The 72,089-nt window shown below is 35.5% G+C and overlaps 2 long non-coding RNA genes across 8 annotated transcripts; both read right to left on the reverse strand.

Annotated features, from left to right (window-relative positions):
* Window positions 1–20,053: 20,053 nt before the first annotated feature.
* On the reverse strand, window positions 20,054–29,406 carry LOC113831008. Its single transcript, XR_003480394.2, has 4 exons — window positions 29,363–29,406; window positions 23,786–23,850; window positions 21,796–21,860; window positions 20,054–21,346 (listed from the first exon to the last, which is right to left on the reverse strand). It is a non-coding gene; the product is annotated as an uncharacterized LOC113831008 (long non-coding RNA).
* A 50-nt stretch (window positions 29,407–29,456) lies between these two features.
* Window positions 29,457–43,610, reverse strand: LOC103163057. Of its 7 annotated transcripts, none has more exons than XR_003480389.2 (6): window positions 43,517–43,610; window positions 36,898–37,566; window positions 36,315–36,398; window positions 33,765–33,809; window positions 33,235–33,405; window positions 29,457–29,515 (listed from the first exon to the last, which is right to left on the reverse strand). It is a non-coding gene; the product is annotated as an uncharacterized LOC103163057 (long non-coding RNA). The 7 variants fall into 7 exon arrangements; XR_004772008.1 differs by lacking the exon at window positions 29,457–29,515 and having other exon boundaries at window positions 32,519–33,405; window positions 36,898–37,087; window positions 37,515–37,566; XR_003480390.2 differs by lacking the exon at window positions 33,235–33,405 and having other exon boundaries at window positions 29,459–29,515.
* Between the last annotated feature and the right edge of the window lie 28,479 nt (window positions 43,611–72,089).

Consider the following 72,089-nt stretch of genomic DNA (forward strand, 5'->3'; position numbering starts at 1 on the left):
ATAATATTATGTTTGTATTAAAGGTTTCCTATGAAAACTAACAATGAAATATTCAATCTACCTGAAAAAGGAATTCTCAAAATGGTTTTCAAGTTGCACCACAGAAGCAAGAAATCCCTCACTTCATTAGCACATGAAAGAGAACACACAATCAACTTCTGAATGAAAAACCTCTGATAATGTTGAATGATTCCCGGGCTCATAATTCATCAGAAGCACAATAGAACTATAATTCACTTTTTAGAATCCCAAATAGCCACCTGTCTGTAAATAAAAATGTCACGTAAACCAGTGTTGCTGTTAATAAACTCTAAACCCAGAGGTGCCTTATTGTGTGAACAGAGATGGACCTCTCAGCTTTTCTGAATTATATTTGAAAATCAATTCTGTTCATTTGTTCTTTTCTCAAGAATGTGAACAACATGTTACCTGTGAAACTAATTCTCAGTTTCCATTTGATGTTCTTCTTCCTGTAGGTTTTTATAGACACAGAAGCGAGGAACTATTGTCAAGCAGATTGTTGTCTACAGAGAATACCCCAATAGTTCATCAAAATTCTTCAGAGTAATAGTGAGAGATCTTACACAAAGACCTACATTAATATCTCCCTTGTTTGTATTAATATGTTGCCATTAAATCCAAAAAAAGAATTTGCTACAGGACAGCATTATCAAAAATTTGCACAATGTTTAAGATTACAAGAAACTCTTTCCTTTTATTTCTTTTCAGAAATTCAGGCTAATAAAATGGAGTGTGGAAACAGAGGTAGGAAATTTAGCCTTGTGGTCAAGCCTCATACAGTAATATTTTTCCAACATAACAGTAGTCCTACTAATAGTAATAGTTCTAGAAACCTTGCATCTCTACTGAACAACTTCTAAAGAATACATCATTACTGCTAGGTGGGAGTTCATATGCTAAAAAAAAAAAAGTGATAAAAATGACCTAATGACATTGTGCTATACTCATAGATCAGCACTTTTTTTTCAGCCATCATCAGAGAATATTCCTTCCGATCTAGATGGGAGTAAATCGATACACAGCTGTGTGTTACACAGAGAAAAATGGAAATGTTGGAACACACAGCTCTAAATGGGATGTCTCCATCAAATACCTCCCTTCAGTGCTCAGGAAACTCTACAGAAGTGGAGACTGACAGAGTATAAGAGCCACAGTGGATGGAAGACACCAGGAGAATAAGGTCCTCTAAATCAACTGAGCAAAGCTTGTATGAACTCACAGGGACTGAAGCAGCCTGCACAGAGCCTGTGTATAAAGGAGGTGGGTCACCAATTCTCATGCCCTCTCTTCTATCTCTTTCCTTCCGTTTGTTTGCCTTGTCCAACTCCAATGTGATAGGGTTTGTTTTCCCTTATTTTATTTTATTTTATTATGATTTGATGTCACCTGTTCTTTTCTAATGAAAGGCAAAATAGAAGTGGATTCATTTAGGAAAGAAGGAGGGAAAGAATCGGGAGGAGAGGGAGAAGAAACTGCAATCAGGATACATTGAATGAGAGGCAATTCTATTTTTGTTGTTTTTTTCCTGCTTGTTTTTTTCTTTTTCGCTTGTTCTTTATTTTGTTTGTTTGTTGAGACAGGTTTTCCTGTGCAGCTCTTTCTGTCCTGAAACTAGCTCTTGTAAACCAGGCTGACTTAGAACTCACAGAGAGCCACCTGCCTCTTCCTCCCAATTACTGGGATTAAAGATGTGCATCGTCACTGCCTGGCTGACAAGAATCTAATTTCAGTATCAAAAAGAGGGGAAGAAAGGAAAAGGGGTTTGTTTTGCTCACAGTTTGGGGGGAATGGATTGCAAACCTTTATCTTCCCAATGATTATTCCTCTTTAAGGGTCATTTGCTTGAGTCTTCACAGAGATGACTGCTGAAGAGAAAAGAGCATGATAAGGGGCCAAATGTTCAAACACCACGTTCTTTTATTGTGAGTATTGTAGTGATCTATAATAATTGACTTATGGATAAGTAATTCATTGTCTGAGTATACCTTAGTAATCTTTTCAAGGCTATGCCTGCCATGATCCCATGGTCTCTCAGGGAGTCTGATAGTGTGAATCCTGAAATTCTCTTTCTTCTGCCACACAATGTTACTTGACTTTTAATAAGCAAACACATGGGGGAAAAGTCACATTCTAAAAGTTAAAATTTCAAGTTTAGAAACATTTTAAAAGATTCCACACTACCATTCCTATGTTCTGAATAGCATGTCTTCCAGAAGGCACACAAACAAGAACACCATGTGGACTCATATGTGGACTGCACTAACTTTAAACCCTAAACTAGACATGTTTTGTGTATCTGTGATATTCTAGGAAATGCTAATTATCAATGTATTTTAATAATATAAGATTCTGTGTCCTATAGGAATTGTGGAAAAATTCTTTCAAAAGCTTATCAGACTAGATTAATTATCCTTTTAATGGTATAAAACTATGTATTTTTCATATTCAAATATAACTTTCCTTACCTATTAGTCCATGACTTTTCAGTTTTATCCTTAATCTTCTTCTGTTCAGTTATCCAATGGACTACAATTAGAGGGTTGGAAAAAAGTCCTATTTGGTGTGGTATCATGTTTAAAAAGGTCTTTTTCTCCTACATTTCATTTAAGAAGATTTACTGTTTCATCTACCATACTTTTTCAGGATGTATAAACACATATTAGTTCATTAAATCATTTATTTTTTTCTTTAATAAAAATGGGAATTGCTGAGACAATTGCAATAAGAAATTAAAATTCTTATTTCTATTGCAAATGAAAACAGAAGACTTTGTGAAATACTTTATTATTACTAGAGAAACCATTGCAATTGAAAACACTCCATGACATTTTGGAAGGAAACTTAAATTATCCTTCATAGAGTGGATCTACAATAAAAGTGTTGTTTATTTATCAGCACCAGGAAATTCATGTGCAAAGAAAGAAAAACAGAAATATATATGAAAAAATTTCAAGTAAGGGTTTTGTTGAATTTTTCTACCTTCATTGGTGTTGTTGAGATGTGTGGGGTTACATACCTATATTCGAATGAGGGTGTGTGAGACCATGTGACTTTTGTGTTCATAAGAGGACAAATAAGTGTCAGTTTCCACATTCTGGCTTCCTCCAGAAACTCTCTTGTTTTCTTCCATTGCAAGTTATAGAACAGCTAGTCCTCTGGCTTCCTAGGATTCTCCTTCTACCTCCCATAAATGTGATGCAATTAGGAATGTGTAAATGCCTTTGCCCAGTTTTATCTCAGTTCTTTAGGTATCAAATTCAAGTTTAAGTATACTAAGTAGTAAGGAGTTTACTAACTGAACTGTCATCCCAACCCTAAAATTATTTTTAAGTCAATAGACAGATCCTTTTTGATAATGTTAGTATTAAGTGTGCTATTTGTGAAAGATATGAATGATTTAAATATCAGGGATTAAAAGAAAATGAAGAATTCTTCAGCTCCATGAGTTCTGTACCCAAGTACTTCCTCATCCTAGTTGTGCATCCTTTGGAGTATTAGTACAACCAACCATTCAAGGCCTTGTTTTCTTCATTCACAATAAATAGATCTTAATAGGCACTACCTCACAGGATTAAAATAAAGACAACCCTGGTTAAATTTCATAAAAGATTTAGAAACTTAATGACAGTGGATATTTTATATGTATATCTCAAATTAATTTGTAGATTAAATGAAGTTTTAAAAGTAAAATTAGGTACTTTTTAATAATGCATTTCATCAGATCTATAGTTCCTTTCATAACTTCTTTTTAAATAATTACAAAATTTTAATAATATTGTATATAGATAGGTCATAATATACTTGTATTATAAATTGAGTTAATGTTTAAGGTTTTATAGATGATAGCTGTATCCTGTGCATAATACACTATAATTAAAGGTCAATAAGTAGTCATAGCTCCAGTCCTAGCTAATAATGATTAAAATAAAAGTTGGTGCCACAGATTCGGGAGCTTGCCTCCTATCTGAGTAGCATGAAAAAGTAGATTTTATTTAAATACTAAAACTAAAAGATGTATTGAGAAGCAGCAGCCGAACAATCTGTCTGTGAATTTTAGAATCTTCTTTATTTTGAGTTTCTGCTCATTAACTAGATTCTGATTTTAAAAAGTATGACAGGTGCAAAAATCCAAACTGGTGCATATATGCCACTGTGTGAGATGGTGAAATGAGAAGTGGCATTTAGAACAAGTTTGGTGTCATGACCAAACTTGGAGTACAATTTATGAGCCTGAGAATGGAAAAGCAAACAATACTGAGCAAGCTAAATCCCTGCCTGGATAAATGTGCTCTAGCAGAAAATGAAACACAGTGTGAAACAATCTGGTGTATTCCAATTCTTATCTAGTTTGCTTGTGCCTCAGAGGAAGAGGAAACATGCAGAACGGTAAATGAAGAGATGCAGATTTTAGAAGTGATGCTTCCAAATATTTTCTCCATATACTCTCAGGCAAGCATTTGTATTTGCACTAAAAGATGACAAGGATATAAAAAAGATAATTTCAACAAGTGAATTGTGAAATAGTGTGGAGAAATGATCCCATTATCTTGAAAAATACATGTACACTCACCTCACATAAACAAAATCCATTCTTCAATGGGTAAAGTAAAATGAAGACAATAGGGGAGCTGAAGTCCTGGGACTCATAAGGCAGGAAAAAAAAATACATACTCCAGCTCATTGTTCTCTTACATTCTCCTGAATCCTGGAGGACAGGAAAGACACGAATACACACACACACACACACACACACACACACACACACACACACACACACACACACACACACAAGAGAGAGAGAGAAGGGGGAGGAATAAAGAGAGAGAGAGAGAGAGAGAGAGAGAGAGAGAGAGAGAGAGAGAGAGAAGCAGGTGGAGACAGAGAGACAGCGGCAGATTCTTTCAAAGGGAAACATTAAGAGAACTCCTGAGAATAAGAAGAAAATAAAATGTATATAGGCTATAAAAAATGTCTGTTTGGGATTTTGAAGCAAATTTAAAGTCAAGTATATAAATTAACTTTACAATTGTAGAACTGCCATATATAACATCAGATATCCTTTGTAGAATATCTATTAACTCTTGACTTCTAAAACCGAAGGATACACAGTTTCCACTATTTCTCAGCTATTTACTTGACACCATATATACAACACAGGAAAGCCAGCCTGTGTCACTGACTTTTAAGCAATGACTGATTTAAGACAGAGGAGAGGAACTATTTTCAAGATATTTAACTGTTAAACACTGTTAAAAATAATTGCCAATACTAAGAAACCTCTATCATAAACACTCATTTTAATACTTACATTTCTGTAAATGAGAAAAAAAATGATAGTGACAATGAGGAAATTTTACTTACTGCTTCATGGGCATTAGTCTACTGATTGGTTTCTTGGCTACACTGAGCAAATAACTGTCAGTCAAACAGAGAACTGAACTCACCTTAATGATGTCTCTGGTTGTTATAATACAGGTATTTAAGGATATAGCTGCTTGATCTGGCTACTAAACATGAAGCCCATTCAGTTTTCCTGGACTTTTAAAATCACAAGTCTTGATCAACTGAAGATGTCTTTGCTACCATTTCTGCTCAAGACAGGCAAGAGGACATCCCCAGTTATTCTAGAACAATTGGGCTTGCAATAAAAGAATGATGCCATTATTGGTGTGAGCATAATCCTTCATTATCAAAAAAGTATGCTGGGATTATTTTAAACACCTCTTTCCTCACCATATGAAGCTTTTGGATCCAGCTGCTATTCAGTCTCCTTTACTTCCTCTCCTGGAATTGAAACACCAGTTCCTATGAAAATGCAGTTCTCAAGTTTCTGAAGTGTTTTTAGTGGAGTGTGCTAAGCTAGAACAAACAAGGAGCCAAAACAACATAGTGTAGCAGCTATCGTGAAAGTGAAGCATCCCACAGACTAAGGCACAGATGTAGTGAAGTGGCCAGCAGCTTGACAGCTGAGAGAAAGGGCAAGCGACAGAAACTAGTCAAGATACCGAAGCAGGGGAGTCTTGAAAACAGCCCAGCATTGTCTTTCTTAGAGGAAGACCCTCATGGGTAACCACAGACCTCGTATTACCTGGGGCAGCAAATCGGGGGCAGAATGACATGGTTGTAGCAGCGACCATTCATTAAAATGATACCAGCAGAGGTAGCCTCAATGGCTTTAAGGTGTAAGGTTCTTAGATACCGTAAGCCTTGCCCAGGAACTCCAATGGACACACCACCTGGTTGACCTCTCTCCTTTCTCCTCACTCTAATTCCCTAATTCCTGTTTTCTTCACCAGCCCTGAAAACAATTCTACCAATCACCAATGTTATTTTTGCTCCCCTATTCACTCTCTTCTCTTGGACATTTTGAACCTGTCTGTCTTTCCAGCCCCCATGTCTCAATGTTTACTTTGACACATTCCACTTATTTCCCAAGAGTGCTTCTTACATTCTCCTTTGGACACTAATTTTCAATTCTAAAACTCATTTCACAAACTTGGCAGGACTCCATCTGGCTTTGCAGGTTAAAGCCTTACATCTACCTCCCTGAGAAGTTCTAACCCTGCTTTCAGAGGATCCATCTTGATTAATTACTCAGTATGCAGGTAGAGAAATTTATCTATCTATCTATCTATCTATCTATCTATCTATCTATCTATCTATCTATCTATCTATCTCCCCCCTCTCTCCCACCCTCACCCTCTCTCTCTGGCACTCAACACCCACCATCCCATAATCCTCTTGGAGGGCTTTCTTCTTCTTTCAAAACAATAGAGTTCTTAGCGTATCTATTGTTGGTCTTTCTTGTGAGGACCACCAGTTCCCAAATAATGACACAAAGAATTTTTATTAACTATGAAGTAGTGGTCAGAAATCACCCTATGAGTCAGCACTCAGATTTCTACATGTCAGGATCTCAGTGGAGTCCCTGCCAGCTCTTCCAGTCAGAGGCCTTGCCTTCTCTAGCCTAGTCTCTTCATCCCTGCTGACACTTCATCACTGCTCATTTCTAAGACATGGCCATGCAGATTTCTTTCAGCATTAAAACCTCTTGAGAGCTAATGCTATGTACCAACTGTTCCCTAGGTCAAAGATCACAAGACCTGCAACTCCACAAGTTTCACCTACTCCTTACTTCTATGGAAACTGATCGCAGTATGTGTTGAACTGATGTAGATGATTGGAAGGTGTTCATTGATACCCAGGATTTGACATATTACAAAAGTTCTACAGCATAATTCCAAGCAGTAATTCACACAAATTATATTTAAACTTAGGAATTGTCATTAACTATAATGTAATCCATATTATATTATCAAATTAAGTTTCAAATATTCATCTAAATAAAAGATATTATCAAAAATTTCCAAAGGCTCAGCTAAGCTTTTGTTCATGTAAGCTCGATTTGTGCTGTGTTAGTTAATTTGATAATCTGAAATTATTTTTAGTTTTTCTAGACAGGAATTTTCTGTGGCTTTGGTGGCTGTCCTGGAACTAGCTCTTGTGGATCAGGCTGATCTTGAACTCACAGAGATCCACATGCCTCTGCCTCCCAAGTGCTGGAATTACAATTGTGCGCCATGACCACCCAGCAATGTGAAATTTTAAAGCCCTAAATTTTACCATTTCTAATTTAAATGAAGTAAATTTTGCTATGATCTCAGATTTGGAATAGGTGATAGATGAATCAAAATTCTTTGTAAATATTGGCCTTCAATATGCCATGAGGACCCACCACCTACCGCTGTTGAGATTGCGTGTCTGTTGGTATTCACAATTTATAACTAAAAATATTTTCTTATTTTTATTAAAATCAATAACAAATCATCTACATGCCATAAAAATAGCTTTTGAATTAATTTATTTGTAATTGTAAACATATTTATAACTTCTTAATTTAATATATGCATTATGCAATTCAATTAACATGTGTATGCTAATAACATATTTATTCAAATATATTCTGGCCATATTCTGATATATTATAGGAAAAGAATACTTGAATACCATTTCTAGGTGAGAGAAGATCACCTGGATCTCCTAGATCTCTGATGATGCTGAAGGTTTGCAGTTGCCATCTCCAAAAAAAAAAAAAAAAAACTCACAATGTGGCATTTTCATTTTAGGTGTCATGAAATCCATTAGTCCATCCTGAATTTAAAATTATTAATATAATAGATATTTTGTGACATTAGTCATCAGGTGTTTTGAAAGTACTATTCATTGAGCTGAGCAAACCTTTCAAATGCCTACATGTAACATCTCTGTGTAGCAATCTCACAAGAAATGGCTTTAACTTTTAGACATCTGTGAAACACAAATTGCTAGATGCAATTTTTCCAAATGCTTTCAGTTATAAACTCCAAATTTATCACAGGCAGAAAGTACTGCCATATTTTCTTTATGTGACAGGCTTTGTTTATTTCAAAGAATATGATTATTGAATACAAATCCCAATTATATATTTTATCTGGTAAAATATTTTGAAAAAAATAAAAGTTGACCAACTAATTCAGTGTAGATTCACATGGACAACTTGGAATAAAATAGCAATCACATGAAGAATTCAGAAAAAAATGCTGATTGTATTTGTAATTCCTATTTAAAATTCTACATGCTTGATGGTGCAGTTTCAATAGCATCAATTAATATATTTTCCACTTCAAGTATCTTCTTAACTGAAATTGCCATTTCTTTATAAATTTTTGTGCATGACAGTGAACAACATAATAATTAGTACTAATATGTTTATGATCCTGCATTTTCATACTGAGGCACCAACACTATCACTTACTGAAACATCATTTTTTTTGAAATATCATTCAAAATATGAGAGAAAAATTGAGATGCTATCTCTCAATATAATGAAAGAGCAGACTGAAGTCTCTGAAGAATACATCAAAGTATAACATTGAACCACAATCTGAACAACAGTCTCTGTTCTAAAGGTCACTAACTTCTACTTAGGATTGCTTGTTTTACTACCTCTATGACTATTAGTTCATTCTTCCACAAACTATATTACATAGTCATCAATAACTTTGTTAGAGCTACTCAGGTTATTTCTCAGTGACAAAATTCAGTCACAGAAAAAAAAAAAAAACAAATTACCTGGTTTAATACACCCAATAGATGGCAATCTTGGGTGTGAACTCACAGACATTGTTTATAGATCTGCCCAAAAGGCACTATAAATTTCCTCTCAAAATGTATTTTTCCTGCTTTGTAATATTCTTTAGAAATCAGAATGCTATTTTCATCTAATGTAACTGTGGTAATTAGAATGAAAATTGAATGTCTAATTATGTTTAGTGAATACTTTAAGAAGAATTTGGATGTTGTTCTAATTCTGGATTAAGTCCATCCTTGTTGCAGAAGGAGTGTTACTGGGGCAAAATCTGAGGTACCATCTTACCTTCAGATATAAATCCTCATTAATGCTCCAGTGCTGTGTCTGGCTGCCTGTCATCACATTTTTCCACCTTGATTATTACAGACTGAAAACTCTAAACAAGCCCCCCTTTAATGGGCCCCTTTCTATAAATTGCCTTCATCATTGTGTCTCTTCACAGACACAGAATTTTAATTAAGACATTAAATAGTGTAAAACATGGCAAGAAATTAAAATGTGATGAATTAATGAAGTGTTAGTAGAGATCTGCATTCATACTATTTTCATAACTTTATATGTATTTGGGAAAGCATATGTAACATAGCTTCCTATAAAAGAAGACTGAAAATATAAAACTGTAGACTAGAAATGGTTTCTATATTGGGAGTGTAAAAGTCTTGCTTCCATGTATATGCTTTCCCATTATTCTATTATCAAATGCTTTATGACACTATAACAACACAGTTTCTCAAACTTTCCATGTCAGTGTGCTTGGTAGGAATCTTCTTTGGATAGGCAACAAGTGGTAGATCATTAGTATAAGCTCATGCACCACCAGACAGTGGTGGTACACATCTTTAATCCCAGCATTTAAGAGGCACAGGCAGGCAGATCTCCATGTTCAAGGACTACCTTGTCTTTAGAGCAAGTTCCAGATCAGCCAGAGTTACACAGAGAAAAAAGAACCAAAATAGAAACAAACAAAACTTATGTACCTCCCAGAACTTCCAGAGTAAATCAATAATTAATCTTGACATTTAAAAGACCACAAATAGTAGTCTTTTTTACATTTCTGTAAAACTGTAATTCTACCCTATGGAGTAAGCTCCAATAATTAAAGTCTAAAGTAGAAAACTTTTATTGAATTTGTAATGCAATTCATTCTTTTTTTTTCTTTCAATTTGCAATTAGAGTTTGCTTCAGTTCAGTATCACCAGAAGTATTCACAAGACCACTCAGAGTTCCTCATCACAAAATGACTCAATATTGTATAATTATGTCCAAATTTTCTAAGACATGTAAGTAGTCGGTTTAAGATATTCACTCACATATATGAGAAAATCACAATAATGTGGTGGAAATAATGGGTGATATTTGTCTTTAAACACTGCCAAATTATTTCACTGGGAATATAATGTAAGATATTTACTCCAACAAGTCAGTAAGGGTACAAAGAATTCCCCAAAGATAATGCCAAAAAATGGAATGGGTGTGAAAAGGAAAACATTATCATTAATTCTGACATTGTATTATTACTTTTGGAAGTGTGTTAAAAGTTTCTTCCAATTTCCTACCACTTTCACTTAATCAATAACTCTGATACTGGCTTAAGGTTATCCATATTCTTAACTTCTAAATAGATAGGTGCCTTGTCCAGTTGTCATCAGGATTGGTCAGGTGTGGCTACAGAGACCCACAAGGCAGACTATATATATATACAGAGAGAGAGAGAGAGAGTCTCTAACCTGGAGGTCTCAAACAGATTTCTCATGTAGAGCTCCAGGAAACTCACAGGAGAGGGAAAGGAAAGACTGTAGGAGCTAGAGAGGATGGAGGAAATCAGAAGAACATAGTCCACCAAATCAACTAAACAGGCCTCACATGTACTCACAGAGACTGAAACAGGGCCTGTGAGGGTCTGCACCAGACCTCTGCATATATAACTCTTAGTTTGGTGTTTTTCTGAGACTCTTAACAGTGGCAGAGGGATGTCTCTGACATTTTTTTGCCTGCTCTTAGGACTCTTTTCCTCCTACTGGGTTGCCTTTCCAAACTTGGTATGTATACTTTCTAATTATCTGACGTATCTTATTTTGTCATGTTTGGATGCTTGACATGTGTGAATATCTTCTCTCTTCTGAAGTGGAAACAGAAGGAGAATGGATCTGGAGGTAGGAGGAAGTGGGGTCAAGGAGACACTAAGACACATTTTTAACTAGAGAAAAGGGGTAATAACAGTTATATTAATGTATCATGACTAATTCAAGAAGAAAAAAAGTCATTTTCTAATTACAAATATCAGATTATTTAATTCATAATAATGGACTCGTTATCTAGTACTCTTTTGTATCTATATCTAGCTACTAAATTAATCAAATTGAGTCAACCTTGAGTCTTTCTTTATTCTCCTTTTTCTTTTATTTAATTTACTATGAGTATGTGTTTGCATGTGGGTATGTTCATGTGCCCACATACTCCAAAAAGGAGCACAGGATCCCCTGGAACAAGGGTTATATGTGACTATTCACCACCTGACATGGGTACTTTGAATACAACTTGGATCCTCTTCAAAATCACGAGGCTCTTAAGCACAGAGCTATCTCTATAGTTCCTACTCTCACTGAACTACAAAACTGAGTGACTACTTTTGCTCGGCTTCGTGGTTGTGGTTTGTCATACTAGAGAGTTGAAGTCCTGAAGTAAGCACAAATCTCAGTGCCTCCTTGGCTATAAAATGAGTTTAGCTCAGTCTGGTCAATTTATTGAGAACCTGTCTCAAAACTTAAAGAAATTAAAAAAGGTGGAGATATACTTCAGATATCCTCCAGTAATAATAAATAAATGAGTGAATAAAACCAGTAATTAAATTTTAGCTTGATTAGAACTATTTTTTTCAAAGTTAATTTTCTGTTAATTTGCCAGCATTACTTCTCTATCCAGCTAAGATGGAATATGCTTTTTCTGTTCACTGTTCAATACACTGTAATTCTATGTCTAAACTTTTCCTGATAGTTTTGTAGCAATAAAGGCTTAAATTTAATCTGTAGACTAAATTGAGTTTTCTTGTGTTAGTTGTTCCAGCAAAAGACAGAAATATTCAATTATACACATAACATAATCTTAGAAGATATGTCATTTCATATCTATGATTAATATATTTTGGAACCAATTTAAAAAAAAGAAAAATCAACCCATTATATTACAGAATGATATTAGAAACATATTCATTCTGTGTATATCACAATATTGACATATAATAATTATTTTGAAGACATGTTTTAAGTGAATCAGGAGATCTTATATATGATAACATTTCATAAAAGAATTTACTTCCGTATACATCATGATACAGTGTAGTAAAGATGCCCTAGCTAACGAGACCTAATATTCTGTAATTGTTTGGGAAAATGGCATGTAGGTAAGTAGACAGAGGCCACTGATATATTTTCTAGATATTTAATAATGTTAAATAAGAAAAAAAGTTTCAAAACACATGTACTGCATTTGAAAGCTTATTTGACTAATTTAAGCCAGCTGCCTAGCTGAGTTTTAGAAAGAATCTAGGTTTCTTCAATAGATTTGTATTGTCAGAGATTAAAAGATTAAGCATGCATGCATTAAAATAAAAGATATTATTAAAAGCCATAAAAACTAGTAAGAGTTATATTTGTTTACAGTGGATTAAAGTATACATATTTTAGCATATCAGTTTGTTATGGGTTAATTAGCACATGCCATTAATGAAAACATATCATCTATAAGTACAACAATGCAGAATTTTCTTTTCCTTTTTGAGCCAAGAGCGTAAAATGAAGTTTAGAGTAGCCTTATTTATAGTTAAGAGCAGGTTACCCTCAAACTGGTCATAATGTTTTGGATTCTGTCTCCTGAAATTGGATGGTAAGTGTTTAAATTATAACTGTAGTTAGTGTAACACATTTTCAACATTAGTTAAGGTTGAAATTTTAAACTCTTTTGTACATTGATAAAATGTCAAATATATCATTATTTCATTTAAAGATGTGCCAATTCACACATTTTGTGATGAACTGTGTAAAGCATTTATAATATTGGTATTTTAGCACATTTTGGAAATCTGAGACATGTCTGTATTGTTGTTTTCAATTGCCATTCATAGCATCCTTCCCTTAAGGAAAAACTTAGGTTATTACTTAAGATGGGATAAATATAATTGTTTATTATTGCCTATAAATTTGTTTATATGTGATTCACATGTAAACCAAATAGGAGATATAAAAATAAATTTTGGAAGAGGGTGAAGAAGGATTGTAGGAGCCAGAGGACTCAAGGATACCACAAGAAAACACACAGAATCAATTCAGCAGGTCTCACGGGGCTCATAGAGACTGAATTCACAATAAGAAAGCCTGCTTGAGACTGAACTAGGCCTTCTGTATATATGCTATGGTTGTATAGTGTAGTGTTCTTGTGGGACTACTAACAAAAGGAGCAGGGGATGACTCTGGCTCTTTTCCCTGCTTTGGGGACCCTTTTCCTCCTACTAGGTTGCCTTGCTCAGCCCAAGTCTGAGGGGAATATGCCTATTCTTATTATAACTTGATATGCAATTTTTGGTTGATATCCCTAGGAGACCTTTCCTTTTCTGAAGGGAAGTTGGAGGAGTGGATCTTGGTAGAAGGGAGGGGGTAGGGGGAGTCACTGGGAGGAGTAGAGAGAGAGAAACTACAGTTGGGATGCAATATATGAGAAAATAATGAATAAAAAATGTACTATTCAATGGGCATGACAAAAACCTTTAATCTGAACATTCCTGAGAGAGGGACATGAGGCCAGCCTGGTCTACAGAGTGAGTTCTAGGACAACAAGGGCTACACAGAGAAAACTTGTCTCAAAGACAAAACAAACAAGAAATAATGTACTACTCTTTCTGAGAACCTTAGGCTCAGTTCCAAACCTATGTTAGGTTTCTTAAAATTATCCAGACTTTAGTTTCAGGGGGATCTCCACAGGCACTGCACTCACACTTACATATCAACACACATATATGCTCATATACTTATTATTAAAAACAATGCAGGGAAATTCTATGGCTGCAGCAATGGCCCAGTAATTAAAAGCACTTACTGTTCTTGCACTGGACACAGGTTTGGTCCCCAACAACTATAAGACAGCTTACAACTGTCTGCCAGTCACTCCATTTGCAGAGTAATATTAAAATTACAAGGAAGGTCTCCTTAATGTCTTCCACCAGTTCAAACTGTTACTTGGTCATTGGAGAATGTATAGAGATGGTGAATCAGAAGTTCTGTAGTGAGTCAGAAGTCATAGGAGGATGGTACTTGATAATGCAGGAAGATCAGAAGAGTGAGTCTTTTCCATACTTAGAAGAAACAAAATGAAAATCAGGGGAATAAACGCCAAGGGCCCATGTAGATATTTAAACATGAAATCATGTCACCTGTGAAATAAATGCTTGTTCTTTTCAGTTCTCTATTCAAAGTGTGTTTTCTTTACACATGAGAATAAAAATTGCATTTAATGTAATACTGTGTAGAAGAAGAGGCATGTTTACTTGACTAGGTGTTACTCTCTCTACAAGACCCTAGTTTGTTTTTATTGTCAAGACTGGGTTTTTTTCACCTTGGCAAATTTACAAAAGACCTGGTTCCAGTTCAAGGAAATAAAACAAATTTTTCATGTTGTTTCTGGAGCTGGAACAGCATCAATTGTCTTACAAAGCTACAAGATTTGCCAATATCATTTTAAGCAAAGATAAAAGCCATGATTACTGAGGATTGAAAACAACTGCTGTATATAAAGATAGTATGGTAGGATCTTTCAAAGGAAGTACTCCATTGACAGGACTTTTAGGACTTAGGAAGCATAATTTAAAATTAAAGACAAGATCTCAATGGAACTATATATCAATAAGCACCTATGTTTTTTCTTTTCTTCTATCTTTGTTTTTTGCATTTTTTGTTTAAGTTAGAAACAAGATTGTTTTATATGTCAATCCCAGTTCCCTCTCCTTTTCCTCCTCCATTGCCTCCAAATAACACTCTACTTATCCTATACCCTTTCTCCTCCCCAGGGAGGGTGATGCCTTCCTTGCGATCTTTAGAGTTTGTCATGTCCTTTGGGATGGGACCTAGCCCTTCCCCCATGTGTCTAGGCTCAGAGAGTATCCCTCTATGTGTAATGGGCTCCCACAATCCATCTGTGTACTAGGGATCAGTACTGATCTACTACAAGAGGCCCCATAGATTTCTGAGAACTCCTCACTGACACCCACATTCATGGGTACTGGATCAGTCCTATGCTGGTTTCCCAGCTATCAGTCTTGGGACCATGATTTCCCCCTTGTTCAGATCAGCTGTTTCTGTGGGTTTCACCAGCCTGATCTTGACCCCTTTGCTCATCATTCCTCCCTCTCTGCAACTGGATTCCAGTTCAGTTCAGTGTTTAGCTGTGGGTGATGCATCTATGTTTTAACTCATCAGGATACCACAGGTTTTCATAGAAATTGATGCAGATTACTAAATGAGGATCCTATGTCTATATGTAAGCTTTTAGTCTTGCTTTTGTTCCAAGGGTTCTAATATATAGCGGAAACAATCAATGTTAACATTGTAATTGACCATAAGATCCTCTGAAACTTAAAAATACTGTTGTAAAAACACAAGTTCTATAAAATTCTCATTCCATGTCAAAGCTCGGATCAGTTTTTAGTATCTGCCTTTTCTTTTATAATCCATCAAAGATTATTGATAGGGCAAGCTTTTCTGTCTTTCAAGAAATTTATAATTGAACATATGTATTTTCAGTCTTTAAATATATGTTATTTTAAAATTCTGCTATGGTATTTTTCTTTGTCTTCATAACAATTTAAATCCAGAAATGGTATGTTCAACTGATTTTAACATCCAAATAATCAAAACTTTACTAGTAGAAAAAATGTGTATATTTTTTACTGTATATTTCCACTTCCTGAATGCATGCATTGCTTTTCATTTCTGACTTAGAATATATTCTACAATCAATGTGTCAAAAACCTAGTAAAAACACTGTCATACTGCAGTGTCATGAAACACACTCGTTGTTTAAGAAGAAAATGGCAAAAAAAAAAGCCATCCACTTGGTTTTGCAGAGAAATGCTGGCTTGTTTTCTACCCATGATAGAATACAAATTTTAATATAATTCTTTTCAAGTAATATTAGTGCTCCTTTGGATGATTTGGATCTGAATAATAGATGAGAAAGAGAGGAAATGGAAAAGTAGTAGCTGCTGGTCTACAAGAGCTAGTTCCAGGACATCCTCCAAAGCCACAGAGAAACGCTGTCTCAAAAAACCAAAAAAAAAAAACCAAAAAACAAAAAACAAAACAAAAAAAAAAACAAAAACAAAAACAAAAAAAATACTGTGATTTGGTCCACCAGAGAAGCTGAATTAAAAGTTATTTCTATGTAGGGAGAAGATTATACTTAGACTTTTTCATACTTCCTAGTTAACAAACAGTAGAAAATGAGGTTTGGAAGTTCATTAAAATTTCACCAAGCTGTGAAAATAAAGATTGCGCCTCAGGCACCCTAGACAAAGTATGACTTGCATAGTTTCAAAATATTTGTTATGCATTAAACTTCTAAATCATATAGTTAATATTAAAATCCGGCCTTTTGTGGTGAAATTTTGTTTATAATATAATAAATGAAGCATGTCTGAAGAGCAGAGAAGCAAAGTGGCCAGCCACTGGAGAATTCTCACCTCTACCAATGCTCAGAGAGAAGGGGCAACCCACTGAACTCCAGACTGCTACCTACTGTATTGCTTCTCAGACTGCACTGAGCTCCTATCTCCTCCTGCCTTATATTCCTCTCCAGTGCTGGACTTAAAAACGTGAGATCCCAAGTGCTGAGATCACGTTTGTGTAGGTTCTGTTTCTCTTATAGACTGGATCTATTTCTTGTAGCTCAGGGTGGCCTTGTACTTACAGAGATCTGTCTGCCTCTGTCTTCTGAGTGCTGGAATTAAAGGTGTGTACCATCACTGCCTGGTCTCTATGGGTAGCTAGTGTGTCTAGCTTTTCATTCTGAATTTTAGGCCATCTTTATTTGTTAGATCATAAACAAAATATCACCACAGTCTTTGATGTTTGTTCTGTACACAGTATGATATAATGTAATAGTGATTTGTTTTTTTTTTCTTTTAACTGAGGGTATATAGCCACAAAATAGTACATAGACAGAAACAGTACATGGAAAATTACTATCAAATTGGATGCTTACAGTATCCACCAGAAACAACCTCAGCATTCTAATCACGAGAGCCTGCCAAAGTAAAATGGAATGAAGTTCTTGCAACATTCAGATCAATAACTGGGGAAGCCCAACTAAAACATCATGCAGGGGTTCCAATCAGGAAATTTTTAGATAGAACAGTGTTCTCTCCATGAACCAGTTTCTGGCTTCTTTTTTTTTTTTTTTTTCTCAGCACAGACATTTTTATGTTGTGACATAGACAAAAGGAACATCTGCTGCAAACAGTTTATCCCCAAGCTGCTCTCAGAAATGCATTGTTTCTTGCCCTTATATGTTGTCATTTCTGGCTAATACAGAACCTGGCCCAGAACAGAGAGTTTTGGGTGACACTTGAAAGAAACAACCTTGTAAGTGAGACAAAAGTGCCTTCTTGCCCTCAGAGCCTGCTCTTGACAAGCATGAACAGTATTAAGCAACTTAATACTCTGATTTGCATTTTAGTGCTTGAAAAGAAGTATCATAATTGTTTCACTAACTCCTGCCTCAGGTGCAGCTTGACTAAGAGAAATTTATTCAAGGTGTACCAGTTGGTAAGCTTCTATACTATCATTCTGAAAATAAGTGGGTCTACATTTTATAGTTTTTAAACATTGTTTTTTTAAGTACTCTGTGTGTGTGGAGGGGGGAAGTCTGTAAAAGTTCATGTGCACATGTGAGGTCAAATGCCCTTGAACTCCAGAATTTGGTACTGGAACCACAGCAAATGAATTTATAGACCACTGTGAGCCACCATGTGTTTGCCAAGAAGTAACTATGGGTCTACTTCAAGAGAAGTATGTGCTTTTAACACTTATCTGTCTCTCTAGCCCCTAATTTTTAACTGATGCTTAAATGTGAGTTGTTTTTCTCAAGACCAATCTAATGGCTGCATTACAGAGGCAGGTTCTAAGAAGAAAAGAAGACACTCAGATAAAAGCACTATTTTAAAATTAATAATTAAGAAACTTTGAAATCTGATGGGTGGCATTAATATAAACATTTGAGAAATTTTATGCACATGAAACAGCATAAGCACAAAGAAAATTTAAACCTCATATCTAAAAATCTTATGCAAAAAAATGCTAAAATTATAGAAGCTCTACAGAATGTGTGTGGCCCATAAGAATGGCCATATTTACTTCACTTGATTGTACTATTGCAATGATAAATTTTTACTCCATCAACCTGAGCCCCACCACCACCATGTGGGCACCCAGAATAACACACAGAGTCTTATATTTGTTTACAACACTGCTGGCCAATTGAATAGGATTTCTTATTTGCTAGCTCAGTCTTAATTATCAACCATAATCTTAATACTTTTCTTATGGAGGATGGTGGCAGTGAGCATCCTGTCTTCCTGGGCTCACATGGCAGCTCCAGAGCAGAGAGCAGGAAGAGGAGGAAGTGCAAGAGAATGACTTCCTTCTTCTCCTTGCTTATATATGAGTCTGCCTGGTATGTCACTTTGTGCCTGGATCACAAAACTTCTTTACTACATTTCCCAGAATCTTCTTTGACTCCTAATCCCACCTAGCTTGCTTTTTCATTAGCCAAACAGTGCTTTATTCAGCAATCAATAAGATAAACATACACAAAAGGACATTCCCCATCATATTATCACTATTATCATGTATTATGTTTTCAATTTTCCATGTGTGTAACACCTACAACATATTTAGATGTAACAAAGGAATTTGAGAACCATAAACAAATGTTACAATTTAAAAGTTATAATTTCTGTGCATTTAATGGTTTTGTCTTCTGACTCCTAATTTCCATTTTCACTGTGTATATTGATTTAATAATGCCACTTTAAAATACTAGTACTTATCACTTTGAGGGGATAATTTATTCACTTTGTGATACCATCAACAATAAATTTATCATCAACTTCTGTTTTCTTCAAAATGATATATTACGCCAAGCAGTAGTGTCACATTCCTTTAATCCAAGCCCTTGGGAAGCAGAGCAAGCAGATATCTGAGAGTCTGGGTCCAGGCTGGTCTACAAAGAGAGTCCCTGGACAGAATGGACTATGACACAGAGAAACTCTGTTTGGAAAAAAACAAATAATAAAAGATAATAAAATAAAAATAAAAATGATATAATGTTAGAGCCTTTAAATAATGACTACCTATTTATCTATGGACATAGTATGGAAAACATATGCTAACATACACAAACACACACACACATACACACATACACACACACACACACATGCATGCACAATTTTTTATTTTTATTCCTGTTATCAAATCATTCAACAATATTGCTAAAACTGTCATGGGCAAAATATGCAATTCTGACTCGTTTATTTTAACTAACTTCTGGCAAACCCCTTTTTACTCTTTCTTCGGTAACATTTAAGGTATATTTTATGTGTTATCAACCACTATGTGAAGAGCATATCTTTAAAGTTGTAAGTGCAGTTGTAAAGATGGTGCAAGAGAATTACTGGCACTGGACAAAGGTAAGATAAACACATCACAACTTTATTTCTAGCTGCACAGATTATATATTTATTGATGGAATTAAGCATATTTCACCTAAACAAACAGCACATGATGGATGATGAGAAATGCCATTCATCCATAAAATTGTGTGAATAATATCATTAATGAATGCTACCCATTGACATCATATTTTCATGTTTAATAGTAATATGCATAAAAGATTTAAACACATAAATACAACTTGTCTAAAATTTGAATTTGAACTACCCAACCAAATTAATTTGTATTATGTATTTAAATGTATCTTTAAACTTGTTTAAAACTGTAAGAATAACATTTGTTCTTAATTAAGGCAGGGTCACTCTCTGCAGTCCCTGCTGGCCTGGAGCTAATATTACAAGTCTATAACAAAGAATAAATTTTTTAGTTTAGTAATATTGATATACAATTAATTAAATGCTCTTTTTTAACACACAGAGAAATGATATTTTCTTATTCGATAAATTTGTGGTTGAAAAAATTCAGTTTATTGTTACTTCCAAATGAGATCAAATGTGTCATTCCAAGCATATTTCTTTACATAAATGATTCTTTATTGATTTCTTAAGTTAGTCACTGATTTTTAGATTCCAGCATTTTTTTCCTCTGCTATGTCTTTGAGTTTTCTAAAAAGTCTACCTAATTAAATGTCTTCTCATACTGTAAATTACTCTTCATCATGAACTTTTATGTTTTGTGTCCTCACTATGAGGCGTGATGTGTGATCCCACAATGGAATTGTGTTTTCTTCAAACATTAATGTGATAATATTACTTCAAAATAATGGTGTGTTATTCACATTAATGGAGCAATTTGTATTCCTTATAATTTTGGTTTTATTTTTTTCTTTGATATTTCAATGATAATTAACTGGTGGTTGCTGGGGATATCAAACACTTTTTTTAATTAGTCACAAGCTTGCTTCACATGTCAATCTCAGCTTCCTCTCACTCCCCTCCTCCTCACCCCAACCAAGCCCTGCAAGCCCTCATCCCATTCCCCCTCTGCTCCCCAGGGAGGGTGAGGCCCTCCATGGGGGATCTCCAAAATCTGTCAAATATATCAGGCAGGGCCTAGGCCCTCCCCCATCAGTTCAGACTGAGAGAGCATCCCTTAATGTGGAATGGGCTCCCAAACTACATTTGTGTGCCAGGGATAACTACTGGTCTACTACTTGTGGCCCCATATATTTTCAAGGCCTCCTCACTGACACCCACATTCAAGGGGTCTTGATCAGTCACATACTGGCCTCTCAGCCATCAGTCTGGGGTTCCTGAGCTCCCCCTTGTTCAGGTCAGCTGTTTCTGTGGGTTTCACCAGCCCAGTCATGACTCCATTGCTCATTACTCGTCCCTCTTACAACTGGGTTCTAGGAGCTCAGTTCAGTATTTAGCTGTAGGTATCTGCCTCTGCTTCCATCAATCATTGGATGAAGGCTCTAGGGTGGCATATAAGGTAGTCATCAATCTCATTATCGAGGAAGGGTATATAAGATAGCCTCTCTACAATTCCTTAGATTGCCAGATGGTATCATCCTTGTAGATTTCTGGAAGTCTCACTAGTTGCAAATTTCTCTTTAAACCTATAATGGCTTCCAATATTACGAAATCTCTTATCTTGCTCTCCTCTATCCTTTCCTTGACTCAATCTTCCTGATCCCCTGTGTCCTCCACTCTCCTCTTCTCCTGCTCTCTTACTCCAATCTCCTTCTGCCCTCCTCCCATGCTCCCAATTCACTCAAGAGATCCTGTAAAATTTCCCTTCTCCCAAGTACCATGCATGTCTCTCTTAATGTCCTCCCTCTTTGCCAGATTCTCTGGCAGTAGGACTGTAGGCTGGCAATCCCCGTGCTTCATGTCTAACATCAATATATGAGTGAGTACTTACCATGTTTCTATTTTTGTGACTGGGTTACCTCACTCTGATGGTTTTTTCTAGTGCCATCCATTTGCCTGAAATTTTAAGATTCCATTGTTTTATTCTAGTGGGTAGTACTCCATTGTGTAAATGTACTACATTTTCTCTATCCATTCTTTAGTTGAGAGGCATCTAGATTGATTCCAGGTTCTGGCTATTACAGACAGTGGTGAGATGAACATAGTTGAACAGATGTCCTTATTGTATGAATGTGCATCTTTTGAGTATATGCCTAGGAGTGGAACTGCTGGATCTTGTGGTAGACTGATTTCCATTTTCCTGAGGAATCTCCATACAGATTTCCAAAGTGGCTGTACACATTGGCACTCCCACCAGCAATATAGGAGTGTTCCCTTTGTCCACATCCTCTTCAGCATAAACTGTCAACACAATCCCCATCAAAATACTGACACAATTCTTCACAGACCTTGAAAGGACAATTCTCAACTTTATATGGAAAAACAAAAGACCCAGGATAGCCAAAACAACCCTATACAATAAAGAAACTTGAAGCTATACTATAGAACTATAGAAAAACAGCAGGTTATTGGCACAAAAACAGACAGGGAGACCAATGGAATAAAATTGAAGACCCTGATATCAACACACACACACACACACACACACACACACACACACACACACACACACACTTATGAACACCTGATCTTTGACAAAGAAGCTAAAAATACACAATGAAAAAAAGAAAGCATCTTCAAAAAAATTGTGCTGCTATAACTGGATGCTGGTATAGAGAATACTGCAGATAGATCCATGTCTATTACCATGCACAAAACTTAAGTCCAAATGGATCAAAGACCGTAATATAAATCCAGCCAAACTGAACCTCTTGGAAGAGAAATTTCAAAGTACCCTTGAAGGAACTGGTAAAAGAAACAGATTCTTGAACATAAAACCAGTAGCACAAACACCGAAATCAACACTTAGTTATTGGGACTTCCTGAAACTGAGAAGTTTCTGTAAGGCAAAGGAAGCAATCAGCAAGACAAAATGGCAGCCCATAAAATGGGAAAAGATATTCCCCAACACCACATCCAACAGAGGGCTGATCTCCAAAATTTACAAAGAACTCAAGAAGCTGGTCCCCAAAACACCAAATAATTCAATTAAATGTGAGGCACAGAACTAAATAGACAATTCTCAATAAAGGAATCTAAAATGGCTGAAAGACACTTAAGAAAGTGCTCAGTATCCTTAGCCATCAGGGGAATGCAAATCAAAACTACTAGGAAATACCATCTCACTCCTGTCAGAATGGCCAAAATCAAAAATCAACCACTTCTTAAAGAAATAAAATGACGATAAACATGAGATTAAAAAATAGATACAAAGGATTATTTTATAAAGTACCACATCTCAAGGTTAAGATTGGGTATAACAGAAGATCAATAACAGCCCAATATTTCAGTGTGCTTTCCATAGTTGAGAAATGCCCCTTCACTACAAAATAGGCAATCCAGTCTGGTTTTATTGGAAGACTCAGATAATTTGTTTATAATTTTTTTAAAACTTAATTATTACTAGTGTCACTGTGTTTGTATCTGTATACATGAACACATGTGTTCAAAGAGTGTATAGGAATATGCATGTCCCACATGCATGTAGATGTCCTTAGCCAAATTGTGGAGTTAGATGAGAATCCAACTGAGTCTCTAGGCTTTACCTGTGCACCCACAGGACAATCTATCCTGCCCCAGACCTTTTGATTAAGAGATAACTATTTTATGAGAACTCCACTTGAACATCTGTCTCCTTACTTAAACTTATCCTCATCTCATTCTTACCTGTCAGACAGAGGTTTCTGACAACAAAGCTTTCTACAAGGTCCGTAGAGCTGGTTTACTCCTCATTTTCACAATGATTTTGAATAATTGCTCTGAGCTCACCTGTTATGCTCTTCTGTGTTATTATTCTCACAGAATTTTTGTAGAGAGCTTACCTTGTATACGTACAGCCTTAAGACTGATCTTCAACTTTGGATCATGTAGACATAGTGGCATATGCCTACAATCATAGAAGAAGGGAGGTGGAGGCAAGAAGATTAGCTGCTAAAGTTGTTCTTTATTACACAGAGAGTTCAAGGGCAGCCTAGGTTACATGTAACTGTGTCTCAAAAAATTCTTTCCAGTAAAAGTAAATATTTTTGAAAAAATATTGCAATTTCTATTCTTTCCATTCTTGCAGATTTCATAATTTTGTTAAATTGTCATCATTATGATGTCATGTTTATAAGTTCGTATGGATAATCACATGTCACACTCATTATAATGAGGAGGTATTATACCTTTATAATTTTTAATATTAAAGCTACCCGTTCAGTCAGCCCCTTGAAGTTAAACATATAAATTATGCATAGCAGTGGCCAACCTGTCCTAATAAGGGAGATGGAGAGAAGGCATTGAGTGAAACAGCATATTTTCAGAGGCAATTATTGAAAATATAGTTGCAAGTAAAAACAGGCACTGATTTCTGGAAGGAGAGCAGATCCTTACTGAAGCTGTTTACTGAGGCAATGTGGTTGGTTAATGTTTTACTAGTACACAGTAACTTAATGCAAAACTCAGACATTAAATGAAACCAGATATACCATCAGAGTGCAAGAGTACTTTCCCAGCCACCCTGTACTCCTTTTTTTTGTACCATTTTGTTTGTTGGTTTATTTGATTTCTCAAATACTTCTTTTATTTCCTTGACCCTGATGGTAGAAGTCTTTCTGTGTATATACTTGTCTTATTGATTGATAAATAAACATTATTGGCCAATAGGGAAGCAAGATAGGCAAGGTTAGGAGTCAAGGAGGATTCTGGGAAATGTAGTAAAGTGGAGAGTTGCCATGTGATCCCAGGAAAGCCAGGGCATAAGGCCAGAGTCCTTGGTAAAAGAAGTCCTTATAAAATATATAGAATAGTTCTTTTGGTTGATAATTGAGACTTAGCTAGCAAATAAGAAATCCTAGTCATTGGCCAGCAGCATTGTAACTAATATTAACCTATATATGTTATTTGAAGGCCTTATCGTGGCAGCAGAACTCAGGTGGCTCAAAGAAAGAGTTATTGTTACATGATCCAATTTCATTTTACACTATACAAATGGCAAATCTTTTGTTCCATGGGGATCATTACATGTTCACAATATTGGCATGGGAATAGTTTCAAGCTTGGCTACTGTTTTCCAGTGTCTGTCTCAGGAATTTTCCTCAACTATCTCTTGTCTGATGTCTCTTCCACTTAGAAACCTTCAATGTGCTCATTTATAGGGTGCTTATAAATGTGATGAACTGGTCAGTGCCAGAGTTAATCTCTCAGACAAAGCTAAAACCAATTAACTATGAAGAACATAATGTATGTCAACAAACAATTTACTGAATCATCTACAAAAGTACACACGGATATTGAGATGAGTGAAAGTGGAGAGTTTTATAATCAGTGCATAATGTCAGGGGATAAGAGCAGTTGTAATAAGGCTTTTGACTTGTTTAGACACCAATGGGTAGTATTTTCAGATTTACTCAATTTCAAGTGCCTAATACTCTAATGGTTTAGCTTTTTTAATGACAGATTTTCCTCCCTGAAATTTTAATTAGTTGTTAACAACTTCAAGTAGCTTTCAACAATCATTCTCATTCCTAATGTTTGCCAAATAAATCAGGAGAGGATCACACTGGCAGATGCTTCAAATTCCAGTGAGTAACTCTTCATGAGTTTGGAGTCTTTAAAAATCCTCTGGAAAACAGATGCAGTTGGTGTTTATCCATCTACTTTGTAATATAGGAGAATTCTCATAGCTGAAGCCATTTCGATTCTTAAGTTGATAATTTGTTTATTGAATACAGCACACAAAGCTTATTTTTTCAGTATCTCACAATTTCAACATCATTTCTTATTGATGCTCTTTCCTCTGTTAAGCATGTTATTTGCTCCCTAACTTCATCCTCAAACAACATTGTGGAGTCAGTTCTTTAAAAGAAAAAAGCAAACAAACAAACAAACAAACAAAAAACATCAGGACCTAGACTTGACTTCACAATCCTTTAATCCCAGCACCCTGGAGAGAGAGACAGGTGAGTCTCTTTGCATTTAAGACTGTCCTGTTCTACATTGCAGTTGTAGGCTAGTCAGGGCTACATAGTGAGATCTTGGCCTCAGAGAAACCTGTCTCTAAAAAGAAAATCAATCACATAACCTCAACATATTTTGGCTCATTATTGATGATTAATAGTAAGGTACACTTACATGTACACATGTTTATATGCATATTTACTTAAGTGTATATATGCATTTATATCTTAATTTTTCTACTATAATGTGAACTGCATTTTTCTTATTAATCTGTAGTCATAAAAATACTTCATAGGATTTTTCATACGACGTATTTGATTGCTGAGAATATAGCTCATGATACTCATAGTGTTCACGTGGGATATATGAGGCACTGAACTTTATTTGTAGTAACACCAACCTACCTCCTTTCCAATCTCAGCATATTGAATATGACCTTGGGAAATGGATGACTGCCCTGCTCAGAGACACCTGATGCTAAGGGTCGGCTCACAGGATCCGAACTTTGCCAGCAGGAACACACCCAGAGACTGCCAAGACCCCAGTAACAGTCTTGGGCTAATTGAATAAAAATTATCACATATGAAGCTAACCCTGATTGAAAATTTGAGAAACCTGAAAAGAGGGAATCTCAATTTAGGAATCCATCATATTAACAATTAGAGATGTCTGTGGGATGTTTTCTTTATCACTAACTGAAAAGGAGGATCCAATCCATTAGTATAGGCACTATCTCTATTTTGTGTTTTCCTATATATATAAAGAAAAAAAAAACAGCATGCAGGTCACATACTGTTTTAGCATGGTAAAAACAAAATGGGACACTCTGTAAACAATTTTTTTTAGTTCTTGGTAATATAAATAATAATTTGTCATATCTACACTGTGCTATTATCATTATTACTTATATTTGTATATCTTACTGTCACCCTAAATCAGTGTTTTGGTGCCAGATTTTATATGCTAAGTAAAAGTATAAGTATTCTTCAATACAGGAAACAAAACAATAATTATAGGTATTACAACAAAAATATCAACAACATTATTATTCTTTTGCACTTTATATTTTATTACTTATCAATTATATAACACAAAAACTACAGCTAGGATTGTTTGAGAAGCACCTCTTAGGATATTATTTCATCAGACATAGTTCTTTCTTCCTAAAATATTGATTCTTTATTTTTTTCTTTGTTTTAAATGTTGGTTGCTTTTTTGAAGTGATAGTCATTTTAGTTTTCATGTAAACATAAATCTACATAGTAATAAAGTTTACAAAAAACTTTTTGCAAAAGTATACCCTGGAAGTCATTTATTGACTGAATTCTTCCTTTTTTTATCCATCTCTTAATTAAATTAGAAACAAGATGGTTTTATATGTCAATCCCAGTTCCCTCTCCCTCCTCTCCTCCCCTGTCCCCCCAACTAACACCCTACCTATCTCATGCCCTTTCTGCTCCCCAGGGAGGGTGAGGTTTTCAATAGAGGTCTTCAGAGTCTATTGTATACTTTGGGATAGGGCATAGGCCCAACCAAGTATCTAGTCTCAGAGAGTATCCATCTATATGGAATGGGCTCCCAAAGAACACTCCTATGCTAGGGATAAGTACTGATCTACTACAAGAGACCCCATAGATTTTCAAGGTCTCCTCACTGACACCCATGTTCATGGGGTGTGGATCAGTCCCATGCTGGTTTCCCAGCTCTCAGTCTGGGGACCATGAACTCTCCCTTGTTCAGGTCAGCTGTTTCTGTGGGTTTCACCAGCCTGGTTTGTCGCCTTTGCTCATCACTCCTCCTTGTCTACAACTGGATTCCAGTTCAGTTCAGTGTTTAGCTGTGGGTGTCTTCTTCCACTTCCCCCAGCTCTAGGATGAATGCTATAGGATGGCATTTAAGTTAGTCATCAATCTCATTATCAGGAGAGGGAATTTAAGGTAGCCGATCCTCTGTTGCTTAGATTGTTAGTTGGTGTCATATTTGTAGATCTCCAGACATTTCCCTAGTGCCTGATATCTCATTAAACCTATAATTTCTCCCTCTATTTTTGGTATCTCTTATCTTTCTTCTATTCTTCCCCCAACTCAACCTTCCTGCTCCCTCATGTCCTTGTCACCCCTCATCTTCTCCCCTTCTCATTATCCTAACTCCCTATCAAAATCCCAGCACATTTATTCACAGACCTTGAAAGGACAATTTTCAAATTTATATGGAAAAACAAAAGACCCAGGATATCCAAAACAACCCTGTGCAATGACAGAACTTCCAGAAACATCATCATCTCTAATTTCGAGCTCTATTATAGAGCTATAGTCCTGAAAACAGCTTGGTATTGGCACAAAAATAGACACTTAGAACAATGGATTTGAGCTGAAAACCCTGATATTAACCCACACACCTAAGATCATCTGATTTTTGACAAAGAAGCTAAAGTTATACAATGCAATAAAAAAAGCATCTTCAACAAATGGTGCTGGCATAACTGGATGCTGGCATGTAGAAGGTTGCAGATAGAGCCATGTAGATCACCAGGCACAAAACAAGTTCAAGTGGATTAAATACCTCAAATAAATCCAGCCACACTGAACCTATTATATAATATGCTTGTATATATTATAAATTTAAAATGAAAATATACATTTTTCAGTATGTATTTATAATTTTATTTTAGATAAGGAATCATAACTATCTTTAATATTTATGGTTTAGATTTTATTTGCATTTTTATTTTTCACTTTACTTAAAAATGCAATTACTCCAATACAACTTTCTTATGCATAATATTAACAAAGTATCCATCATCTCATCACAGGATACCCATGACATTGAATACATATAGAGCTTTATGCCTGTATTGAGAATTGAAGATCTATAAATGATGATCAAATTATTATAAAGCATAGGTCAAAAATATAGGATTAGAGAGAAAATGCTTAACTAGATTCCATTTCCTAGTAGTCTATTAAAATTGAACCTGGAGCAATGGTGTCACAGAAAAAGGCAAAACAGAAAGGAGTCCTTTGGGACAAGGAACATAGTACATCTTTTTCTCCACCTTTTTTTTTTAATGACTTTTTATTTAAATTAAAAAATCTTACTTTACATACTGATCCCAGTTCCCTCTCTTTCCTGTCCACCCTACCATTCCCCTCAACACCTGATCCCACCCCCATCTACTCCTTGGGGGGTGAGGCTTCCCGTGGGGTATCATCAAAGTCTGTCATATCATTTGGAGCAGAACTTAGACCCTCCCCCATGTATCTAGGTTGAGAGAGAATCCCTCCATAGGGATTTGGACACCCAAAACCCATTCATGCACTAGGGATAAATACTGGTTCAACTGCCAGAGGCTCGTAGACTGCCCAGGTCCCTCAACTGACACCCATGTTAAGGGGGCCTGGTTTGGTGTTATGCTGGTTCCCCAGCTGTCAGACTGGAGTCTGTGAGCTCCCACTTACTTGCACAGATCAGGTGTTTCTGTGGGTTTTCCCCAGCATGATCTTGACCCTTTTTCTCATCACTCCTCGCTCTCTACAACTGGATTCCCAGAGTTTAGCTCAGTGCTTAGCTGTGAATCTCTGTTTCTGCTTCCATCAGCTACTGGATAAAGGCTGTAAGATGGCATTAAGATAGTCATCAATCTCATTATAGGAGAAGGACACTTAAAGTAATGTCTCTAATAGTGCTTAGATTCCTAGTTGGGGTCATCCTTGTCTCCACCTGTTTCTTAACACAAGAAATGAAGACATAGATGTGTTTTCTAGTGTTCCAGCAACACACATGCAGAGTTTAACCTGAATTGAATGAATGCATAGGGAGACAGAGCAGCAGAGAATTATGGAACCAGACTGAAACAGGTATTGAACTTTCACCATTAGAATTACTGGGACATATTCTTTCATTGGTGATGTTTGAAATAATTTATGGATCACAATTTTCATAGGTGGATTTGCTCATTTACATTCTGGCTGTATTCATGAATAAAGCAAATGAGAGGAAGTAAAGAAATGAGATGTCTTATTTTCCATTCTTACAAAGCCAGACTATTCAAATAACTCTGGAAAAGCCTCAAAAATTCCTATAAATTGAGGTACATACATCATCTTAACTAGATCATTTTCTTAGGAGAAGCTCATAAACATCTATCCTAAACCTATTCTTAAGTGATTGTCACCACTTTCTTGACCTTTTAGTAGACAAAGCTTTCAGAAAAAGACCATCTAAATAAGTTACTAAAAGTCAAAAGGTAATCTCAAGGCTACATTTAAAAACTAGGAAAGGCTAAAACACTTAAATTCTGAAACATTGTGCGTTTTCTCCCACTGAGTCAAATTGCTTTGAAATGGCAATTTCAGAATTTAGTCATTTTAAATTTGTTAAAATGTAGCAAGCTGGGTAGCCATTGGTGATGTTGCAAAGAAACTGGGAGAGATGTGGAACAACACTGCTGCAGATGACAAGCAGCCCTATGAAAAGAAGGCTGCCAAACTGAAGATGTAGGAAAAGAATATTGCTGCTTACAGAGCTAGAGGAAAACCCGATGCAGGGAAAAACAGGATGGTTAAGGCGGAAAAGAGCAAGAAAAAGAAGGAAGAGGAAGATGATGAGGAGGACGAAGAGGATGAGGAAGAAGAGGAAGAGGAAGATGAAGAAGAAAATGATGATAAATAAGTTGGTTCCAGCGCATTTTTTGTTTGTTTGTTTATTTATTTATTTATTTTGTCTGTAAAGCATTTAACCCCCCTGTAAACAACTCACTCCTTTTAAAGAAAAAAAAAAGGGAAATTCAAAAACAAAATGTAGCAACCTGGGATTTTTTGTTATTGTTATTGTTTTGTTTTGTTTGTTTGCTTAAGAAAATATACAGTTGCTTCTGTGTTAATATTTGAGAGACAAGAAAATGATATATTTCAAAGTCAATGATAATTGATTATCAATTAAAAGAAAGGAGAGAAAGGTGGAGAGGAAGAGAGTGAAAACAATATGAAGCTGCTTTGGGCATTTATCTGTTGCTAGGAAAATTTTGAAAATGTATACAAAACCCTTTGTTTTGCTGTTTTTGTTAAGGCAATTCCTGTGGCATTTTTCTGCTGCCTTTTAATCCTAGTCCCAGTTACATATGTTTCGTTTCCCAAGAAGTTGGTATTAATGTAATTCACCACTATACAACACTAATGGAAAATTTTAAGAAAAGAAGTTTGTATACTTGGTAAGATATATTATACTTTGTTTTCTTAAAATGATAATATTATTGAGAAGCTAAAAGACTTTTGGTTAGCATTTATATTAGTATTTTAAATGAGAAAAAACACACAGACTATAATTCAATAGAATTTTCATGAAAAGAGTAATTTAAAGGGATGGAGAGCAAAACAACAATTTTGGACTTTTAGAATTTGTTACACTTATTTATACTACATATTAGACCTTGAGTTTCTCTTTTAATGAAATGGAGAATGCTACACAAATTTCAGAGATAACATAAAATAAAGCTGCTGTCTATTCCAAAGAATTTAAAAATTGCTTCCTAAAAGGAAAGCCCCAGATCTCTATAACCTCTTAAATACCTAAGGTTATCTTCAATATACTTTATTATCTAAAAAACTTTATTACTGCTATTGATATATTTTAAAACTCGACATTTTAAGTATATATATATATATATATATATATATATTATATATATATATAATACACATATATATACAATATATATATATATATACATATATATATACACTAATTTGTGGGAAAAACTAATATACTTTGAAGCAACTAAACATCACTGATAATACATGTAGTCATGACCTATAAAGTTTTCCACGCAAGCCTATGAGTTTTCTTTTACTCATTTGTTTTTGGTTTATGTTTCATTTTGTTCTACTCTGGGATGTGGATGTTTGATCTGGGATACAATGCATTCTGACATTTTCAAGATTATAATCTGAATTGTTAAATATATACAAAATGCTGTGTATTACGATAAATCTTTCTACCAAAAGCTGCCGAGCCTCACCACCACGTGTGGGCTTTACGCCAGCCACCCACCCGAATTAGGGCCCAAATTAATACAGAGAGAGACTTATATTAGGTTCAAAGCTGGTTGGCCAATGGCTAGGATTCTCATCTGTTAGCTCAGGCTTAATTATCATAAATCTATATATTTTATAAGGCTTATCTTATTGGATGCCTTACTGGCATCCCTCCTTCTTGGTGGCTCACATCCTGCCACTGGAGGAGGCGAAGGGGAAAGCAGGACATTTCCTGTTTCTCCTTGATATGTCACTTCCTGCCTGGAACACCACTTCTCTATTACATTTCCCAGAATCCTCTTTGACTCCTAGTCCTGCCTAACTTGCTGCCATTGGCCAAACAGTATTTTATTCAACAATCAGTAAGATAAACATACACAGTGCATCCCCATCAGTTGTGTGATAGATCTCCAGAATAAATTTCACTAACACAAATTTTATATTCATTTAGTTACAAGAGGATACTCTGGACATATCACTAATGAGAGAACAACTACTATAAAAAATACAAATTATAAGAGCCCTATTGACAGTGTTAAACTATTGGCCAGCTTTTAACCAGCAATTAGGAAGATACAGGAAAAGAGTAGATTTTTTTATTTGTCCACTTCAATGTCCTGTAACACCATTACATTATATATTTGTTAGAATAGCATTTATGTTCTAGTATTTTTTCATCAAAGCTTGAAGGTTATTTTCATAATTTAATATAAAATTTACATATGCAAAGGATGCCAGAAGAATGGCCATAAACACTATGATATTTGGAATGGAAAGTAATAAATGTGCTATGGGAAATTGAAGGGAGAACCAAAGAAAAGAAATTGTACTTCCTTCTCATTAAAACTTAAACATAAAGGCTTGCCGTAGAAACCAAGTGGTAGAATATACATAGTATGCATTAGGTTCTCGGTTTGGTCTCCAGTATAGTACAGACACTGTAGGTCCATTAATACAAACAAATACTAGGCTCAGGATATGGTTTATTGCTGCAGCAATTGTCTTGTGTCCATACCCCACACCAAACCAACCTATCTTTCTCTTTGTCCCTGTTTCTGTCTCTGTCTCTCTATCTCTCTGTCTCTCTATATATACCTATCCCCCCTCTCTCTCTCTCTCTCTCTCTCTCTCTCTCTCTCTCTCTCTCTCTCACACACACACACACACACACACACACAAAAGTAACATATGATGCAGTAATTCTGCACTTGAATATACATGGCCTTCAAATCAAAAAAGTATCTCAAACTGGCACCTCCAGTCTCATGTGCACTGTGAGTTAGAGAATCTGGGCCCACCTTGTTCTAGAGCACCAGACATATGCTCTGCACTGTTACAGCAATGGAGAAATAAGATAAGATAACCATCAGTATTAATGGTTAGTCTTCTGAGTTCATGATGCCCAGTTCCCATCAACAAGCAGTTGGCAGTTGGCAGTTGGCAGTTGTCTCCTTTGCTGCTCTAGCTGTCTTGAGCAAAAAGAGTGTCAATCACAACCATTAGCAGTTTCTTATGGCAAAACCCACAATTTGAAATACTCCTTATGTGCCTTCTCAAAAATTCATTGACTGTTACAGCTGATAGTTCCAGCCAGAAAGTGTTGGCTCATCCAGGACTATGTCACATAATCTATGCCAGTGAGATTTCTCAGCATGTAATTTTCCACTGCTCTTAAAAATTAACTATTCCTATAAAAATGCTTTATTTTTCAATTAATTATATAACCTCTATCTAGTATTAATCTCAAATTCAGACATAATAACCAAATGAATCCACTGATGGTTTTCTCAAACATAATCCACTATGAAGGAAAAGGAAAATGACTTACTGTTTGAACTGAAAGATGTGATTTCTTGGTACATTAAGTTATACTCTGAAAAAAATCAAGATTTCTAATGTCATCTTTTATATTTAAAATATAATATTAATCATATTAATATTGATTGATAATAATTTTGTAATTTATTTTGTGCATGCTATCAATTTTGATCATATTTGCCCATTAATACCTAATTACTGCCAGATTGAACCCTCATTCCTCCATCTCATTTATCAATTTTATTTTAACTCTCTTTTCTCTTTCTTTTACCTCTCTGTCTCTTCCCTCCTTCCTTCTTTCCTCTTTTCCCCCTTTGTTCATAATAAAGCACTATGATTCATTTTGATGCCCATGTAGTCTTGGTATGGGGCCATTTACTGCAACAAGGTCTACATACTAGAGGCCACACCCTTAAGGATAACTAAATAACCTTTCAGAAGCCATAAACTGCCAATATGTCATCATAGGTGGGTACAGGTCATGAGCTCCTCTGCCTTTCATATGGGAATGCTAACTGCTTGATTTTGTGTAGGCAGCAACAGCTGCCATAATGTTTTTCCATGAAATTATTTTTATTAGTTCAATTTAGAAAGAAGCCTGCTTACCATGCCAATCCCTTCTCCTTCTCCCTCTCTCTCTCCTCCTCCTCCACCTCCCAGACCTCCACCTCATCCCCCCTCTGTTGACCCAGTAGCATATGTATGGATTTCACAGGACAACTTGAGGAAGTTTATTCTCAGCATGTTGATTCCAGGGGTCATACTCTGCTCTTCAACTATGACAAAATGCTTAACAGTTGTGACATATGGATGTAAGTGTTTATTTCTGCTACTAATTTTGAAGTTCATACTGCCATAACAAGGAAGGCCATGTTACAGGAAAATGAAGTATAAGGGAGAAGAAGAAGGAGAGAGAGACATAGAAATCTTCTCTTTTTTTTTGGTTTTTTGAGACAGGGTTTCTCTGTGTAGCTTTGGAGCCTATCCTGGCACTCACTCTGGAGACCAGGCTGGCCTCGAACTCACAGAGATCCACTTGCCTCTGCCTCCCGAGTGCTGGGATTAAAGGCATGCACCACCAACGCCCAGCAAGACATAGAAATCTTGGCACTCAGCTCTCTCTTTGTTCCCTTTTATTCAGTCTTAGTTCTCAGCACATAGGATGCTCCCACATGTATTCAGGGTCTTCCCTTTGCAACTAAAACACTCTGGAAATACCCTTATATGCCCTTCCAAAGGTTTGTTTCTAAGGTGATACCAAATACAGTCCATTCAACAGTGGGGATTGTCCTTGACACCACTCTTTCTTACCTACTTCTCACACAAGTATATCACTTCCTTGACATAGCATCCTTTACCTGTCTCTGAAAGGTTCATGTCCATTTCATAATGCTTAGGATAGACTATAATGCTGAAGTGAATCTCAGACATGTGACAAGCTTGCAGCCAGAGCCTTCTGAGTATATATGAATTATCATTATTAAATTTAGACAATCACTTGCATGTGAGTGCTTATAAACTCAAAATCAAACCACCTACTTCTAGAATATAATGGCATGGAACATGCTCATATGCTCATCTGAAGATACTTTGGAAATGATCTAATTGTTGACTCTCCCAAAGGGTTAGGAGATGCATTTAACATAATTATCCTTTCTTAAGTTTTTCCCTCAAGATTAATGAATTTATTTAACAATTCCTGGGGCTTTCAGCACTGTAGTAAAAGAGGAAAATAGAGGAAAAGGAGCTTTTGAAATGAAAGTTGACTGTTGACTAAGAGTAACCTGATTGTAAGTTTTAGTCAGCATCTTTTGTACCACTTCAGAAAGGTATACAGGCCCATTATTGTTTTCCTACCCTATTGATCTTATTGAAACTTATTGATCCCGAGACAAAAAAATGGCTTGATGAGTGCACCTCATCATTTAAGAACAGATCTGAATATAGAAAAAGACTTGAATAAAGTACCTAAACTTGTCTAAAGCTGAGAGGTTAATGAACGTCTACACAAAATCTAAGGTTGGTTGTTTGTAAAAAGGACATCCACATCAGATGAGTCTCATGTAAAACATTTTAATAGAGACTTAGTGCCTCTTTATCAAAATACTCCTTTATTAAGGACTGGGGCCTCAGAATCAATAAGGTTATATCTAGTTTACAGTAATTTAGGGATAGATGAAGTGAGATAAAGGAAAAGGATAAAGGAAAGATGAATGTCACTTTGAAGACATAATTGGGAAGTCAAATTGTGGACCAATTTTCAATCATTTCTAAGTGGTAGACCTATGTATGGGAGGTTTTGTTTACAGTACTATAGACTCCATCACGGTTTTCTAAGAGACAGTCCTTAACTAACTTATTGTCCAGTAGGTCATTGGTTTGTTATTTAGAAGTTATTTGTGTAGTTTGGGTTATGTAACTTTAAGAGTTGAAGGAGTTGAAGTAATCATGTTTTCAATGAGATATTCTTAAGAGTGGTTGAATTCGTTATTTTTCTGTAGCTGTGAAAAACCACCATGGTCAAGATAACTTATAGAAGAAACAGTTTCTTTTCACTTACCTTTCCAAACAGAGTTCATAATGTCAGATCAGAAAAAGCAGGTAGTAGGCATGGTGTCAGGAAGCCAAGGGCTCACACTGAAATCTTGAAGAGGAGAAAACATGAAACAGGAAGTGTGACAAACATATAGAGACCCAGAGTCCACCCTGAGTGTTACTTTCTCCAGTATGCCCATACTACCTCAACCTCCCAAATAGTACCATTCACTGGTGATCAAGTGTTCAATGCCTGAGAATATGGGGACCATTTTTATTGAAACCATCACAGACCTCTATCATACAAGACAGATGGAGATTCTGAATAGGTAAAAAGATACAGTTTGTAAGAGCCAGGACAACTGGAAATTGGGAGATTTATGGTAAACATGCCACAGGTGTGAAGAAATTTATTATCTTCCTTTCTTGAACAAGAGAGTTTTTTGGTTTTGTTTTGTTTTGCAGCCTCTTATTTCAAATTAACCTATTAGTTTTCATAATATAGACAAAATATTTTTCCCAACTATAAAAAATATATCTAAAAGACGAATCAACAGGAATCAAAGGGCAACCATCAATCTAGAAAATGACTTCAGGGGAAGGCACACCTTCTGCTTGAGCTTCATCAGAAATACCAATGAACATTTATGGTGTTCCTTTTACTGTAGAACCTGAAGTTCAGGTTTATCCTTCATGAAGAATCGTGAAGGTATTTTTTCTTTAAAAGGTTGTTTCTGCTTTCTAAACTTCTCAACTTGTGAACATGTGAGTTCCATCTTCCAAGTTTTAAGCCAGTTTCTACAAAGGAAGATGAGTAATTAATTAATTCTACAGTGCCTTTGAGCAACTGGCTGTCCCATAGTTCAACAAGAAACTGAAGAAAGTTCACAGCATACAGCTTATTAATTTGTCTGAGTCTAATGAGACAAAACACCTATGCATACAAAAATTTACCCAGAGCAGGTTCATTATTTGCATATGGGCAACCAGGGACAAAAGAATCCAAGCATTCAGCATGATGAGGTCCAACAAAGCCCCCAAAACTGCCAAGAGCAGATGTAGCTCCAGCTATACACATGCCACCTGAACCAAAGATAAGAGCCTCCAGAAAGCAGCCTATTTGGGGTTTATTTCATAAGAGCATTACAATAGCTTCTCTAATGCTGTTGCAGGTCAGTGAAAGGTAGAGAACACTATAACAAAATCAGGGGTTTTCTGGAAATACTTAGCATATCTTGAGATGTTGTGACTGTAGTTCCTTTGCATTTTCAGTTTCTCTGAAAACAAGCAAAGAGAGACAAGAGGGCTTAACACACAGTACAGGCTAATTGTCCAGAAGTAGCTCACATGAATATGAGAAGACAGTATAGACAAAAGCACAATTATAAGGTGAATATTTCTCAAGAGTTTATTCAGCTATTTTAAAATAAATTGATATTATGAAATTAATAGCATTTTCCTACAATCTTTGTTCGTGCAGAGCTTGTGCTCTTTCTGGCAACATATTTATTACAAATACTGACTAATACTTTAGTAAAAAAGTTTCTTTTCCAAAAGGAAGGCATGTCTTTTATATTCTGTAACTGTTAGTCTTATATCATGCTCGTAACAAGTACCATATTCATAACATATGGGCACTGTATTTAATAGAAAAGAGCTTCAAATTGATGAACCAAAATGAAATAAAAAGAAATTATAGTCATTTTACCTGACATTCCTTTGGGAAATCAATGTTTGCTGGTCAAAAAACATATAAACTAGCAACAGTAAGTTTGGTACATTAAAGTAGTAAGTACAAAAGTAAATGTTATAAAAGTAGTATATTTATTTGTAAATGCTTCAAATCTTTATATGCTCAAAGTGATAATTACTTCTGAAATTTAATAATAAACATATAAGCTATTTCAAAACACATAAATAAGAACTGAAGACATACCATCTTGGATATATTTACCTTAATTAAATACATTAAACAAAATCTCCTTTTATTATTTATCTTCTTTATTATGGGGGGATATGTGCATGATACATGTGGTGGGTGCATACTCATGCCCCCCCACCCTGTGTGAGAGGCAGAGGATAGCTCTGTGGAGTTAGTTCTCTTTCATATGGAGATTGTAGAAATCAAACATAGATTGCAAGGCTTTTGAAGGAAGGGATTTTAGCTGCTGAGACATCTCCCCATGTGGTTGGCCACAGTGGGAGGCTATTTGTCTGTCTTCCAGTAGAGTGTTTAACTTTAACCCACAAAATCAAAAAGAATTTGGTGATGGAGGAGTAGCTCAATCATACCTTCCTTTTAAAATTAGCCTGAATTCAGTTTCTTAAAGTTTTGATATTATTGTATCTCACATATGTAATAAGTATGTACTACTTGACATGTGGCATGAAAATATGGAATGAGTCCCAGGTATCCTACACTTCTGTTTTACTTCACATTAATATAATACACTATTCAAGAATAAATTAATACTTCACTGAAAACAGAAAGGAACTTGAAATAAACTCACATACATACATGATGTGTGTGGGATGTGTGTGTGTGTGTGTGTGTGTGTGTGTGTGTGTGTGTGTGTGTGCTTGATTTTGAATTTTGAACTTTTTTACCTTTAATTTGCTTGCTTAGCACAACTATAGAGGATAGAGTTGTAGTAAACCTTTGTAGCTGGAGTTACAGGTGACTGTGACATCAGTGCTGAGGACATTATAGCTCTGGTATGGTGACGACTAAAGGACAGTGACACAGACCTTGGAATATTGGGATCCAACAGGGGCAACAAATTCAAACCAACTTTGTTCCAACAGAAACAATAAAATACTTTTTTATTTTCAGAAATTACCCAGTGACCTTGAGCTTCCCATAAGTTATTGGATAAATGATTAAATAGAATTTATCAAAATCTCAGAGCAACAGGAGAATATTTGGCACATAGTATTTAGTTTATATTGATGTTTCCTTGTGGATAAATTTCATTAATATACTATTTTACTGTAACCTATTTTGAAGCTATAATCTCTTTTACGGTAACCTACTTTAAAAATCACTATTTATACACTTAAGGTACAAACATTACATTACTTATGGTAGAAATGAAAGACTCATAAGAATTGTGTCTTTTCATAAGTGCAATAGGCCCAATGTAGAAAGGACTTGGACTCTTCTGCTTACATTGTTAAGTATTTATTTCCTTTTAAGATGGGAAATATGAAGCAAAACTACCATGAGAGAAAGAAAAGACCTTTGTAAACATTTTGATGCAAAACAGTCTTAAAATTTTGTAGTTCATAGTACTAAGAGGCGCCTAAGTGGCTATTATGATATAAACCCATATACTCATATTACCTCTGATAATTCATTATTGTCTGAGGTCTAAGATTCTAGGCCTTTAGTTGTGTACATTATGAGGCATTATTTGCTCATGAAATCTCAAATAATCTTTGAAAATACTGATTCCTATTAATGGAACACAGGACACTGAGATACATAGACTTTATAATATATTTTGGAATTTCTATAATAGGAAGTGTAAATGATATTCATGCCTCACTTTCACTATTCTTCATCTTTGAGCATGATGGAAAAGTTTTATTTTATTCCAGTATTCTTTTCACTCTTTTATGTCTTCAAATGAGGGTGTTGTTTCAAATAAGTTTATGGAAAAACTAAGAGACAATGAGGCCAAAATTCTATATTGGTTCTCCATCCTTGACCCTGGAAGGAAAGTGTGGGTAAGACAGAACCCTTTGAGAATGAGCAAATATTCTAGCATGAAACTGCATTGCTAGCACAGGAAGTTTTTTGGTGAGCTGACATGAGTCAACCTTCTGGTTCTATCACTCTACTTTAATCATAGAAGATACTGCATGTCCTAACAGCTACACAGAATGAAGGCTGCAAAACTTTCCTTGTGGCTGTGTATGTGTCGCAAGAGAACAGTTTCAGAGTCTTTGGGGATTCTTCCTCTAAAATGACAGAATACAGATGACATCAGTGGAAAAAACAAAACCCCACAATTATAGATTCTGGGAAGTCAACAGCAAGGCACAAAAGAACTAAATTAAGACAGGTCAGGGATTGAAGTGAGTAAGCAAAAGTCATCCACAGTAGGTTCACCAATTCACATATCAGTAACAGCTAAGGGTCTCTATGCAAATCATATGCATGCTCTTCCTGATATAGAAGCTGGTGGGTAAACAGCAACACAATTGTGGTTTCTTTTGTTTGTTTTGTTTTTTTCTTTGTGTACTCCAAGTGTCTTCAGTTCTTTCACAGTTACTAATATTCTACAAATCAGCGCAAAAGTCTAGGAATTGAGAAAATTCCAGAATTTATTTTTACTGGAAATATTATATAGAAAGCTTATTTTAATTAGAAAAGACTGTAGACAGAAATCTATTTTCAGAGGGATCAGTTTCTAGTAGGAGGGAAGAAAAGACATTGACATATTTGGAGAAATACTAAAATTTTTAGTAACTTAATAAACATGCTTAAGATTATCATTTTCACTTTCTGTTGTACTTCAAAAGATATTTTCCCCATACTTTGATCTGGATTGGAACCTCTAAATTTTGCTAGTGGCATCCATCAACACCAGGAATAAAGGCCCATTTGTACACTCATCAGTCAATCAAGAGTTATCTGGACAATATGAACAGTAAGAATTGAGAAGTACGTTTAAATTACCATTTTCATATGTTGAAACAAACTACTTCTGTTGCCTTATATGAAGATATAAGCTTAGGCTTCAGTAAACTTCCATTACCCAAATTTATTGTAACTGAACAGAAAAGAGGTTCTTCAAATACGTCTGAAAGTTAGGGCACATTTGTTTAGTGTTGTTTAATTAGCAGCAGAAATTTTCTAAAATAGCTATTTGAATTTGTGATATAATTACTGAAATAAGGTTAGAGATAAATGTGTTTGGGAGAACAAGTCCTTGTTTCTTTATGTGTATTACCTTTTAAAATATGAATAAATACAACAAGAGGTATTTAGGTTTGTATAGCTGGTATGCTAAGGAAGAACATTTTCAATCAATCTGTATTTTATTTGCTGTATTTCTATTGTCTAGATTTTTAAATTATTGTACATCCTCCTTTAATTTGCAGTATTCAGGAGTCTACCAAATGTTTTAAAAGCATTTAATTTTGCTCATTTTCAGGATCATTTGTACTGTAATTTGCATTTGAATTTGAAATAATCTCTCTGCTATAATGCCAACTCCACTCTACTTATTTTTATCAGTTCTTAAAACAGATGCATTCACATTCACACAAAATCACTGATATCTCAGAATTATTCTAGATTTTTATTGGTGATTATGCTGGCTAATTTTATGTGCATTTGACACAGCTAAAGTCCTCTGCAATGAGGAAACCACAATTGAGAAAATATCTCCATAAGATCTGGTTAGACACAAGCCTGTGGATTATTTTCTTTTTAGCGATTGATACGGGAGAGCCTAGCACACCATAGGTGATGCTGTACCTGGGCTGGTGTTATGAGTTATGTAAGAAAGCAGGCTGAGCAAACCATGATGAGCAAGCTAGTAAGCAGCACCCCTGCATGGCTTTTGTGTCAGGGTTCCTGCTCTGCTTAAATTACTGTCCTGAGTTTCTGCAGTGATGGACTAAGATATGAAAGCATTAGAAAAAGAAACACTATCCAACTAGCTTTAGGTCATGGTGTTTCATCTTTGCAGTGGTAACCCTAAATAACTAGGACAGTAGTTTTTATATTTTTAGTGTACAGTGAAGAAAATGTTTTAGTTGCTGATGGAATTGTTTACAATTGGTTGCATTGAGTTAGTCAGTTATTACCTCATTAACATTGCATTAGAAATTTATCACTAATGCAATAGCACAGTCATTTATAATACAATCTCAGGTTTTGTCAGTCAGTTGTATATTCAAGCTATGCATAATTCATATGCATTTGTATGGGCCTGTCTCTTATGTGGATGTTGAGGTTAGATTTCCCACAGTGACTTACCATTCTTATTGGAAGACAGATAGTGTCATGCAGATTCTTTGGGCCCAAATGTTGGAGAAAAATTATACAGCATAAACAAGTGAATACAGTTCATTAAAAGGAAGTTCCATGGCCAAGTTCATAAAGCAAACAAAAAGCCTTTGTACTATGACTCTGTGAGGCTAAAGCGAGACCCAACAACAAATCAAATTTCAATGTGTTAGTTACTTTTCTGTTCCTGATACAAAATACTGTGACCAAGGAAACTTCTAAAACAAAGAGATTATTTGGGCTTGCAGCTTCAGGGGGATTAAAATCCATCATTGAGAGAAGATACAAGGCAAAAAACAGGCATTGTGGCAGGAAGAGGATGCTTAGAACTCACATACCTTACAACAAAAGCCAGGCAGAGAGAGTAAACTGGATGTGATCCAAGCATTTAATCTCAGAGTCCACTTACAGTCATTCATTTCCTCCAGCAAATGAACCACCTAAATCTCCCAAAAGAAGTACCACTAACTGAGAATGATGTGTTCAAGTACTGAAGCCAATGGGGAACATTTCTGATTTAATCACCACAATAATTAAGTAGGGAAAGAACATGTATCTCATGGAGGTGTGATGGAAACATTCAATGAATATCTGATTAAAAACAATCAAAATGCGACTCACTCTTCCTTTCCCCTCCTCCGCTGGCTTGACCCCGACTGAGTGAGGCGACTAGCAGGAGAAGCAAGACCATCCAGAGGTCTTGACCCACACACACCACTGGGTGACAAGAGGAGATAGAGAGATCCCACCTGCATCCATTGGAAGAAGTCAAGCGAAGAAGACTGAATAAGAACACACTCAACAAAAGAAAGAACAATATGACACCAACAGAATCTAGGGACTCCACACCAGCAAGATCTGAAAAGCCCAAAATAGAGGATAAAGAAGAGATGGACCTCAAAAATTATCGTAGGAAGATAATAGAGACCTTTAAAGAGGAAACAAGAAAATCCCTTAAATAAATAGTGTTACAATAAATCTTTCCACCAAAAGCCACCGAGCCCCACTATCATGTGTGCACTTTACTCCAGTCACTGGCCAGATTTAGGGCCCCAATTAATGCACAGAGAGACTTGTATTATGTACAAATGCTGCTTGGCCAATGACTAGGATTCTCATCTGTTAGCTCAGCCTTAATTATCATTAATCTATATATTTTATAAGACTAATCTTATCGGACACCTCCCATTGGTGTCCTCCCTTACCGGTGGATCACATTTCGCTGCTGGAGGAAGAGCTTTGGAGGGGAAATGGGGCCACTTCCTACTTCTCCTTCCTTAAATATGAGTCTCCATGCTATGTCACTTCCTGCCTGGATCACCAGTTCTTACTACATTTCCCAGAATCCTTCTCAACTCCTAGTCCTGCCTTACATGCTGACTCATTGGCCAAACAGTACTTATTTATCATCCAATAAGACAAACACATACACAGAAGCTCTTGGGATTGGAAGGAGGTGTTCAGGCTTGATCACCTCTTTCAGGTGACTTTACGGTTTAGTTAAAATAGATAGTTAGGATGACACAAGCAGATTGTTGTATCTTCTCATATTTCACATTTATGATTGTTACTTTTGGATACTTTGCACTGTCAAGTTTTAATCCTCTTTTAGAATAAAAGGGGAATTGTAGCTAATGCTGTAGCCAAGCCTGCTTAGGGCTTGTTCAGGGTGATATAGAGTGAGGGATGTTCAGGTGGCAGGTTTCTGGTTTCAGTTTCATTTCAGGCTTCATGTACAGAATGCAGCTCTGCCAGCTGGCTAGGTTTCTCTGTAAGCAAGGCTTTTCCCTATTAAATACCTTTGTATTTTTACTGGCTCTGTATTGGTATTTTCCTACATTAAAATAGAAGGAAAAAAAGCAAAAGGATTACATGAAGTGGAGGAAAAGAAAAACCAAAACATTCAAGAAATAAACAAATCTCTTAAAGAATCTAAAGAAAGCCAAGAAAAACAACCAAAGAAGTGAAGGAAGCACTCAAAACAGTTCAAGTCATGAAAGCTGAAACAGAAACAATAAAGAAAACACAGAATGAGCTGATGCTAGAAATAGAAAGGCTGGATAAATAATCAGGAACTAAAGATGTGAGTATAACCAATAGAATTCAAGAGACGGAAGAGAGAATGTCAGTTGTTGAAGACTCTCTAGAGGATACAGAGTCATTGGCAAAAGATAATCTCAAATCTAACAAATCCCTAACACAAAATATCCAGGAAATATAGGACAGCCTGAAAAGACCAAACCTAAGAATAATAGGTATAATACAGTTATGAACATGGTTGAACAGATGTCCTTGTTATATGAATAAGAAGCTAATTAAAAAAAAATGGTGTCAGATACTACAAGAGTAACAGAACTGTGCTGTTTTTCTGGGATTTTGTTTTTTACTTTTTTTTTAATGGAGAGTGCTGGATATCTCTACAATTTTGTTCAAATGACTGCAGAACCTGGAAAATCTGTTGCTGCTATTGATGCATAAAATACTGCCATTATGATATATATATATATATATATATATATATATATATATATATATATTGATATTTTTTTGAAAAATTTAACTGTGCTGTCAACTTTGGAAAAAAAGTATCCCAGGTTACCGTGTTGAGCTAGCATTGTACAAAAATTAACAGCCATATTGGTCTAGAAATGTTGAACTTAATTTTTTTCCATTTGTACAGAGGTAACGCAATGTATTTAATATGTAAGGTGTTAAAAAAAAGAAGGGATTTTGAGAGCCCATCCCTTGTGAAGGGATGCTCTCTTGACCTGGACACATGGGGTAGGGCCTAGGCCTGGCCCATGATGTGGTAGACTTTGGGGAGCCCCTTTTGAGGGCCTTACCCTGCCTGGGGAGTAGAGGGGGCATGGCTAGGGGCAGGTGGGGGGGAGGGGAGGGAGAGGGAGAGGGGATTGACATCTGAAGCAAGCTTGTTCCTAATTTGAACTAATAAAATAAAACAAAATAAGAATAATAGGTATAGAAGAAGGTGAAGAATTCAGCTCAAAGGTACAGAAAACATATTCAACAAAATCATAGAAGAAAATTTCCCCAACCTACCGAAAGATATGCCTATTAAAGTACAATAAGCTTAGAGAACACCAAACAGACTGCACCACAAAAAGAAGTCCCCTGGACACATAATAATCAAATCACCAAACCTATAGAATAAAGAGAAAATATTAAGAGCGGCAAAGGAAAATGGCCAAGTGACATATAAAGGCAGACATATCAGAATCACACCCGATTTCTCAATGGAAAATTTGCAAGCCAGAAGGTCCAGATAGATATCCTACAAACACTAAGGGAACATGGATGCCAACCCAGACTACTGTACACAACAAAACTTTCAGTCACTCTAGATTGAGACAACAAGATCTTTCATAACAAAACCAGATTTAAACAATACATATCAATAAATCCAGCACTACAGAAAGTTCTGGAAGGAAAAGGCCAACCCAATGAAGATAACTACACTCACAAAAACATAGGCAATAGACAATCCAATTTTACCAAACACTAAAAGAAATAGGAGGGAGAAATCCACACACAATGACACCACCAACAATAAATCCATAACAAACAAGAACCAACAATCAATGAACATCAATATCCCTGCCTATAAAAAGATACAGGCTAACAGAATGGATACAAAGACAGAATCCATCCTTCTGCTGTATACAAGAAACATACCTCAACTTCAAAGATAGGAATTACCTCAGAGTAAAGGGTTGAGAAAAAATTTTCCAATCAAATGGGACCAAGAAACAAGCTGGTGTAGCAATCCTAATATCTAACAAATTAGACTTCAAACTAAAATCAATCAATACGGAAGAAGGGCATTTCATACTCATCAAAGGAAAAGTCCATTAAGATGAAGTCTCAGTCCTGAACATCTATGCCCCAAATACGAAGGCACCCACATTTCAAAAAGAAACATCAAAAAAGATCAAATCATACATAAAACCACAAACACTTATAGACTTCGACACCCTGCTTTCATCACTAGACAGAACCACCAGACAGAAACTTAACAAAGAAACACAGGATCTAACAGAAGTTATGACCCAACAGGGTTTAACAAATATCAATAGAACATTTCATCCAAACACAAAAGAATAAACCTTCTTCTCAGCACCACATGGAACCTTCTCTAAAATTGACCACAGAGTTGGCAACAAAGCAAACCTACAGATACGGAAGAATTGAAATGACCCCCTGTATCTTATTAGATCACCATGCTTTACAGTTAGAATTCAACAGCAATACAAATTGCAGAAAACCGACTAACTCATGGAAATTGAATAACACCCAATTGCACCATTCCTGAGTTAGGAAAAAACAAAAAATAAATTAAAGACTTCTTAGAATTTAATAAGAATGCAGACACAAAATACCCAAACTTATAGGACACTATGAAAGCAGTGATAAGAGAAAAGTTCATAGCACTAAGTGCCTACATGAAGAAATTGGAGAATAGTCACAGAAGAGAATTGACAGAAAAACTGAAATCATTAGAACAAAAAAGAAGCAAGCTCACCATGGAGGAGTACACACCAGGAAATAATCAAACTGATGGCTGAAATCAATAAAATAGAAACTAGGAAAACATTACTAAGAATCAATGAAACAGAGTCGATTCTTTGAGAAGATCAACAAGATAGACAAAACTCTATCCAAACTAACCAAAAGGCAGAGAGATAGCACACTAATAAACAGAATCAGAAACAAAATGGAGGGTATAACACCAGACACTGAGGAAATCCAGACAATCTTCAGGTTATACTTTGAAAACCTGTAATCCACAAAATTAAAAAATCTAAAGGAAATGGACAATTTTCTGGATAGATATCACTTTGAAAATTAAGCCAAGAACAGATAAGCAGTTTAAATTGACCTATAACACCTAATGAAATAGAAGCAGTCATCAAAAGCCTCCCAACCAAAAAAAAAGCCCAGGGCCAGATGGCTTCACTGCAGAATTCTACCAGAAATTCAAATAAGAGCTAATACCAGTACTCCTCAAATTGTTCCATAAATAAGAAGCAGAAGGGACATTGCCAAACACTTTTTATGAGGATAAAATCACATTGATACCCAAGCCTCACAAAGATACAACTAAAAAGGAGAGAAATTATGGTACATTTACACAATGGAGTACTACTCAGCAGAAAAAAACAATGAAATCTTGAAATTTTCAGGAAAATGGATGGAATTCGAAGAAACCATTCTGAGCAAGGCAACCCAATCACAAAAAGACAAACATGATATGTACTCCCTCATATGAGGACCTGCTTTATGATACATAGTAGTGGCCATGCTTTATCAGAGCTGTTTTTAATGATGTTGCTCAGAATGGTTTCCTCCCAGATGATGACTAAGAAGCTAATTGAAAAATAAAATGGTGCCAAGTACCACAAGAGTAACAGAACTGTGCTGTTTTCTAGGATTTTGTTTTGTACTTTTTTGTTGTTGTTGTTTGTTTAGTTTTGTTTTTTTTGTTTTTTTTTTTTAAATGGAGTGTGCTGGATGTCTCTACAATTTTGTTCAAATGACTGCAGAACCTGGAAAAGCTGTTGCTGCTATTGATGCATAACACATTGCCATTATTGTTCTTTTTATATAAATATATATGTATATATGCTAATTGAAACTCAAATATGTGATGAATCCAAGGTGTTTCAGTGAGTTCTCACCTGTGCATGCAAATTTGATTTCATCTTTAGTAAGTAGTAAAGTTATATGCTTGCCAAAAAAAAAATAAGTGACACACTGGAAGACAAATGTCACACAATTTCAATTTTATGTGTAACCTAGAAATGATGAACTTATGGGATCAGAGAGCAGAATTGTGGCTATTAGGCTTCAATGTGGGTCTTTTAGCAATGAGGAAAAGATTGCTTTAATGATATCAAACTGCAGTTGGACAAGAGGCATGAACTCTGTGAAGTCTTGAGGTCTACTGAGAGCATGATAAATATGGTTGATAACAATATACTATATTTTAAAAGTTGCAAGAGAGTATACTTTAAGTGTTCTCAAAACAAAAATGATGAATATGTGTGATATAACATGTTAACTGGTTTAATTTAACCATGCCATTTTGAACATACTGTGTTGTGTGTAATAATTGTGTGACTTTATTTATGAGCTAAATAAATGAATGGAAAAAAAAGAGAACTACAGACCAATAGCCTTCATGAACATCTATGTAAAAATACTCACTTCAGCAGCATATATACTAAAAATACTCAACAAAATATTGGTGAATCAAATCCAAGAACACATCAGAAAAATCATCCACCATGATCAAGTAGGCTTCATCCCAGGGATGCAAGGATGGTTCAACATCGAAAATCCATCAATGTAATCCACCATATAAACAAACTGAAAAAGAAAAACCACATGATCATCTCACTAGGTGCTGAAAAAGCCTTTGACAAAATCCAACCTCCCATCATGAAAAAGATCCGGGAGAGAACAGGAATAACAAGAACATATCTTAACATGATGAAGCAATATAGATCAAACCAACAGCCAACATCCAAACTAAATGGAGAGAAACTCATGGATATTCCTCTAAAATCAGGAACAAGACAAGGCAGTCAACTCTCTCCATATCTCTTCAATATTTTACTTGAAGTCCTAGCTAGAGCAATAAGACAAGAAAGGGAGATCAAGGGGATACATAATTGGAAAGGAAGAATTCAAACTTTCACTATTTGCAGATGATATGATCGTCTACATAAGCTACCCAAAAAAGTCTACCAGGGAACTCCTACAGCTGATAAACAATTTCAGCAAAGTATCAGGATACAAAATTAACTAAAAAACTCAGTAGCGCTACTAAATGCAGATGATAAATTCAATGAGAAAGAAATCAAAGAAACATCACCCTTCACAATAACCACAAGCAACATAAAACATTTTGGGGTAACTCTAACCAAAAAAGTGAAAGACCTATACAGTAAGAACATTGAGTCTTTAAAGTAAGCAGTTAAAGAAGATACCAGAAAATGGAAAGATCTCCCATGCTCTTGGATAGGTAGAATCAACATAGTAAAAATGGCAATCTTGCCAAAAGTAATCTACAGATTCATCATAATCCCCATCAAAATCCCAACAGAGTTCTTCACAGACCTTGAAAGAATAATACTCAACTTTATATGGAAAAATGAAAAACCCAGGATATTGGAAGCAAAATGAAGACTCTGAATATGATGACCACTTATCCTCCTAATTCTATATGTGACCCCAAGAAAACAGATTTCATAGATGTGAAAGTTAAGGAATTTAAGATGGAACACTTAATATAGATTCCTTTGGCAAATGCAATTCAATCACAAGTATAATTAACTGAAGAAAACTGTGAAACAGTAAAGAACACATAAAATTAAAACATGAACTAGAAGTTGGAAAAGAGGGGATGGGGTAGGCCAGGATAAGATCCAGGCGATTAAATATTACACTCATGTAAGAGAAGTCATAATGAACTCTATTATTTTGTACAATTAGTAAATCCTAATGGAGTTGTAAAAAACTAAATATCACATTATCTGAATTAAACCACCAAAATCTAAGTAAATATCAAAAACTATTCTAAAGTGAAGCTGATTTAATTAGCACACTTGAAAAGCAAAGAATAAAAAGAGGAATTGGAAAGCAGGTGCAACATTACAATCAGCAATGAAGAAAACATTAATTCTACAAGAAAGTATTTAGATCATCTCTTGAAGCTGGGAGAGGAACATAAACAGATCTTCCTCAACAACACATAGATAAAACAGCTTCCTGTAAAAAGCTGTTCTCAACTCAGTGAAATAATCACATGTAAGATTATAATTTTGTTGTCTTATGTCTCTAAACATATGCAGCCTATTTCATAAATACATAAATATAGTCATTTAATCTTTGTACAAACAGGAAACAATTCAATTTCGGGGTAATAGTCTTTAAAATGTATCATTTTGTGCAAAATTGGAAGAAGACAAAAAGATATTTGCCCAAATCTTATATGACTTCATAAAATATTCAGCAGATGATACAGCAATAAATCTACATGACATAAATTTAGCAAAATTACATGTATATATACCTAAAATGGAGTCTATAAACAAAAAAGTACTTATAACTAAATGGCATTAGGATAAATATATAATGTACAGAATTAGAGACAATGATATAATACAACGGGAGAAAATATTGGAAACTTTCGTATCTTATTAAATGCTTTATATCAATTGGAAAGTAAGAATGCTCAATGCATGCATGAAGGAAATAAGCAAATCAGTTGAAAACAAGAAAAAGATTTGAGCATAAACTTTTCCAAATTAGAAGAAGGATAATGTTAAGAAAGATTAACACTTAAAAAGAAAAGAAAAATATATTCCATTTCATAAATCTTACACAAGTTGGATTTATACTATTCAAAGAATTACAAGCAAGAGGTGAGTATGCAAGTCATTAGCAGAATAATTAGCAGAATACATAGCAAGCATGTGCAAGTCCCTGGATTCATCTCTAGAACGGATATAATCTGTATACAGCTTAGAAGCATAATGAGGCATTTGCTAACAGCTATTAGAATAGTTCCATGCTAAACACACACACACACACACACACACACACACACACACACTAGACTATTGGGGCACTCGATTTATTGCACATTGACAGTAGGAATGCAAACGGCTATCTGCTCTCTAAAAGTATTTAACAACATCCAATAAAGCTAAGTGCATCCTGTCATTTTCTGTAGCAGTTCTATTCCTAATTCCTTGTTCACAGTAAAATGAAATTTTTTACTGACACAAAGATGATTTGCCTGGTTTTACATATGTGTGGTAGTTAACAAATGGAAACTAGCCAAATGTTCTTAAAAAATTAGAAAAACATAGCACATTTCTGAAATAGTAGATTGTTCAGCAAATAATACTTTGTGGAAATATAAAAAATATATTTGAGAAAAATCTTCTTCAAAATAGTATGAAATATTGTTACATCCAAAAACAGAAAAAGAAAAGGATAAACTTGACCAACGACTGTTTAAATGAAATTTTTCAGATGAAAATCTCATTTTAAAAAACTGACTTAAATTATAAGTGTCAGATGACACAGTGCACAACTTTAATCCCAGCACTTGAGAGGCAGGGCGAGGCAGATCTCTGCCTGGTCTACAGGGAGAGTTCCAGAGTATCCAGGACTACGAAAAAAAAAAAAAAAAAAAAACACACACACACACACACACACAAAGTGTCCTATGGATATAAATGATACTTTTATCTCAGCCATTCAAGTGCCACTCAAGTGCCCAGTCTAGGAGCAAACTTTTGATTCCCTTAAGAGTTAAAATAAGAGTTAAAGAGGCAGATCTCAAATAGCAGTATTGTGTAAGATTTCAAACTTTTCGTAGTTTTAAGAGATAAATTTTGATGTGCATGATGCTTTAATTTGCACTGAATTTCTCTATATTGTTTGCACCTCATGTACTTGTTACTATATCAGAAAATCCAGGACTAACTCTATCATAATTAGACCACACCATGTTGTTTCCCTCCAGGGGTTAAATAATTTTTTACTAGAATATTTAGCCATTGATAATTTCTGATTCAAATTTTATAAATTTTCTGAGAAAAGGGTTTTTTCAAATGATTAATTATTTCAGTTCTTATCCCATCCTCACTTTCTGAAAAATCTATTGTTTCTTTATTTAAATAATTAAGAAAACCTACTATAGTCAGCAGACATGGCTCAGTGGGTCAGTAGGAGCACAAATTACAATTCATAAAAAGTACAGAAGTTGCATATGGTTGTTCTCATCTGTAATCTTGGAACAATTAGAAGAAAATAAGGGGTGTAAGAAAAGAATCACAAGGAACTGAGGATCAGAAAGTCTTCAATACACAGCAATGAATTTCCTGTCATTACAGGAAAATGAAACTGTCTTAAATGAGGTGGAAGGCAAGGTGTGGCACTCCCAAGGTTCTCTTCTGATCCCTGAAAGTGTGCAAACACACATCATATATAGAATATGTCATATATATAGGCAGGATTTATAAAGAACATATTGAAAATTGATTTGTATAGGCAGATCGGTTTGCCTTTTATGGCACTGGTATTTCACTTTCAGAACTTTTTCTATTACTTTAATTTTATATTGAGTGGGAAATTGCCAGCATGGTTCACAACGTGCTTCTCAGATTTCAGGCTTGCTTAGGTACTTAAAGGTTCTTTATAGTATATGGAAATTGGAGGGCATGTTTTGGAAATAAAATAAAGGGTATAGGCTAAACATCTAGGAATAGTTCATTATTAAAGCCATCATTATATTCATGAACATGGGTTGTGTTGTTATGTATTTATTTACCTATTTTATCTTTATTTCTTTCACCATCATTTTCAGTTCCTGGTATATAAGTTATTGTCTATCCTAAGCATTTCATTATTTTAGCATAAATAAAATCCCAATCACAATTACACATTGGAATGTCCATTATTGGGATGAGATAACATCTGACATGTGTATTTAATCTCCATGTGTGCTCAATATTTCTGTTAGCTCTCATAGCTTTCATGGACAATGTTTGCAGATTACTTAATAAAGCAAGGTGACAAATATTAAATCTTTTGTCTTCTTGAGAAATTAAAAATTTTCATAATATATGTTGCTGTTCTTTAACAGGAATAGTTAATGTCTTTGTCTACTCTTTGTATAATTACACAAAGTCTTTCAATTAATATTTTTTCATTCATTATTCACCTTTCATTCTATTAGTGATACACAAATATGTAACTTTCTTGTTTCTTGTTTTCTTTTCACATTTTTCAAGGATTTATATTATATTATTATCAGCTAAACACTGAGCAGAACTCCTTGAATCCAGTTTCAGAGAGGGAGGAATGATGAGCAAAGGGGTCAAGACCAGGATAGAGAAACAGATTCCTGTATTTGATTGAATGTTGGATATTTAAGACAATATTGTATGATTATTTAAAAAAGATTCTTCTCTCATACAATATATCCTAACCAGTTTCCCTTCCCTCCACTCCTCCCAATCTCTCTCTCTCTCTCTCTCTCTCTCTCTCTCTCTCTCTCTCTCTCTGTCTCTCTCTCTCCACACACACACACACACACACACACACACACACACACACCATCCTCTCCCCCAGATTCATTATCCCTTCATTTCCTTTCAGCAAAGAGCAGCCCTAGAAAAGACAACAAGCAAACACAACACACAACAAAACAAAATACAGTAAGACAAGACAAAAGCACTCATGTTAAGGCTGGACAAGACAATCCAATTGAGGGAGAAAAGTCCTAAGAGCAGGTAAAAGAGTCAGAGAAACTCACATTCTCATTGATAGGAGTCCCACAAAAGCACCAAGCTGTCAACCATAAAGTGTACATGGAGGATGTCAGGCAGACACATGCCTCTCTGACGCCAGGAGAGCCCCCATTCCCTCTGACATCTCCATTGATTCCTTCCCTCTTTGTAGTCCCATAGAAACACCAAGTTAACCGGCATAACTTTATGCATACAATCTGGTACTGACCCTAGGCCTCTTTCAATGTCTGTAAGCCCACGTGAGCCCTGCTTAGTTGATGCAGTTGACCATGTTCTCCATCACCTCTGACTCCTACAACCTTTCCTCTTGCTTATCTGACAGGTTCTCTGATCTCCAAGGGGATCAACTCAATGGAGAAACCTCCAATTTAGACTCTGTTTCTACATATTATCTGTTTGTGGAATTCTGTAACTGCTCCCATCTAGTGTTGGAGGAAGCCACTCAGAGGGGGACTGGACAAGGTACCTATCTGTGAATGTAGCAGAATATTATAGAAATCCTTTCATTGATATTTATTTGCTTGTTTGTTTATTTTTGACCAACCTGCCTTACACTGCCTGTATGGACAGGAACTGGATACTGCATAGTCCTTATGGGGCTCTAATAGCTTTGCTTATTTTTGTCAACTTGTGTTTTATTAATTATTTGTCACTAAGACACTTAGACTTCAGTGATAATAGTTTTAACTTCTTTTTTCCTCTGTGTTCTTCAACTGAATATTTTTAATGGACTTAGCATGAATCAGACTACTTTCTTCTATGTCTTCATATTATTATTGGACACACCCAGGTTGTTATTTCATTAATTACAATTTCCAACCTAGATTTTACATGTGATTCCTAACTTCAAGTTACACATTGTTATTGATATCCCTTTGAGTTAAGTATGATATTATTTAACTAATTTCACTGAGGTTTTAGTCCAGTGTTGAAGTTTTCTTGAGGAAATCTGATATCTGGGTCTTTTTATTTCTAGAAATGGAGATTAATTTTTTCTATCACTGGTCAGTTTTTCATTCATGGTATACTATTATTTTTTGAGATTATAATTTAATTACATCATAAAACCTCCTTTCCTCCTTCCAAACTGCTCCATCTACCCTTCCTAACTTTCATTTAAATCCATGGCCTTTTTTTTTACTAATTGTTATTATATGTATATATGAAAATCCTGTAGTTACTTTTAAGTGATCATATCCTGGAAACATAGATTTAGATCACCCCAAGTGCCATGTTTTAACACGTTATGTTAGCAGTTTCATGACATTTTTACAGCTTTACAGAACAAAGAAAACCACAAGTCAAGGAAAGTTTAAAATACTAATATAAGCCCATAACACAGGCAGGTACACTGAGACTGGAGAAGCTTTTATATTGGCTCAAGATATATTTGATAACATTTTTAGCTGTTGGAGCATCAGAAGCTATTAGTCTTTTAATTTAATGTAGTCTAAAGGGTATTTAATCTATTAGTTGTAAAATGTTACTTCCAATATAGAGGTGGGCAAAGAATGGCTATTCTGAGGCACAACTAGCTCAAGATAAGCCTTTGGAGATGCAACAGTTCTACCTCTCCATAGGACTGAAATTCTAATTAGTCTCTGTACAAACGTCATCTTCCCAGTTTTCATTCACAGCCAGCTTTTAGCCAGCATGTAGCTGGCCCTGTGCTGGTATGTGGCATTTGATTTTTCACGCAGTGCAGAATGTTGACTATCTCAATGTTTCAAAGAATCTCCTTTTGGATTTTGTTCTCAGGCTTTGATAAATCAATGGATGCATTGGTCTTACTTTTATTATCTAAAACATCTAAAGGTTTGAATTATTCTTCCATCATTTTTTTGAGAAATACTGATTCAAAGTGACACTTTCCATGTCATAAATAAACAACAAATTTTATTAAACATATTCTACTTCATTAACTTAACAGCAACTGATGAATATATTTTTATGTACTTTATACTACTAAAATATTTTATGATAAAAATAAAAGGCAATATTGAATGTAAAATGTTATGGTAAAATTAAATACATAAATATCAGATATATATTGCTTCTTAAAATATATTGTTTATAGATTAACCATATGATTTATTTAATTGCAATATTGCCACATAGCATAGCTACTGAAAATAGGTTTTACTTTTTAATTCTATATTTGTACCAAGAAAGAAAGAAAAAAAATATGGTGAGTTCTTTTACTGAAAATCACTCAGTTCTTTCCTGCTAAGAGTATCAAAGAGGCAGCTGTTGTACTATGATTTCAATGGAAAAATAAAAATAGAGCCTAAGCTTTTGTGACAGATGTCAAGCATGCTGACTGCTGGCAAAAGAAAACTTGTGTGATCCTGTGCAAGGAGACAGCTTGTAGGATTAAAGTTATACCTCACCATCTCTGCTTCCGGCATTTCCACTGAATAGGGTATGAATGTTACTTGATATAGGGTAAGAACTCCAGGAATTTTCGTGATCTCAGGCAAACAAAGGAATATTGAAAAGTGAGAAATAAATATGAAAAATAAAATCAAAAGTTAACTTGGCTGGCATTTTTTTCTTATTTTTAAGCCTAAACATAACCATGGTGATATCTTAAGGCAGTGGGAAAAAACAAGCAGTCATGGAATGGGGCTGTTACCAGAAGAGATACATTTCTGAAAAGAAAATAGCAGCCATGCATAAACTCATTAGGGCTGAAGAATGAGGGCCAGAGTATGACCCAAATTCAAGTTAGGGCTACAGGTAGGAGTTGTATCCAAGGAAAATAAGTTCAGAAGACAGTTTTGAAAGAAGTGTCTTAACAAGTTCATGAGGCCTGTCTAGAATATGCAGGTGCCATTTTAGCTCTAAGACCCTTAAAACTAACTTACCATCATTAGGGATGAAGGACAGACCATTATCTGATTGTGTGGTCTAGGAAGTACAATTCTGGGGAAAACATCTTTTATGACATTGGAAGATATTACATCTGCAGTCTCAACTATAATTGGGAAAGTTTCTTCCCATCATGAGAAAGTGTGTACCATAGTGAGAAGGTATTTAGAAGAAAAGTGATTGAATACAGCAGCGGAGATGTGCAGACCCAGTGTGAAAGGCCTTCTGAATAGCTGTCAGTGAGGGCTTTGCTTATTGCTTTTTTATATATTTTTTAATTATTTATTTTTTACTTTTTATATTCAGTACATCCAGACCAGTTTCCTTCCCTCCATCCCAACCATTCTCCCACCCCACCCCACCCCTCCTTTAGTTACAATATAACTTCAAAAAATAATTCTCTGTCAACACTGCTAAAGATTACAGACAAAACATTTACTCTCCTTCCTCTATTATCCCCTTGGCTCCTACTGTGAGTCCCAACAACAGACGTTCCAGATCAAAGGAACCATAGTTGACCTCCAAGGCTGGGTCTTTCTAGAGGGCATCAGGCTTGACCACCCGGGGCCAGCCATCTTGAAGCTGTGCAGGATGCAAATTTTCAGGGAACACCAGGAACTGGGCAGCTTCTTCAGTAATATGCAGTTGATTTGGAATCTGGAACAGATAGATTTTGAAGAGAAGGAAAAGTTGCAGAGTTTAGGGAAACATTTTTATCTTGGGTGTACATTTGATACTTTCAGGGCCACAGTCTTGACAGATGGAGGAGTGGACTCCCAAGACAAGGGAAAAGGGAGAGATCCCACTTCAGGAATAAGCAAGTGGGCATCATATTGGCTCCTCAAAATAGTATCACCCCTGCACAGTCTGGAAAGACCATTTTCTTCTTGTTTTCTCTCTTCAAACCCAACACTCTTACTCTGAACAAAGGAAAGGCACCAAAATTCCTATTGTATGTTCTTGAATGCTTCTGGGACTTCCTTCCCAATGAATATGATAATAGAGCTAAAAATAATGGCTTATCAGAACTCTATTGATTAAATATTAAAACTCTGAACTGGTGGAGTATTAATATAACAATAGCATAGAGAGAGAAAGATATCTGAATCATTTTTTATTTTAACGTTTTTTTTTAAACTCTCAGAACTTCCATAAACTTTGACCATTTTCTATCCACTATTTACCATTAGACACAAGTATTTGATCAATGAGAGCAGTCATTGTAAAGCATTTCCTTAAATAGAGAATAGTGAAAGGATACTTTGAAACATGTTTTGTCAGCTTATCTCCTTCTAGAGTCTGCTAACAAGGAAAACTGTTGGTCTTTCTTGCCTGGTAGAGGCCTGAGGCCTGATATTTACTTATAAAGAGCAGGAAGCTATATCCTTGGTGGAGGAGCTGTTATGCATGCTTGCTACTCTCAAAGCTACAGTTAGTCATTATTTTCAGAGATCTGAAAAGGATAAATTACAGCTAAAGATATAATCCAAATGGCCTATGTATCTATCAAAATAACATAGAACAGCTTTTAATATTCAGTTGACATACAAAGCAGTAGGATTATGACTGTCAGTCCCAGGTCTGAGGGATTTTTCATGTAGTGGAACATGGGGAAATTGACCTTACTTTGATGGGGAAATGTAAGGAAATAAACACAAAAATGCTCAGTTTGTGTAGAGTCTGGCAACAAGTAGGAATGGGGAAGCTTTGCCCAGTTTAGTGTTACCACAATTCAGGTTGAGTCAGTTTGCCCCATCTATCTTCATTGGAGACAAATGGGTTCCCACTAAGACAGGGATATCTATTCTGGGAAAGTTAAACATTTTATTGCAGTTTTTTTATATGTATTAGCTTATCCAAATATCTAAAGCTAACAACGTGAGCAAAGCCAAAATAGCCAAATACTACTTTAGGAACCTAGAAAACCTTATTTATCAAATATATCTTGTTTATCAATCATAGGTTTTACTTATCTAAATTTTCTAGAAGCTTGGTGTTGAATACTTAGCAAAAACATAAGTAGTTAAGCATACATCTTAAATCAGCTATTGTTGACCTGAGTAGACATTTATAATGATAATGGTAAATATTTGTCATCATACATAGACCCATGCCAATCTAAAATAGTTTAGAGATCTGTTGTTTGTTTCCTTAGCCTAAAGAGTTGATAAAATGATAATGAGAGGGCTTTGTAAGACTGAGAAGTATTGGAATTGGTGCTTTTCACCATGTGGTCCTCTTAAAATGGTGAAGTTATATAGATTTTACCTGCTAATATTGGAAAAGATGGCTTCCAACTATGTGGCTGCTTACATCTTGATGAAATCATCTGTCAAATTGGAAGAGAGCCACATGGTTGCTATTTAAAAAACATATGTTTTCCTAAACAAAGTAGAATCTAAGTTACAAAATAGTGTATTTTAAAATAAGGTTGAATCATATGAATATATGTTATATAAGAGAGAATTAAAAATGTAGGCATATGGTTCTCTAGGCAAACCAGGGGAAGGGAATAAGAGAGAAAATTATCAAAGCATTATTGTCAGCCACAATGGCAGAGTTATATTGACTCTTGTTTTTAAACTTTCTGTCAATAATTTTAATAGTCACCCCCCCAGTATAACCACCAATGTTGAGAATATTTCTAAACTCTTTGAGTTAATCACCATTACCGACTTTTCTCTAGAGGGAATCTGAGGCATTACTGCCTCATATGGATCTGAAGAACTAAGCAATTCTTAGACAAAAATGAATGAACTGTTAATACAAATGCTGTACAAACTACCTGCTGTGTATGCTTACAGGGGCAGTATTGCTGGTTCTGATGCATGGGGGCTTGTTTGAGATGTGAGCAAAGAATAATTTTGAATTGTGTTCCTCTAGAGGACCCTGACTAATACAGATTGTTGTACTGGGAAGTAGTTCTGGGGAAACAGAATTTTAAGCAGGAATCTGTTAAGTATCTGAAGCAGGCATGGCTGTTCACCAACACCTTCAGTTACTGAAGACCAACTCCTCTGGTAGTATGGAGAACACTGGCAGCCAAAGATAGGAATATTTAAAAGGCTTTATGCCTTGAATAGGAATACAAGGACTCTATATAGGAATGTTTTGACAATTTCTGGAAAGTAAGAGAAATAATGCTGCTAGCTTATTGCTTATAGAATTTCTAGATGAACTGACAATATAAAAGAATGAGTTTAGGAATAAAATTAATGAACTTGTTTCTGAGGATATAGTGGCAAAGGAAAAGAATAAACTTAGTGAAACAATTGACCTACTCTAGATGCACAAAACCAATTTACAGGTTTCTAACTGTGCCCTAGAATGGTCTCTCCAGCAGACCCAGAGCTCACTATGTGAAGGAATTACAGAATTCATTGTCATTGAGGACTTAAATCAGGAATTTTTTAAAGCATTCAAAGCTAGCATCAGCATGTAAGAAAGAATATGGGACATTTGTCCTTCTTGTTCCGGGTTGCCTCATTTAATTGTTTGCATTTTCATACATATTTTATTGTGTCTTGTTTGTGGTCCAGACCAGCCCCATTTCATTGCACTCACCCTGCCCCAGCCCCCACATCTTTCTATTTGCATTTATCTGATGGAAAAGGGAAAATAATTGCTTTATTTTTTCCTTTTATTGAAAATAGATTATTTTCTCATATTATCATGATTATAGCTACACAACCCTCTACTCCTCCTCTCCCTTTCTGTCCATCATTTGAAAAGAAGAGGCTTCAAAGATATAACAATAAACATGACAAAAATAAAATATAACAAAGTAAAAAAAAATCTTATCAAAGCTGGAAAGGTAAACTAACAGAAAAAGAAGATTCCTAAGATCATGTACACTAATCAAAGACCCACCATTCACACACTCAGGAATCTCATAAAAATATACACAGAGGTCCTAGTGCAGATCCATGTTGTCCTATGCTTGCTGCTTCAGTCTCTGTGAGTACATATGCACTTTGCTTAGTTGATTCAGAAGACTTTGTTCTCCTAGTTTCCTCAAATCTGTTCTGGCTTTTACTTTCCTTCTGCCTTCTCTTCTGCAGGGTTCCCTGAGCTCTGAGGGAAGGGATTTGATGGAGAAATCTTATTTAGACTCTATTTCCATATAATGTCTGGCTAGGGTCTCTATATATGTTTCAAAGCAAGGATCATTTATGGTCTTATAAACTCGAGAGACATAAAATCATTGAGAATACAAATGGAGAAAATTGACACTCATGCATGTATTCTATTTCTTACTTTCAGAAAAGGAAAATATATTATTACTAAATATAGAGAATATAATTTATAGAAATAAGCTTTCTGGAGTTTGATAACCTCATTTTTTGTTTAATTTATTTCATTCCAATAGATAATTACCCCTTATTGTATTGAATAGCAATAGAAAATGTACTTCTGATATATGAATTAGATTTGACATTTTTTTAATTTGAATTTGAATTATATGAATTTATGCAAACAAGTCCCTCTAAGCACAGACCCATTTTGCTGGTTCAAAGTTAGCTATTTTTGCAATGACCTAAAATTTATTATTTTAAAATAAATATTAATTCCACTAACAATTTAAGTGCTTTTCTTCTTTATTTCAATAAAAAATCTTGGCATTTCCTAGCATACCCTTTTATAGAAGTTTTTTGCAGAACAGTGATAATGACTGTCATGTGTGAAGGTGTATTTATAAACTAACAATTCAACAGATTTGTTTAATTATAAATTTCTTTCAGATCAGGAGGATGCCAATGCTAAATTAGCACTTCCCACATCAATTTTAATTCATAAATTATTAAATTGGTACTTCAGGTAATTATTTCTACAGGTGTCCAATTTAGATTCTCAAGAGTGCTTACAACTTCAGTAACATTATGCCAGAAACATTAACTCATTATTTTTAATCCAAATATGTTTCCCATAAGTATAACAGCATGTTCAGTAGAGATTTGGGAGTATTTTATCCTAAATATTGTTTGTACAAATAAGTACCTTATTTGTACTTTAAATTTTTATTACAAGAAGTCCTTAGAAATCATTGCTGGCAAAATACACAATTTATAATTCTAGCAATTCTAGTATATAGTGCTCAAGGCTAGTCTGAGCTGTAGAAGTCTGGCTTATGAAGAGCCAGGAAAGTAAATCAATGGAAGAGAATTTGCCTAGTATGCTCAATACACTCAGTTTAATCACTAGTGCTATAAAATAAAAACTAAGAATAAACAATGCAATAATGTCATTGCACACAGATGAAAAAATTTAGGAACTGTTAAGGACATTTAGAAATAAAGCATTTGTAATTAATAATGTAATTTGTGGAGCATAAAACAGATATGTATATTTACGGACAAACTCAGTCAGCCTTAATATGACATATAAAACCAGACTCAGCAGTTGTATTTATACATTTGTATGAATTTCTATTGACATACACACATAAGAGAGAGAGAGATTATAAAATAATCAAAGTTAAAAAGGCTATTAGGTTGGGCAGAGTGGGGGAGGATGGAAGGGACTAGAGAAAGGAATGTAGAATATGATATAATTATATTTTGACCAATACATATTTAAAATATTAATTTGCTTAATTTGATTATTTATTTAAATTAGAAACAATCCTATTTCACAAATAAACCCCAGTGTCCTCTCACTCCCATCTACCCATGCCCCCCCACATACTACCCCATCTCACCCCCAATCACTTCCCATGGACAGTGAGGCCTTTGGTGGGGCAAAGTCTGTCACATCATTTGGGGGAGAGCATAGACCCTCCTCCATGAATATAGACTGAAGAACATCCCTCGACAGAGAATGGACTCCCAAAGCCCATTTGTGCAATAGGGATAAATACTGGATCCACTGTCAGAGGTTCCATAGACTGCCCAGTTCTCCTAAATGGCACCCACATTCAGAGAGCTTGATTCCGTCCAATGGTTAGGGTCCATGTGCTCTCACTTGGTGAGGTCGGCTGTTTCTGTAGGTTTCTCTGCCATGGTTTTGACCCTTTTGCATATCCCTCTTTGCCCTCTACAACTGGATTCCAGGAATATGGTCCGTGCTTATCTGTGGGTATCTGCTCCTGCTTCCATCAGCCACTGGATGAAGGTTCTAGGACAGCATTTAATGTAGTCATCACTCTCATTTTAGGGGAAAGGACATTTAAGGCAGCATCGCCACTACTGCTTAGATTCTTAGTTGGGGTCATCCATGTGGATATTTGTACATGTCCCTAGTACCAGATTTCTCTTTAATACTATAATGGCTTCCTCTATTAAGGTATATCTTTCCTTGCTCTCCTCTATTCTTCCTCCAACTCAGTCTTCCTGATCCCTCATATTCTTCTCCCCCCTTCTCTTCCCCCTTCTCTTTTTCCTCTCTCCTTTCCCCAACCCTCCCCCTCACCATGCTCCCAATTTGCTAAGGAGCTCTTGTCCATTTCCACTTTTCTGGGGGACCATGTATATCTCTCTTAGGGTCCTCCTTGTTTCCTAGTTACTCTGGATGTGTGGATTGTAGTCTGATAGTCCTTTGCTCTGTGTCTAATATCCATATATGAGTGAGAACATACCATGGTTGCCTTTCTGGACTAGGTTATCTGACTCAGGAGGGTTTCATCAGGTTCCATCCATTTACCTTCCATTTAAAGATTTTGTTAAAGACATTGCTTTTTTGTTTTCTGATGAGTAACAATCCATTGTGTAAATGTACCACATTTTCTCCATCCATTCTTCAGTTGAGGGGCATCTAGTTTGTTTGCAGGTTCTGGCTATTACAAATAATGCTGCTGTGAACATTGTTGAACAGATGTCCTTGTTGTATGAATGTGCATCCTTTGGGCCCAAGATTGGAATTGCTGAATCTTGTGGTAGATTGATTACCATTTCCCTGAGAAATTGCCATACTGATTTCCAAAGTGGCAGCACAAGTTGGCACTCCCACCAGCAGTGGAACAGTATTTCCCTTTCTCCACATCCTCTCCAGAATAAACTGTCATTGGTGTTTTTTAATTTAGCCATTCTAGTAGCTGTAAGATGATATCTCAGAATGGTTTTGATTGCATTTCCCTGATGGCTAAGTTTGTTGAGCACTTTCTTAAGTGTCTTCCACATATTTTAGATTCCTCTATTGCAAATTCTGTTTAGTTCTGTGTCCCACTTTCTAGTTGGATTATTTGGTGTTTTAGTGACTAGATTCTTGAGTTCTTTGTATATTTTGGAAATCAGCCTGCTGTAAGATGTGGGCTTTGTGAAGATATTTTCCCATTCAGTGGGCTGCTGTTTTATTGTGTTGGCTGTGTTCTTTGCCTTACAGAAGCTTCTCAGTTTTAGGAGGTCCCATTTATTAATTGTTGATCTCAGTGTCATAATGCTACTGGAGTTATGCCCATGAAGTGATCACCTGCACCAATTCATTCAAAAGTACCTCCCACTTTCTCTTCTAAGAGGTTCAGTTTGGCTGGATTTATGTTGAGATCTTTCATGCATTTGGACTTAAACTTTGTGCGTGGTGATAAAAATCTATCTGAAATCTTCTACCTGTCAGTATCCAGTTATGCTACCACCATTTGTTGAAGATGCTCTCTTTTTCCCATTGTATAACTTTAGAAGCTCTAGCTGGATCAATAATACAACAAAAGAAGATCAAATTGGAAAGGAAGAAGTCAAACCTTCACTATTTACAGAGTATATGATAGTTTACATAAGTGAACTAAAAAAATTCTACCAGGGAACTCCTACAGCTGATAAACACCTTCAGCAAAGTGGCATGATACAAGATTAGCTAAAAAAAAAAATCAGCCTATAGACATAAATAGGCTGAGAAAGAAATCAGAAAAACATCACCTTTTACAATAGCCACAAACAATGTAAGATATCTTGGGGTAACTCTAGCCGAGCATGTGAAAGAACTGTATGAGAAGAACTTTGAGTCTTTAAAGAAAGAAACTAAAGAAGATACCAGATAATGGAAAGATCTCCCATGTTCTTGGATAGGTCAGATCAACATAGTCTACATGGCAATCTTGCCAAGAGCAATGTAAAGATTCAAGGCAATCCCAATCAAAATCCCAACATATTTCTTCACAGACCTTGAAAGAACAATCCTCAACTTTATATGGAAAAACAAAAGATTTAGGAGAGCCAAAACAACACTGTACACTAAAGGAACTTCCAGAGGCATCACCATTCTTGACTTCAAGCTCTATTATAGAGCCATAGTTCTGAAAACAGCTTGGTATTGGCAAAAAATTAGACAGACCAATGGAATCAAATTGAAAACCCTGATATTAATCCACATGCCTATGAACACCTGATTTTTGACAAAGGAAATTTTACATTTATAAAAAGAAAATAATTATATGTACTTGTGTTAGTTTAGCCTTATTTATTTAAAGTTGGCTTTTAGTATACTTGATTTGAAATAAGATAGAAATATTTAAGGCAGAATGTATAAAACAAACTATGGTGACTCAGGACCTGAATATTTTGGTTCTTTTTTTTTTTGTACTTTTAATTTTTATTTTTTTGAGATTTCTTAAACTTTACATTTATAATATCATATGATCAAATTTGTCCACATTTTCATAGTACCATCCTCCCCATTTCTCCAGGACATCCTTTAAATATTGTTTTCAGATTATACTCATTTATCACCATTTTACTTTATTTGTTGACACATGCTAACCCTGTGAGGAATTATACCACTGCCATAAGTACGTACAGACATCTTTACCATCTCTGTCTAGGATGTCTACACTGTCATACCTCTTTAAAGTTATAGACTATACACAGCCAAGCACTGCATTTTCAGGCAGATAATGACATTTGCTCACTTACAGCACCTGAACAGTGTTATCTCACTGCAAAAATGAGTTTGAAACCATGAAAACATAGAAAAAAAGTGAACTGGAAACTTCAAGGGGATGAGAATATTTACACTGTTGCTTTGTGAGTCTTTATATTGACTCTTAAATACAGGAAAGGTGCCTGTGATGCAATGTATTATATAACCTAATAAACACTGTGGTTCTATGCTGTGAAATAATCCTTTTGTACACTATCAAGATTTGTCACTCAGATTAGTTTATTAATTTAATAAAAAAAACTGCTTGACCAGTAGCCAGGAATGAGTTATAGGTGGAAAAACCAAACTATGATAATGATGGAAAGAAGGGAGGAGGCAGAGGAGACACCAGCCAGCCACTGAGGAATCAGGACATACGGAAAAAGAAGTGAAAAGTCATGAGCCATTTGGCAAAGCATAGATGAGAAATATGGGTTAATTTAAATGCAAGAGTTAGCTAGGGAAAATCCTGAGATTTTGGGCAAGTATTTATAGTTAATACAAGCCTCTCTGTGTGGTAATTTGGAAGCAGCTGCTGGGACCTAAAACTCTGCCTTCAATTGTACCAAATGCTTTTCTTCCTCACATTATTTCTGTAAGTACTGAAGTGTTTTGAAAGGAGTTCATGACAGCACTCTGCTTTAGGGACTAAAATATCTTTTTTTTTTTTTTTCAGAAACCAAGAACTGGTTTGAAGACAGGAGCGGCCATGAGTATAGTGAAAAGTGTGTTTATAACAGAATGAAAATTGATTTCCCAGTGACCTATGACTTTGCTCAACACTTAGAATGAGACCCAAATTCTTTCTCTGACACTGACTACGGACTTCAGCTTAGATATCTCTGTCATTGGCTCTATGCTGGTGACCCTCAACATGCTGAATACTTGCAATCATCTTCACCTCTCCTGCCACAGGAGGAATTCAACCTTCCACTTTCCTCTCAATAATAATTGGCTTACCTTCTCTAAGTTGTTTCTTAATTTGCCACAATGCTTCTTACTATTTTACTGCCTAAATATCACTTCAACCAAACTATCTAATTCCTACTCTCACAGATTTGGCAAGATTGAGTTATTAGGTCAGAAAGAAAGTTGTCTTGGAAGACTAGAAATGAAGCAGACAAATTCAAAGGGCATGCCTGACTTCATCTCATTTACATCCTCCAATATCACATTAAGTTTTGACAGTGCAAAATTTCTCCAGATGTTAACATATGACCCAGAAGATAAGGCAGCGCCAAGTAGAAATTTTTGATTAGGGTGTACTTGCCTGTAGCATTTATTTACATAGATACTTAACTTTTTCAATTACAGTATCAGTTTCTATAAGAGACTACCCCCAAATCGTAGCCATCACAATATCTCTAAAGGCTATTCTAGGTCAAGATCCTAAGAAATCAGTGAAGAAGTGTTTTCTATATTAATACAAAAGTAAAATGTCTTTACATTGTTTTCAGTATTAGAAGCTAATACTTAAATTACTCCTGAAAAATTGTCATGCAAAATAAGTCAGAATCACCTTTTAATTTTCCCTGGCAACAGCTTGCTGCAAGTCATCTGCCAGTGTCCTGTGGTTCTTAGAGTTGACATTTGTGAGGTCATCCCTATTGTAAAAATCCATATGGGGTTGGCCACTATTTTTTGCCATAGGGAAATCAGAGTTCACCACCTTTCTTTATTTTTTAATTTATTTTTTATTTAAATTAGTAACAAACTTGCTTCACATGTCAATCCCAGCTCCCTCTCCCTCCCCACCTCCCCCGCCCCTACCAACCACCACAAGCCCCCACCCCACCCTCCACTCCCCAGGAATAATGAGGCCCTCCATGGGGGAATCTCTAAAGTCTGTCATATCATCACAGACAGGGGCTAGGTCCTCCCCCATGTGTCCAAACTGTGAGAGCATCCCTCCATGTGGAATGGGTCTTGTTCACCACCTTTCTTTTCATAATTCTGTGTCCCCATTTCTGAAAACCAGATTCTCAGTTGTTCTCTTAAATGATAGTCCTTCATAGACCTGTATGTACCTCATTCTCCATACAATGGTACCTTAGAGTTATCTTAAACTCAGGTTCCTTGTAGTTCCCCGGAGTTTCAAGAGGATCTGTAAACAGAAACAATAGTAAATATTCCATTGATAGTAATATTAGTGACACAGGTATACAATGTTTTTTTTTTATGACAGGAGTGGAACACCAGCATATCTTTATGAATCAAGGTAACAACTTCAAGAATGCATTCTCTTCTTTTAGAATGTAGGTTTAAGTTATCAGACACAGGTCATCAGTCTTGAGTGTAAGAGCCTTTACTTTCTGATCCATCTGCTTGCGCTGGGAAGAAATATTTCTTTAGAGTAAATGATAATAGAATTTTGAAATTAATGATGAACATGTCAGTCCTTAGAATGAAAGACATTTTCCCTTCTATAGAACCACTCAACTTACTCTATAACTGCTCAGGGCACATCATTTATTTCCATAATATGAATATTTTTACTTCTACAATTAAATAGGAAAGAAGGGGGAATCCTTCATCCATAATTATTAAATAAGATCATAATCAATCTATAAATATAATTTAAGAAATAAACTGATATTGTTTTTACAAATGTTAATATTCATAGTAGCAGATTCTCTATTATATTTTATTTATGGTCAAAGGTCAATCTCATCACCTCATACAGTATATCCCATTCTTGATTTATAGACATTCTTTGTTTTCTATTTTAAAGTTAATTTTGATAATAGTTGTGACATTTCTAATTTCACATTGCATGACCTCAGATCCTAAAGACATCTTGACAATGAGAAAAATAATAACTTAATACCCATACTCTTAAGTAATCCATGAAATTGATGTTAATATTAGACCCAGTGTATTGAAAGACAAATCATCTAGAACTACATGCACCCACAAACACCCGCCAACTCAAATAAATACACACAATTAAAGATAAGAACTGCAAAGCCTGACACAAAGGAATTATGTTACATAAAGTGTTACATTATTCACAATGTCATATTCATACAAAATATTTTTAAATAAATGACTTATAAAGATTTATTCATTTTATGTGTATGGGTGATTTAGCTCCATGCATATCTGTGAACTACATGTATGAAGTGCCTATGGAAGCCAGAAGGACACAGGGTATGTTTTCCTAGGGGCTGGAGTTTCAGAACATTGTTAGCCACTATATATGCTGAAAATCAATCACAGGTGCTCTGTAAGTACTAGTACTCTTAACCAGTCCCAAATATAAGTGAATTTTAAATTAGTATATACAATCCTAAAAATTATACATGGTTTTTAGTAGAACAGAATTTTTAAATATGTATGAGTTTTGAAATCTTTAATCAAGTATACCATATTCATCTTCTGAAATATTTAATTTCTGGTGAATTTCAAAATATTTCTTAGGAATTACATTACAGCATTATCACGATCATCTTTCTCAAAGTGGAATCAGCACACCAGCAAGTCTGAATATTATTACCAGTATATTCAGAACCATGTTTGAATTTTCCCAATCTTTTCTTCCTCCTTACTCTCTCCAACCTCTAGTAATCAACACACTTTTAAGTATTTTGTTATTACTATTTAATTACTTATCTGCATGCATGTCAGGTGTGGGTGTGTGCACCTGAGTACAGGTGCCTGTGGAGGAGAGAAAAGGGCATGGGATACCCTCATACAGATGTTACATGCTGTTGGTTGTTGCCTGTTTTGGGTGCTGGAAACAAGGTCCTGTACAAGAGTGGCAAGTCTCCTTGTCATTTCACTGGTCGTAATCATTATAATCACCATTCTGTCCATGGTTTCCATAACATTAATGTTTTTAGAGTACACACATGAAGGAAATCATGTGGTTCCCTGTTTCTGAAATGGGTTTATTTCAATCAATTAAAAATTCTTAGTTCTAGCCATGTTGTCACAAGCAGCAGTATTGCATCTTTTTGTGGCTAAATAATATCCCATGTGTAAATGTGCACTCCCCATACTTTATCCAGACATCCGCTAAGGGACGGTCAGGTTCTGTGTCTTGGACATTGTGAACGTTGTGATATACAAAGTAGAACAGTTGTAGTTGACACCACAATGAGATTACTTCATCAGTGGTGGTTTTATTTTTTGTATTTTAAATAAGTGCTCCATCCATTTATTTTCAAATCGGTTGTACTCATTCCTCGTCTCACCAACAGTTCACAAGGACCCATTTCCTCCTCATTTCATCTAGGCAAACACTTCTTATCTCTTTCCTCAGGGACAGCAACTCTCATTAAAATGAGAGAGCCTAAGGATTTTTTTATTTTTAGTAAGAATCTTCAGATTTTTTGATTCATTCATGTATTTCAGTTTCTGTGGTTGTTACCAATTGCTGTCCTAAGTGATAAAAGGATGAGAAAGAAGTACAATAAAAGAAGACAAGGGGGAGGAGTTAGGATAAAATATAGAAAATGTAGTGGAAGCTTGGTGCCTGCAGTCCCATGTAGGGCCAGAAATTCCATTTGGTGTAACAGTTTTTCTTTTTACCTCATACTGACACATATTCTGTTCCAGGCCCCTTTTCCAATTTTCTGACATACTTGCTAGTCTGTGTAGTTCCCCCTCATTCTCATGTCTTCTCACTCACTTGCCTTGCCCTCTCCTAACTAATACATTTCCCACTCCACACCCACTGTTCCTCTCTGTCTGTCTCTGTCTCTGTCTCTGTCTCTCTGTCTCTCTGTCTCTCTCTCTCTCTCTCTCTCTCTCTCTCTCTCTCTCTCTCTCTCTCTCTCTCTCTCTCCCTCTCTCTCTCTCTCTCCTTCCCTCCTTCCTTCCCTCCCTCTCTCTCCTCTCTCTGTCTCTGCCTCTGTCTTATTCTATATCTCTCTGTCTCTGCCTCTGTCTCTCTCACATATGCTTGCTCTTTGTTTGTTGGTGCAGGCTTCCTCTGTTTCTTTCTATTACACACACCCTTAGCTTTGCTCTGGAATCAACCCTCCTCTCTGTGCTTCATAATTCAAAGTTTATCAGTGCCCCAGCCTGACAGACTTTAAGCTTCCTGCTCTAAACTCTTTTTGCTAACACTATGGCGTGTCCTGGAACAACTCCTGCCCCTTCCCACCGTCAGTGTCTAAGACCATCCTATCTCCTTTCTTTTTCACTCACATTTATAGCCACTCTTTTCTTTCTACTTTCTTGTTTCCTACCAACAGTGCACCTTTCAGGTCACCAAGTTGGTGGGTTAGGGGTCATCAGGATCCAATGATTACTACACAATCCCTTCAGTTTCCTGTCTTCAGAACAAAGTTTTTTGCTACTCTTCCTGACAGCTGTTGACAAGAACAAGATTTCCCAGGATGGGGAGTGTAGACAGACAGACCCAGCTCAGCACTTTTATAGCTTGACAGAAGTATGTTTGAAAGTAGAAAACAAACTAGCTAACAATAAATTGCTATTAATATTTACAGTATGGTTTGCTCAAGCGTATAATAATAATACATAATTATAATGATAATATAATTATAATCAAAGTAACTATAATCTACTATAGAATAAATGTTTGACTAGTGGCACATTTCTCTAAACAGACACATATACACAGGCACACCATCATGAAATTAAACAATGCAGTAAACATATATATGGTTATGATTGTGTCTTTTAAATACATTTCCTATAAAAATAAATTATTTTCATCTGTCATTTTCTTTTGTGATTATTACACCTACTTAATCATTGAAATTTAAACCTCAAGAACACAGGTGTTAGATTTATAGAGAGAAACAGATAATCCAGTCAACAGTCTGTGAAGTGGAGATGAAGGGAAAGAAATCTAAGATGTGAAGACATGAGAAAAAGAAAGGAAATTAATCCATATTAATAGAAAACCCAAACTGTGTTTATTTTCAGGTGAAAACAGAGAAGTCAGCTGCTACATTTACTAGATCTATTATTTTTTTCTGCCTGCAATGTAGTGGCAGATGGTAAAATTTCCATGTATATAAGTCATATCTGTTTTTTGATACATATCAATCCCAAGGCTTTAGAATTTTATGAGGTGTGATCCTCTATAGTGACTATGCTTTCTTGCTCTACAAGTGAAATGACAGAATTGTGTTCCCTTCAGTTCTGGATTACAGTGAATTTTAATATATAACCCATTGCATTAAACAGTAAAGAAATGGAGATAGATTTTCTTCAAAAGAAACAGCAACAAGTTCTTGATAGTTGTAGGCAGTAGTAGTACATATCTACAGAGTAAATATAAACTATCAACGATCACATTCATTATAGCTTATATGAATATTATTAAATTCAGAGTGACTTTTTCTGGGTTTTTCTTTCATTTTGTTCTAATAAATAATCACTTTTTACTGAAAAAATTCAGACAATATATTTTGAGCAATTTTTTCCTCCACAATTTGCGCTCAGATCCTCTTCACTTCCCTACCTACCCAACTTTATATTCTTTTTTCTCCCTTCCATTGAATACAATAAAAAACAAGAACATAAGACAAATCAAAGCAAGCAAAACCAAGGAATACAAATTCCCATAGAAATGTACAAAAGTAAATCAAAATATACAATTAAAAATTAATAAGGCAAAAAATATCCAAACAAAAAAAACAGCAAAAATGTGATAAAAAGTAAACAAAAAATACCATTGAGTTATTTTGTGTTATCAATTACTATAATCATAATGTTTAAGGAATAAAAATTCTAT

Source organism: Cricetulus griseus (genome assembly GCF_003668045.3).
Source record: "Cricetulus griseus strain 17A/GY chromosome 1 unlocalized genomic scaffold, alternate assembly CriGri-PICRH-1.0 chr1_0, whole genome shotgun sequence".
Classification (NCBI taxonomy): Eukaryota; Metazoa; Chordata; class Mammalia; order Rodentia; family Cricetidae; genus Cricetulus; species Cricetulus griseus.